The sequence below is a fragment of the Callorhinus ursinus genome, unplaced genomic scaffold (assembly GCF_003265705.2).
Source record: "Callorhinus ursinus isolate GAN/ISIS: 27379988/994484 unplaced genomic scaffold, GSC_fseal_2.0 scaffold1, whole genome shotgun sequence".
Taxonomy (NCBI): Eukaryota; Metazoa; Chordata; class Mammalia; order Carnivora; family Otariidae; genus Callorhinus; species Callorhinus ursinus.
The window spans coordinates 28017350-28089438 of NW_027397063.1; the positions used below are offsets into that span (position 1 = coordinate 28017350).

General features: G+C 34.1%; 1 long non-coding RNA gene and 2 pseudogenes across 1 annotated transcript; 1 reads left to right on the top strand and 2 right to left on the bottom strand.

Annotated features, from left to right (window-relative positions):
- Positions 1 to 15880: 15880 nt before the first annotated feature.
- On the top strand, positions 15881 to 46701 carry LOC141373752 (uncharacterized). Its single transcript, XR_012380071.1, has 3 exons — positions 15881 to 15979; positions 24390 to 24447; positions 46479 to 46701. It is a non-coding gene; the product is annotated as an uncharacterized lncRNA (long non-coding RNA).
- Positions 25203 to 25281, bottom strand: LOC141374501 (U4 spliceosomal RNA; annotated as a pseudogene).
- An 18121-nt stretch (positions 46702 to 64822) lies between the features above and the next one.
- Positions 64823 to 66148, bottom strand: LOC112834122 (mothers against decapentaplegic homolog 2 pseudogene; annotated as a pseudogene).
- Between the last annotated feature and the right edge of the window lie 5941 nt (positions 66149 to 72089).

The following is a 72089-nucleotide window of genomic DNA, read 5'->3' on the forward strand; positions in this document are numbered from 1 at the left end:
GTACATTTCTTTATTATCTGTAAAACTATAGATCTAGCCAGTAATAAAAGTTCTTGTTTTTTCAAAAAAGAATCTTCAATAACTTAATAGGTTAGTGATAAATTTTAATGCTGTTTGGTACTTTGCCTTTAATTTTATTCTTTCCATTTCACTTCATATCTCTGGGATCTCTTCCTACACTCAGAATCATGTCAATTAACTTTTCTATTTCTACTCTGTTTAGGTGTATTATTGAGTTTTTTATGTTCCCTTTTAATCATAGCATAATTAGGACAGATTTCACATTTTACACAATCTCTAAATTGTAGCTGTAATTAAGATAAAAATACTCTTTTTAAGGAGTATTGGGGTAATATATTGAAGGGTGCAGGATAACAGGTTTTGTGGCAAAATAGTAGAAAATAGGTGTTCCCGAGCTTAGGAAAATGTAATGATTCAGTTAACTGGGTTTATCTTTCATTGTCCTAATGCCCCTATGTTAAATGGAAATCTGTTATAGTAAATACTGTTGTGTGTGTGTGTGTGTGTGTGTGTGTGTGTGTTTGTGTATGTGTATAAGTGTGCTGATGAGTCTCTATCAAACAGAAGAACTATAAATACTGACTTGATTTGTTTTCCAATCTCAATCTAAGCTTCCCACATGATTAAGCATATGTACTTCAAGATTATATTTTTTGAATGGCTTTCTTCTCCTTTTTCCCAAGGTAACCTTCTTTTACAATTATGATAAAATTTTACATGCATTTTATTACTGCTCTATTTTTTTAAAGTAAAACGTATTTCCCAGCATTTGTTACAACTATATATTTCATTAACATCCTATTTAATTTTTAATCATATCATTAGTAAAGTGCTAATCCATTATTGCCTATAAATTATCTGAACCTACTGTTTAGAGATATACCTATTATTAACTCATATGAATATGCCAAATCAATTTTTAGAATAATGCATGTTATAATTCAAATAATTTTTCACAAATGAATTTTAAGATGTTATTAAGTCAATAACAATATGTGTCCATGACTAATTCTCTCTAATCAATTTGCAGAATCTTTAAAATACTGATCTCTCAGTTGTAATTTAACTATATTTATAACAGCTTCCTTTACTAAAATTTTAGTGTTTTATTGATTTGGAGTCAGTTTTTAAATTTTCTTCTAGAAATTTATGTAATTACTACTAAGTAAGTCCCCCCCAATATTTTTGGTTCTTAACATTATACCTTTACATATCTTAACATTATATTTTTTATAATTATATTATTCTATTTCACCAAAATACAAAAGGAGAGTTTTTATTGAATTATAATTGACATACAATATTGTATTAGTTTCAGGTTTACAAACATAGTGATTAGATTTTTCATACATTATGAAATTATCACCAAAATAGGTCTAGTTACTATCTGTCACTATGCAAAGTTGTTACAATATTGCTGACTATATTCCCTACGCTGAACATGACCTCCCCTCAACTTATTTTTTATAACTGGAAGTTTTGTACCTCTAATCCTCATCACCGATTTCACCTGCCACCACCGCCCCCCACCCCCAGCCTCTGGCAACCACCAGTTTGTTCTCTGTATCTATGAGCCTATTTCTGCTTTGTTTTGTTCCTTATCTGACCTCCACTTAAATGTTTTGCTAATGTATTAGCAGATGATTAATTTCCCTCTTTAAACTCCTACCTGAAGTACAAAGCTACACACTGGTGAGTGTTAGACTGCTCTCTAAAACAATCCACACTTCTACTTACACACCTTAGTTGTTATGTACCAATAGTCAGTTGTGTCTATTCCCAGGAAATGATTTTATCAGGCATAATGTTCTGAAATTACTTAGTTCAAGTACATATTATGCAAATTCATTAAATATGAGTGTGAAAAAGAAGAGAATGTTGACTTTATGTAGACTTAGTTGAGTTCTTAGAAAGGACCTATGAAGTTGAAAGATTATATAATTTTTTGACATACTCAGTGTGGGTGAAGAGACTGAGAGTTTGGGAAGGTTAGTATTACAATTCAGATTTATTTTTCACTAGATTTGTTTTGTAAGTGTCAAGAATCATGATGGCCCATCTCCACATTAAATAAACCTAAACTGGAAAACAAGAGATAATGTATTTTAGGCTGTGGTTTATGCTAGAGATACAATTCCTCTCAGAGAGACAGTATTTGGAGAAATGGCCTGGGCTGAGTCACTCATGTTTTTGACCACTTCATAGGTTGGCACTCTTTGTACTGATCAGTACTCAGATCTCTAAGGTAGATTTTCCTTTGACAAGTGAGGTGTTTGGAGGCAGAGACAAATATTTTGGATAAAATCTTAATGTTTTAAGTTTTGGCTGATGCCAATACTCAGAGGGAAATCCTTTTGATCTAAAGCTATTCTTCACAATATGAGACAATTCCGGATTTGGAAGTAATCTTAATTTATTCCAACTATCTTCTCTATGCATGTATCTAATTTAAGAATATCTTGAGAAGTGTTACTTGAATGTTTAATGCTTCATTTTGTCTGTGAATATCTCAGAAGATTTTGTGCATGAATTAACTATTGCTGACATACAGATTACTTCCAAACCTGATAGCTGAAAGCAACAACAATGTAATATTTCTCAACATTCTGTGGGGTGGCTGGATAGAGTCCCTACTGAATGTGCTGAGACTTACTCATGTGGATGTAGTCTGTAGAAAGAACAGCTGGTCTAGAAGATCCAAGGTGACCCCACTAACATCATGTCCCGGGAAGGTAGTTGTCAGCTGTGGGATGCTGGTCCTAATCACTAGTGACCTCTTAACCTGCAGTAAGTAAGACTAACTCCCTTATACATCAGTCTCAGGACATATCTCATGAAAGTCAAGTGTGAAAGCTACAAGGTCTCTTTAGACTTAAGCTCTGGAACTTGCACAACATAAATTTTACCATGTCCTAGGGTTAATGCAAATCACAAAGCCAGCATAGTTTCAAAACGTGGGAAAATAGACACCTATACTTAAGACGGAGCTTCAAAATATTGTAGCCTTGTTTTTGATTCTATCAAATTTGAAAGTTTTTTTTTTATTAGACAACTGATTTTCTTTTAAGTCTTTACCAATTACCTTGTTATAAACTTTTAGTCCTATACAGACCTAATCCAATGTTCAACATGATAGTTCTTTGGGTATATAGACACAGATGTGTGGCCACCAGCTGTGATCCACCCTCAGATACTTCACTTCTGATAACAGGGCAGTGATTCCCCTCAACATTTTAACCGTTGTCTTCTAAATATATTTATCCATTCTCATTTTAGATTTTCTGAAGTTTTTAAAAATTGGCATCAAACTATTAAACACCATGATATTTCACTCAAGAATTAATCATTTCAATGACATATTTCTAAAATTCTCAACCACTAGATGGATTGGCATTCTCTTACATAAATCCCCTCCCTCTTCCTACAAAAACTGTGTTCAAACACAGTAACTGACATAAAGTAGATATGTATTAGAACAAATGTAACTCTTTTAATCTTTTTAGGCCTTATTTACAAGTCATTTATAAAGCAATACTTGTTGCATGAGGTTTACAACTTATGTACCATGTCAGCTCTTTATAGTTATACATGAAAATCATATGTATAATACATAGTGAAAATACTCCAAAAGCCTGAATAGAAGATAATCTCCCATTTTCCTAAGATTAATATCTACCAAAAGACATACTTAGCTAACTTGATTATTTAAACATTCAGAGATGTCAATAGAATAATCAAATATGTACTTATAATATTTTATTACTTTAGTAGCAAATACTTATTAAATCACATATGTAAAAACATGTCCACTCAGATATAATAATATTTTACTTTTTCAAATGTTTATTTGTATATTTGAATCACTAGTTTCATGAAAATGTCTCATAAGTCACTGTAAAGTATCATTTTATAATATATTAAAAAATAAAAATATGAAATTGAAATAAAACTATATAAAATAAGGGCATGGGTGATTTTTATGATAAAAAATGAGTTGTGGATAACTTCAAGCACCATGACAAAGATAAAGATTAGAGAATACAAATACAGTGTCAAGATCTTCCAAGTAGCTGAGGAAAAGAATGGTTGCCTAAAATCAACTGTACTCATAAAAGCTCTAAAAACAAAACAAAAAAAAATGGAATACAAGTGGAAGAACAGTATGCAAATATTGTATATTCTGACAAAGAAAAATATAATTAGTATGAGAACAGAAGGGAGAGAGAAAGGGGAAAATAGAAGTAGTTCATTGATTGTTGAATAGGTAAAATATGGGTGAAATGATATCATAGAAAGCTAATGAAACAGATACTAAAAGGCTAAATAAGAAAACAGGGAAATAAGTGCACTAAAAAAAATGAGTACATGGAAAATATATCATCGTAGGGGCCGAGGGCAGGTTGCTCCAAAATGTGCTACTTTGGCATATTGATTATTTTAAATAAAAGTTACTTAAGAGAAAAGCTGTGCAGAAGGGACACTCAGATCCTCCTCTGTCCCCTTAAAAGCAAGAAATATATATCCCATATGAAAGGTACCTTCCCTTTATCATGAGGTAGAAAGACATTCTTATCACTAGAGACAGGGAATTTTATGCCAAGAAGGCTATATACACAAACCTTGTTACTTTGTACTAATTTAATACTGCAGTCCCAAATTCTGTTTAGAATTCCTTACTAACTGAAGCTCCCAAAGTTAAGTTTTCTTTGTCCTGTCAATTTCTCACAACTTATTGTCCCTTTGTCTAAAAAATATGAATTGTGTTCCTTGGTCTTTTCTTTGGGTCTCAATTTCATGATTGGTCTCCATGCATACATAATAAAACTCTGCTACTTTTCTCCTGTTAATCTGTCTCATGTCAATTTAATTCTTAGTCCAGCTGGAAGATGTTGGAGGGTAGAGGATAATTTTTCCTCCTTTTCACTATCTGTGATTAAAAACATATGACAAAATTGAGACTAAACATAGCAGACATATCAATAAATGTGCAACGTATTGTAAAAAATATTTCCAAATTGATTCATATACAAAAAAGATTCAACTATTTGCTTAATATAAGAGATAAAGTAATAAGAAAAGTCTAAATAAGAGATTGCCAAAGATCTACCAGGGGAATTGAAACAATAAAGATGCGAGGTTTGTTACCTTGTTAGTGAGTCTCCTTGCTCAACTATAGACCCCAACAGTTAAAACCAGAAAGAGACAAGACTGATTAACTCATGTTCTAACTAAAACTCATTATTTCTTATTGCATTTTCTTGAACCATTAATGAAAGTGTTTTACAATGACTAGAACATCCCAACCACCAGACCAGAAAAGGGATAGCAAAGGGATGCCTAGAAGACCACATCCTATACATCTCTTACTGGCTAAATACATATCAACTCCCACCCATGATCACATGTACCTATCTACTCTCTTGCACACCACCAACCCCCCCCCACCCTCTCATTATAAAACTCTAGATGTCCATCTCGCCTGTAGAGAGGCCATTTAAGCCTTGAGCCTGCTACCTTCCCTGGCTGTAGGCACCTGAAATAAATTTCTCCTTTTCTCCTTTCCAAACCATCATCTCCTGAGTTATTGGCTTCACTTGTGATGAGTTTATCCAAGTTCATTCAGAAACAGTGTTGGCAAACCCAGCCAGGAGCTATGCTTTTGATTTGTCCAGCCCCCTCGGGATTCCCGAGATAGAGCAGTTGGCTGCTGCAGTGTGCTACGGCTTTCCCATTGCTTTCCTGGGTTAGCTGCTCTGATAGATTGTTTGGTAACAATCTTATACCAAAGTGTAATTCAAACAGAATAGCTTTATTCATGCAGACAATGCTTCTTTTAAGGCTAAAAGTGACAATTCACATTTTAGATGAGTATCTTTGTACCAGATAACATAGCATGCACTTCTACTGGGCTAAAGGAAATTCAAAGACTCTTCACTACAAGACTGTCTAAGTAGACAAAATATAAATGAGATACAGAACACATAAACAACATGAATGATAAGTCATATCTTAAGAATACATATCAAATATTAGAGAATATATCTTAAACATGGAATTTCTAATCACTGTGGGAAAGATGAACTTTTAAATAATGGTGCTGGGGAGCCTGGATGATGAAGTTAGTTAAGTATCCAACTCTTGGTTTCAGGTCAGGTCATGATCTCAGGGTCGTGAGATGGAGCCCTACGTTCAGCTCCATGCTCGGCGTGGAGTCTGCTTGAGATTCTCTCTCCCTCTCCCTCTGCCACTCCTATTTGTGCACTCTCTCTCTCTAAAATAAATAAATAAATCATTAAATAATAGTGCTGAGATAACTAGACAGTGTTTTTGGACAAACAGAATATAATTGTTAAAATCACATATCTCACCACAATTGTTTTTAGATTTATTTATTTGAGAGAGAGAGAGAGCACGAGCAGGGGGAGTGAGAGAGGGAGAAGCAGGCTCCCCGCTAAGCGGGGAGCCTGATGCAGCACTCGATCCCAGGACCCTGGGCCGAAGGCAGATGCTTAACCGACTGAGCCACTCAAGTGCCCCACATATCTTACCATAAATAAGAATATATGCTATATGTATCAAGTGCCTAAATATAAAAACTGAAATACTAACTGTCATAAACAGAAAATTCAATGAGTTCTTCTATAGTCTTAATATACGACTCAAAATATTTAAAACTCACTGAATAAAATAAGAATCCATGCAATCATACCATCATGAATAAAAATTAGAAGATAAATAAATAGATAGGTAGATGGTTAGATAGATAGACCAACAGAAGAAAGCTCTAACTTGTGGCTAATTTCCAGGTAATAAATGTATAATAAATAACGAAATTACTACATCACCATTGACAACTATCATAATAATATTTTTCCAGCAAGATGAAATGAATAGCAATAATTGTTTCAGGTGTAGGGGCCAAGGGCAGACCACCCCAAGATGGGCCACTTTGGAATGAATACTGAATATTTTTTTGACCTAAAAGCAGACAAAACCCACCAGATTCAGGAAAAGTTCTTTACCTCCCCCTCTGTGGCCTACATTTACATTGAAAAGGAGAGACTGTACCAAAAAGAGCTATCAACAAATTCCTCATTACCTAAGAAACTTAGGTGCACAATAGGGCACTCTTCTCACCTTTCTGCTTATGGTCTTCTTCCTGTTTGCATCCCCAGACCCTATCTCTCTCCTCAGCTCAGGATGTCATATTAGCCATGTTGCCTGTCTTTGGAATGTCTGTGTGGATTGCCCATATGTACAAAACTACATTGATTTTTTTTTAAAGATTTTATTTATTTATTTGAGAGAGAGAGAGAGAGAGCGCACAGGAGAGGGGGGAGGGTCAGAGGGAGAAGCAGACTCCCCATGGAGCAGGGAGTCAGATGCTGAACTCAATCCCAGGACTCCAGGATTATGACCTGATCTGAAAGCAGTCGCTTAACCAACTGAGCCACCCAGGTGCCCATACATTGATTTTTTTTTAAAGATTTTATTTATTTATTTGACAGAGAGAGACACAGCGAGAGAGGGAATACAAGCAGGGGGAGTGGAAGAGGGAGAAGCAGGCTTCCCACTGAGGAGGGAGTCCGATGCGGGGCTTGTCACAGGACCTGGAACCATGACCTGAGCCGAAGGCAGACGCCCAACGACTGAGCCATCCTGTTAATCCATCTCATGTCAATTTGATTCTTAGTCCAGCTAAAAGACCTTGAAGGACAGAGGAAATTATTCCTCCCCAACACAGGTATTAATCATCCATGTATTATGAGCAAAATTATGATAAACATGAAAATATACTGTCACAAAGCATCTCCCCACAAGATATTTACAGGGAAAAATAGGTGATGGGCCAGTTTTCTTCATTGTGAACTTACTAATGGAGCTAATCTTCAACATATGTTTCTTGTTATGAATCATTGAAAACTGAAGTTATGGAATTCTTTTTTTTAATTTTATTTATTTATTTGTTTATTTTAAAGATTTTATTTATTTATTTGAGAGAGCGAGAATGAGAGAGAGAGAGAGCACATGAGGGGAGTTCAGAGGGAGAAGCAGACTCCCCGCTGAGCAGGGAGCCCGATGCAGAACTCGATCCCGGGACTCCAGGATCATGACCTGAGCCAAAGGCAGTCGCTTAACCAACTGAGCCACCCAGGCACCCAGGTATGGAATTCTTATCAGAAAAACATGAGCTGAATGCATAACCAGTGTAAATTACAAGATAAATATACACAGTATGGAATGTTCTACATAACAACTGTCCTTTCCTCTACGAAATGCAAAGGTTCTGAAAGAAAGAAAAATGAAGAAAAATTTCCAAATCAGGAAGCCTAAAGAGACATGATAACTGATACATCATGTAATCCATGATCAAATTCTAGTAAATTAGTTTGCTTGTGAGGTAACATGAAATTAGAATATCTTTGGACTATATAAATAATATTAATATTCTTATTTTGATAATTACAGTCTGACTGAATAAGGCATGTGTAACTTACTCATTCCTGAGCATATATGGAGAGAGAGTCAGAGAGCGAGAGAGGGAATGGCAAAGCAAATGTAATAAAATGTAACATTTATAAAATGTAGGTAAAGGGAATAAGGGAAGTTTTTATATTCTTTTTGCAGTCTTTTGAAAATAAAGCACTTCAATGGGGCACCTGGGTGGCTCAGTCATTAAGCATCTGCCTTCGGCTCAGGTCATGATCCCAGGGTCCTGGGATGGAGCCCCGCATCGGGCTCCCTGCTGGAGTGGGAAGCCTGCTTCTCCCTCTCCCACTCTCCCTGCTTGTGTTCCTTCTCTCGCTGTCTCTCTGTCAGATAAATAAATAAAATCTTAGAAAAAAAGCACTTCAAAATAAAAATTTTTAAGTGAATTGCAGTATTTTTTTTCACTCACATTTTGTTGCTTCCATTCATTTTGTAAAAGAGATAAAGCAAAGTGTCACAGAGATAAGAGATGAAAGTTTGAGAACAAAGTCATTGAAAATTAGTTCAGGACATGCAGGTCAAAATGGGTTTTAAAAAGTAAAACATTAAGAAAAATGGGGAAAGAATTAGAGGAAAGGAATGTGTAAATAAAAATTGAAAGATAAAGGTCATAGAGGTTTTGGAGAATACGAAGGCAAGATTTTCATTCACATTATTTTCAAAATTATAAAGTAAGTTGTAACTTAAGTGTAGGCAAAATCTAGCTCCACATTTTCTGTTTTCCCTATATGATTATGCAATGAAAGATAGCAAAGTAATTCACATATTCATGCAAGAAACACTTAAACTAGAATAGATGTCCATATTGCCGCAGAAAGTGCACAAATTTGGGAGCCAGACAGATCTGCATTTGAATCCTACCCTTCCAATTTCCAGCTTTTTAACAAATGTTAGTTCCTTTTTTACAGAAAAGAAAACTGGCTAATTTTGTTGCACTCCGTGAATTTTAAGATGAGTTTCAAAAAACACAGAAGGATTGGAAATCTGTAGCTTTTAAGAGGCTAGCTAGTTTCATTCAGTTAGCTAAGTCTTTGGCAGACATGATCCATATTTATCTGCATAAAAATTTCCCCCTAGAAATTCTGCTTCAGTGAATGTGGTGGAGAATCCAAGAATTTGCATTTAACAAGCACCCCCAGATGATTCAGATCTACATTATATTTTATGAATCACTGCTTTAAATGGAGAAGCCCCAAATTACTGCATTGGGCTAATCTTGCTCTGAAATATTAATGTTAAATGAATCCTTTCTCAAAAGTCAGTTTCTATATATTTGACTAAATGGAAAAATATAGGAAAAAAATTCTTAGATTATTTTTTTGTAATAGCATCATGTTTGAATTAGGAGAAAGCTAATTTTGCTGTTTTTATGTATCAATTACTGTAACAAAAATGTTTTCCACAGTGTGGCCACTTGTATTTGAAATCACAACAGTGAGACTGGAAATATTCACAGATTGATTTGTAAATGGAAAGTAAACTGAAGTGGCCAATAGTTGAAGGAAAAATAAATAATGCAATAGGGAAACTGAGTCACATTAAGGTACTTACAGATACTTAAATTACACAAGGGATTATTTTCAATAATAGCTGTAGTAAGGGAAGGAGAGAATTAAATTGTGTGGTATTGTAAAAGGAATGGATAGATAGACTCATCATTATATAATATATTTCTGGTGAGCACACAAAATAATATAATATCCTTATTTATAGGATTATTTCTAGATTTAACCACTGTCTTCATTCTGTTCTAATCAAGCATTATCAGAAAATTATGTTTAAAATTAAATTTAAATATCTGTGTCACCAGCTAGACTCCAAGACCTGAACTTTACTGCTCACCTGCTTGCACGCACCAACTTTTGTCCCACATTTTTCCTTCAGCTCTTCTTTTCAGCTTATCTCCTAACTCAGGCAAAAGACTCAATGGGCATAACGTCCTGTGATGGAAACCGAAACTACCTCTCAAACAATAAGAACTGCCCAAATTAAGAGCTCTCATGGCCTAGACCACTCAAACCAGTTTGAGCTTAACCCGACTCACCCCTGCACAGATGGACTATGGAATTACTGACAGTTACCTTTACTTAATTTTAACACTAAAATCTCTGCCCAAGAAGGAGCACAAGCCTCATTTATTTAGCATACAGTGTATATATAGGCATGTTTCCTTAAGGCACATGTGCAACCTTATGCTCACCTCTATATATGATGAGAAGTCCCCCCTTCCTAAATATTCATTCTATAGCCCTAAGTAAAAGGTGCTCATTCACCCTTGCTCGGGGAGTCACAGCCTTGAAAAGTTATTCCCTGTGATCTCTTTATTTGCTGCAAATAAAGTTTCCTTTTGTGAAGACTCCATCTCGTGTAGTTTCTATCTGTAACTCACCAAGGAGTAAATTCACATTAGTTCAGTTACATCTGCACTTTTCCCTCCTTATGTTGGGAGCATCTACCCTTGGTGAAAGAATATTGCTTTAGAAAATTTTTTAAATAGATAAAAATTCTACAAGTTGACATGCAAATGGCAAAATACTGTATTAACAATACCTTATCATCATTACATTTAATATGATCAGAGAAAATGCCATACATCATCAGTCCAGTTTTCTAATGTAATCTCTCTTTGACAATGGTCAAAGTGACATTTTGTGGAAAAGCATGGTAGTCATCTTCCATGACCATACCTTTGAAAATAATAGCAGATTTTAGATGTGACACTTGTAGTAAACTCCCACTCCATAAATTCCAATCTTCTTTTCTTTCATAATCTATTTTGTGCAGAGACATTAATGATACACATTTTCTCAGTATAGTTAGTGTATCTTATGGATCTACTTCAGCTTTGCATGAAAAATGTCCTAAAATATGAGGGAAATCATTGACCATCAAAGAAAAATTAAAATCTGTTTATTTTTAGTTAAAACGTCACCAATTTTATTTTTGTGGTATTAGGGAGGAAGAAATTTTCTTCTATCGAAGGTTCTTCTAGCTGGACTAAGAATCAAATTGACATGAGATAGGAGAAAACCAAATTTAGTTTCCCATTGTAGGTAGGCGCCAAGGGCAGGCCATCTCAAGATGGGCCACTTTAGCATGAACATTATTTTGAATTAAACACAATCCAAACCAGAAAATCAGAACAAGTGCCTCAATTGTCTGCTTGTACAGGAAGAGAGCTATTAACAGAGATTCCTCTTTATAGAAGGAACTTATCTGCATAATAGGGAACCTTTGTTTTCCAAACATCTCCTTTCACCTTCCTGCTAATGGTTTTTCTCCCTTTTGTATCCTCAGGCTGCTACCCCTCTCCTTAGCTCATGTAAGCATCATGCTGCTCCACTGTCTGTGGAATTTCCATGTTTGTGTGGATTCCCCACATGTACACTATTAAATCTGATTTTCTTCTGTTAATCTGTCTCATGTCAATTTGTTTCTTAGTCCGGCTAGAAGGATCTTGAAGGGTAGAAGAAATTCTTCCTCCCCAATATGACATATGAAGAATCCACACAGACATGAAATTCCAAAGACAATCAGGCAATAATAGGCTTATGTGACATCCTGAGTTAAGGAGAGAGGTAGAGTCTGGGAATACAAACAGGAGAAAGACGTTATCAGGAAGGTAAGAGATGCTTGGAAAGCAAAGTTTGCCCTGTTATGCAGTTAAGTTTCCTAGGTAAAAAAGAATCTCTTATTAATAACTCTCTTTTATGTATAGATTCCAATGTAAATTTAGGGCATTAAGGGGGAAGTAAAGAGTTTTTCCTGAATTTGCTGGGTTTTGATTGTTTTTAACTCAAGAAAATATTCCTGCCAAGTGGCCCATGTTGAGGTGTCTGCCTTGGCCCCTATAATGGGTTGGGTAGGGTGAGGAAAAACCTTTTTAAACAGACAATACCGAGGGTTGCCTGGGTGGCTCAGTTGGTTGAGGGTCTGACTTGATTTCAGTTCAGGTCATGATCTCAGGGTTGTGGGATTGAGCCCCAAGTTGGGCTTCATGTGCAGCGGGGAGTCTGCTCCAGATTCTTTCTCTCCCTCTCCCTCTGTTCCCCCTCCACTCTCTCTCTCTCTCTCTAAAATAAATAAATAAATTTTTAAACAGAAAATATCGATTTTCATAAAAAAATAAAATGTTTCATCTATGACTATTGATTATTTGTAATTTTTTGAGAAATCACATTTGTCTGCTAAAATTATTGCATTGGCATTAACAGCTATTTCTTAGGATACAATTTTATTTTTGCCCTTAAATTACAGTGAGGGTGATCAAGAAATGCTCTCTACTGTAGTTAATAATAAAAAGATCTGGATATAAAATAAGTAGTAGTAGAGAGTTAAACAAATTTAAAGCTTAAAAATCTGAAGCAGAAATAAATTAAGCATTTTTAGCAGGAATCTGGAAGAAGAATTAATACAATAGTAACATAGCTTGCTATCTTAGGTTTAAGGCATTATCACTATTTTTCAATTAAAAACTAAAATAAAATGGACTCCTCATGATATAGCTATTCAAATATTAACATATAACTACATGTGTAAAATGTAGCTATGAAAAACTATCATTTTAGGGACAGTAAAACCTGCTTTCACAGTTTCTGCATTGGTAAATAAATTGCCCTATTTCTCATTTTCTCCGACTTTGACTTTGTAGTCATGCCCTCATTACCATATTCAATTAATTAGTGCACAAAGGTAATATTCTAGTGCTCACAACTCATGGAGTTGCATTATTGACTCCAAACAAATAGGGCAGATTCTTAATGCAAGGTGAGTATTCAGAGATCAGAAGAAATAAAGCAAAGAACTTCATACCTTTGTGAAAATACTAATACTAAAAATTCATTACTTGACCAAGAAGACCTCCTACAAGGACAAAGAAACAGAGAAAAGAAAAAATAAATAAAAGAAAGAAATAAAAGAAAGAGTACATTGAAATTGAATGTAAAAATGAGGGTTGCATTCACTTTTATCTCACCTTGACCTGACGTGACCGAGTGGAATTAAAACAAAAATATTTCTTTAGAAACTTGCCATCTCACACATCCTGAAAGAAATCACAGCATTGTTTCACTTTGGTAATTTTTTTGTATTTATTATGTATTTTTACACCAGTGGCAAAAGCATTTCAATCTGTGATATTTTCTGTATGTTCAAAATTTTCTTAATTCCTTGTTGAATTAATGTAGGAGGGTTTCACAGAGTGTTTTACATAGCTTTGTTGGGGAAAAAAATGCAAATACCAATGTGATGTAAGATTTTTTAATCTTATATTCTGTTTTGCCTTGCCAATAGAGTCACGTTAGCCTGCAACGAAATAAAGTCCTTTCTGAAGACAAGTCTTAAAGCAATGCCCTATGTTTGGTCTTTAAATATAGCCAAATGCCACTGCCTATAACAGTACCCATAATCCCTATAACACAGACAGCAGAATGTGATCAGTCACAGACTTAGTTTCAGTCATGTCCATTTCCCCCTTTTCCTCCAATGACGAACTCTTCAACATCTTTCCCACACTGCTACTAACTTAAGTGAACCTCTTAATCTTGAGTAAAATAACAGCAATATAATAATACTATAATATAGATACTTCAAAATGTCCCTTCACTGTATCCAAACACAAAATTTCTGGTTCACTCCTGATATTTTCACTCTAAAATGGAAAGCAAACTGGGAAGATTATGCAAATACCTTTCCTCTTTGTGTCTGCTGAGTTTTGTACTCTCCGTCTCAGTCCTCCTAGCCCCTCCTTTTGACTCCAGGGATTTTTACCAAAAGAGCTTTTCTGCTTCCAAGTCTCTTACTTTCCCACAGGAATGCCTCCCGCCCCCTTTCTTTTGGTCTTTGGAAACTTATTGGTAAAATGGCCCAGAAGGGAGCATTTAAACTTGAGAGATTAATTATCAGGGAGAAAATTGTGGAGATTATATGCTGGTTTTAGAGGGCATCAGTACCTGTCTTTTTTCCTTAAAAATTTGACTTTTTTTGCTATCTTATTCTCCCAAGCTTCAATCTTCAATCTCTGAGAATTTTGCCTAAAGCTTACTGTTAATACTTAAAAACAAAACAAAATAAAGCAAAAAGTCAAAACAGGAAAGTCTTTAAAATCAGCATGATTAAGATGCAGATTTAGATGACTCATTATTCAATTACTGTAAAAGTGTGGTACTATTCCAATATGTTCTAAATATATAACTTTACATGAAAACAGTTTATGGAATAAAAATAAATTTTAATATATCCAAATTAGAATAAAAAAAGCAGATTGGGGGTAGAATAATTCTTTAATCAGAGATGATTTTTGTCTAGACAATTTAAAACTGGTAAAGCTATGAGTTTTAAATAGAAATTTAAATGTCAAACAATGAGCAATTCATATTTTAATTATTTAGTACTTAAAAGCTCAAAGGCATATAAGAAATCCCAGCACGTAAGCATAGGAAGGCCACCTTGTGTAGCAGCAATACTGATATTTCCAAGTACTTATTCTTATGGGCATGAGAAGAAATACAGTGGATAGGTGGAATCTTCCACTCACTGCTGCTCCTTAATTTAAATATCTGGAGAAAAGCTTAAAAAGATTAATTACAATTTTCCTTTTTTTTTCCCCTTGACTATAAACTTGTGAAAGTGACATTGTGTTGTACTCAAGAAAAGATCTTGTTTAAGAAATGTTTCACTGTTCTGTTCCCTCAGGCTGAGCAATCTCTTTCTCTCTTTGAATGGCTTGCATAAACAGAGCTTTCTGGCATATGCATCCAACTGAAACAAATTAATAACTGCCCTCAATTGTACAGTAACATTGTTTTTGCACCATTCATTACTACATTAGTCCTTCAGTCATTTAGGATGTCCCTCAGATGTAAGGATTTGAAAAAGTGGCCAAATGCTTCTGCCAGAGCTTCATTCTGTTGACAAAGGTAGTAGCTTTTATATTAGCAATTTGTCAACTGTTGCAAAAACTTCAATAGTATGATTTTGGCTAGAAAACAGATATACATACATAGCATTCAGGCAAGCTTATTCTTTAATGATAGGATTATCTGGTTGAAAGTCCTAATAGGCCATTTCTTTATGACATACTTTACTTTCTTTCTACACTCATTTCACTCACAGATACAATCTTTCAGTTCAGTTCAATACCATTTTGGCTTTCCTTTCATGAAAGAGAGAAAGAAGAAAGAAAAAGAAAGAAGAAAGAAGAAAGAAAGAAAGAAAGAAAGAAAGAAAGAAAGAAAGAAAGAAAGGAAGAAAGAAAGAAAGGAAGGAAGGAAGAAAGAAAGAAAGAAAGGAAGAAAGAAAGAAAGAAAGAAAAGAAAGAAAGAAAAAGAAAGGAAGAAAGAAAAGAAAGAAAGAAAGAGGGAAGGAAGGAAGTTATTTTTCTTTCTGGCAAAGAAAATTTTGTGTTCCTTCACCTCATCTACAAGTCTAATATGAGATGTTTGAGCAAATTTGTTAGTGAAATTGCCGGGTAAGAAAAAAATTATCTTAAAATCAACATATCACTTATAGTAGTATACAGAATCATGTGTCTCTCTTCCAGATAGCTTAAACAAAAATCTCTGAAAAATTCATCATTTTCTTACGTTGAGCAAAGTCATAAGTCATATGGTTTTATAACCAGGGCCAGCCTTAGAAAAGAACTTAAAAAGAAGTTTGGGTCTCCATGAGAGTTTCATAAATTTCAGTGCCATCTTCTTTCTGATTCTTGTTTCCATGCCACTTTTTCCCTGTTTCTCTTCCTTGTTCTCTGCTTTCAATGAAAACATGTCCCTCAACTTGACTGAAACACTGGTTCTGCTTGGCAGGTATCTTGATTCCTATCCTTTGGTTTTCTTTAATATGATCATGATTGAAAGGGCTTTGATTTTAGTTAAATTGAATCAAGATTTTTCTAGAAGGCAACTAAGTTATGTACCCAAACTGACTTAAATTTTCTAAATTTCAAAACAGAAAAAATAAAGACATATTCTATATCAACCTATGCCTATCATCTCCTGCTTCTGCTTTTACTAACTGCTCACAGCTAGATCCAAAAGGACATGGGAACCCTCTGATTTTATCTCCCAGTCAATGTGGATTTCACACTGGATTTCCCTCAACTGAGGCAGGAAAAACTGAAGTATTCTTGCCCTCCCCACCCCACTCATTTAATGGGTTTCAAATATATGTCCATATCTCAAAACAAATTTCATATCTGAAAGGTCCTGTTTGACCAGGCAAAACTTTTGACAAAGAGAACTAGTAAATGAATAAAATAATATAACATGATGAGGACAGTGTGATGCAAAGGGGTCTTTCAGGAGACTGTAGTAATGATCACAGCCCTATCCCAGTTCAGCATTCCCAACCATCTGTGCATCTGTGTCCCAACTTCCTGCTTCCTTTTCTCTGTTTCTCTTATACAAGAGAATATACAATAGGATATACAAGATCAGTCATGATTGTATTGTTTCATCTTCTCCCTCTCTTCCCTTCGTTCTTTAAGCTCTAGCAACATTCAATTAACTCCTTAAATGATGCTATGAATTTTATGCCTTGCGTGTGCTTAACTAAATAACAGATCTTCAGAATAGGGTACCATTCCTGGAACATGAAGCAGGGAGGGTGGGCTAAAATATAGATGTTAATTTGTGTGTGCTGCGGCAGGGGGTGGAGTGGGGAGAGGGAGGGAGGAGGTTTGGGGATCAGGGAGAGAAGACAGGAAGTAAAAGAAGATTGAAAAGTTGTTATATACATGAAAACATTCTTGGAAATCACAGTCAGGCTTATGATCCTGGGCCTGATCAGAATTAAGAAAGACTAGAAATAATTCCTTGACCATTTATTCTGCTATTAATTCAATAAATATTTAGTGAGTGTATATTAAGTAGGGGTATATCAAGAAACAAAACAGCCAAAAAAAAAAAAAAAACCTTCCCCTTTTAGGGTTTATATTCTAGGTGGCAGGAGACAGACAATCAACAAGAACAATTAAAATAGTAATAACATCTTTAGCAATGAATGTTCTGAGGAATCTTGAAGTGACGATATGTTTTGAATACAAGACCATTTTAGAACCGAAGAGCAGGTAAAAAATCATGAGACTAAATCAGAGACCATATGAAAATGAACTGCAGTTAACTAAATGAGAGCCCATAATAAACTACATTAATGGACAGAGAGACAGCTAAGAGAGAATGAATATGGCAACAATCTGAAAGATATAATCAGTAGAAAGTATTGATTGATTCATTGGGTAACAAAACGGTAAATCAAGTGCCATCTCCTTTTAGAATCCCACCATCTATCAGAAGCACAGCTCTGCATCTAGGCCACTTCCCCAGCATTTGTCTTGTTCCAAGGGTGTAGAATAATGCCAAATCCTGAATCTCCCTCTCCCTGACTTGTTTTGTGTCTTTTATGTGCTGAACTCTATGCCTCACTGCCAAGTGCAGATTGTGAACAAAGTGTACTTTCAGTGTTCCGAACATAAACTTCTATCAGAAGGAAATCCTTAGAACACTATGAAGGTGAAAATTAATTATAAATTTTGTCACTATATTGTAACTATAACGATGATTTTTGTATTTTGTCAAATGCTTACTTCTATACAAATAATTTTTAATATGAATATTAATTTATTTGTTATTTAGATGTGTTTTGGGTTATGTTTTCAATTTCCTGTGTTTTGTTATTCAATAGTCCACGAATATTGTTGAGTGTATAATTGTGAGAGAAAAGTTAACAAAAACAACGTCTCTGACTTCAAAGACTTATATTCTGGTGAGAGAAATTGATAATAAGCAAACATACACCATCATCATCAACAACAACAAAGTACATATTATGTCAGTTGGTGAAAGAATTACAATAACAAATAAAGCAGGATTGGGGAGAGAAAATGAAGAGGGAATAATCTAAACAGAGTCTTCACAAAAAGCTTATCTGATAATGTTCCACCTAAGGACAGACTTGAATGAAGTGAGCCATACAGGTATATGGGAGGAGTGCATTTCAGGACAAAAATTTGGTCTGTAATCCCTAGCAGCAAACTCCTCGTTCAATACATCATTAATGCCTCTAGAATGGGTGCATACTGGCCAAAATACATGACTCACTACATTCCGAATACTCTTATTTTCTTTCTCCTTTAGTTTGTACTAAATCTAGTACACCATATAAATTATTTTTCTTTAAAGTAAAATCCAGAAATTTTCATTTACAATGTGAATTCATCAAAGACAAATATATTTTTACTGTTTCATAACTTTTAACTTTATACAACTCCTGCAAAATATATCCCCATTTCTAAATACTTTGTATGGAGTGCAGACACCCTATAAAGAAAATGAATAAAAAGTAGCATTAATAAAGACAATAATTGGGATACTCTTACTTATCTTATAACTGTACCCCCCTCACACACACAAGCTAAAAGATGAAAATGTGCTTTAAGATACAAGATGAGTGTAAAATACTGAACAAATACATATAATCTAAAAGCCTTTATTTTATTCTATGACTCTGGGTCAATGATTTCTTTGCTCAGCATGTAGTTCTTCATTACCTAGCTTAATTAACTGATGACTCCAAAAGTTAATTAACTTAATTTTTATCTTATCAAATCTAACTGTGGAGAAGTATTTATAAAGGTATGGATATAGCAGAGCATGAAATTTATCATAGCACAGTTTTTATTGTTAATTCTCATTAATGGATATAAAATAGGAAACCAGCGTGACTTGTTTTATAATAACTAGTGCCATGTTATTATACATAAGCATCAGTTTTTATTAAGTATCAGATTTAGAAATTCAACTATTTCACACAAATGACTTTAAATGACTAGTGTCAACTCTCTATTATCTTAGTAATTGTATTATTAGTTGTATTTTCAGTAATTTATGTGCCTTGGGCATTATTCAGATTGCCATTTGTCATAAAAGCAGTTTTAAATGTGATTTGTGTATATTTCTGGCACAAATTTGGTAAAGCGATTAACAGCATGTGAAAAAAAAGTCTCAAAGTTATATAGATTGTTTTACTAGTAAACAATTACAGCACCAAATTAATTAATGCTAATATAATTAATCCCTCCTGTAATAATTATATTAGAACAAAAATGCCAACTCTTGACTTACTTTCAAGAAGTTAATGTGACTACGAATTAATCATATCATATCTGATAAGATCTTAGAGGGAGGAAAATTTCCCACAATACAGAAGTCTTAACATAATTCTGAATCCAAACACAATGTGACATCAGAGGCAGCCTTTACAATAACACACCCAAGAGTTCTGGACACAGAGAGGTCTAGGTTTAAATGTTGGGTCAACTATTTTCTCTGAGCATAAAAATTGAGCAAGACATCTAATCTTGGAGTTTATGGTTCCCATCTCTAAAATGGTCACCATTTTGATGACCTAATACATACACAATGTGTAACACTGGATATGTGTGTAGCAGATAATTCATTAGTATCAGTTTCATTTCACAGTAATTTTTTTCATTATAACACCCAGGTCATTATTAGTTCACTATGCACCAAATATAATAAGCAGGATGCTCACTGAAGATTTCAGCCTACCCATAACGATAATAACAGAAACAACAACTTGAGCAAACAGACCCAATTTGTTAAGCACTCTGGTAAATACTTCTAGTTATGTTCAGAAATATCAACAAAAATCTCATTATATTTTGGGCTTTAACTGAAGACTTTTTTCAAAGAACATACAGTCATGCATGTGTGAAGTGGAAGAAGCAGAATTCAAATCTACTTTTCTCTGATATCAAACCTGTATCTGATGAAATACTAAATTTAGGCATGTTGTTTTTACTATTATGTGTATGATACAATTTTTTACCAATTACAAAAATGCACAGTTTTAAATAAAACAATGAAAATAATTAGACATTCTTTCGAATAAAAAAGGAAGTATAAATTATGTAGTGAGAAATAACTCTTGTTCCTTGAGAACTGGTGATAGAAGTTGTTTCCGATAAGCATCATCTTGCTATCTTTAATTCAGGAAAGAATTCTGTCAAAACCGGCCAAGCTGTTCTAACAGACTTGATACCATTTTGACAAACAAAACACAGCACACCCAGAGGCATTAGGGAGCAAGACTTCCCAAAGATCATGTGTACTTTGGCCATCTGTGTATTTTAAATTTTGAGAACAATAAATCTCACAGAATTGGATATTTTGCACAGACTTTTGCGTGTTTGCACATTTTTGATAGAGCTGAACATTATTTTATGAAACTGATATATCTCTAAAATATTTCTGTAAAATCAATTTCAAAATATAGAATCTTATTTTTCCACCAGTTTTACTGTATCACTTGATATGTTTCACTTGATATACATCTAAAATATTTTTGCAAAACCAATTTCTGAATACAGGATCTTATATCCCACTATGTTTTTCTGTCACTTGATCTGCATTTCTCCGAAAAACTAGTTAGAAATTTAAAAAAATATAAAACTCACATTTAAGAAATCTAAGTTTTGAATATATGTTGGATGTCAAAACAACAGTAGTGCTCAAAAGAATTCACAAATAGAAATGTAAATGATGGGGAAGTGTTTTGACTTTTCTATCAACTGTAATTTAACATTCTAATGGAATAGCAACAATTATGAGAGAATTAAAAATAATGCAATGGCCTTAAATTTGCATATATGAAAATCTTTTCTTCCACATGATGTTGTAGCAAATAATATACTAAATCTAATATTAGTAAACATTAATTAGTTTCTAGCCACTGCTTTAAATTAATTATATCTTTTAATCTCCATAATAGTATTTTAGGTTCTTTACTCATTTTTTTAACCAAAAAGCATTTTTGAAGAATTGTACTTAAATTGATTAGTCAGGTTAACTAACTTATCCATGGTTATATTGTTGATGCACAGCAAAAATGACATCATACCTAATCTACTTGAATTTAAAACTCATGGGGTGCCCAGGTGGCACAGTCCTTTGAGCGACAGGCTCTTGGTTTCCGCTCAGGTCGTGTGTGATCTCAGGGTCTTAGTATAGAGCCCCCTGTGGGTTTCCCCTCTGAGCTTGGGATTCTCTCTCCCTCTCTCTCTGCCCCTCCTGCTCTCTCTCAAATAAATAAATAAATCTTTAAAAACAATTAAACTCATGATATTCATCACTTTGCACTAATAACTCAACATAATTCTTTGAGTTTGCTACATTGTGATTCCTGAAAAATTGGAGAGGTTCCTGGTTTTGAGAAATGAAATTTCAGAGTTCAGTAAGAAAAATTAAACTTTTAAGAAAATTTGAAAGGATAGGAAACAGAAATAACTTTATAATTCAGCTAGAAAATAAGTCTTATTTGAACGCAATTTTGTCAGGGGAATGATATGAGAATTTAAAAAATATTATTTATGAAGGTTCAACCTCTTCAGATATCCATTTAAAATACTGTCTTCCAAGGATTCGTTAACCCTGATTCTTAAGAACTTACATAAACAATTTGTAAAGAATAATTAAATTTTACATGTTCATTAACCTAAATATATCTATCTCAGAGACACTTTTTCATTGTACGATAGATTCTGGTATAAAATTTCAGTTCTCACCAGTAAGGGAATAGGACAACTTATTCCAAAATAGATAAAGGAATGGACTCTTCCTGTCTTAAATAGTCTCTTTTCCAAGTTCTGATCCAGAGGATATAGTTTATTTCAAAACGAAAACAAGGGACCCCTGAGTGGCTCAATCAGGAAGCATCAAACTCTTGATTTCAGCTCAGGTCATGCTCTCGGGGTAGCGAGATCTAGCCCTTTGTCAGGCTCCAAGCTGGGCACGCAGCCTGCTCACGATTCTCTCTCTACCTCTCCCTCGGCCCTCCCCACCCCACACTGTTATTCTCTCTCTTAAAATATATAGATTAGATAGATAGATATAATATAAAAAAAAACCAGAAACAGAAACAAAATGTTTAAAAAATGAAACTTGTCTATGTGTTTCCTAGGATTTGATGAAGATGAATTTCTAAGTGAAAGAAAGGTTAATTTACCACATATACCATGTGCTGTTTGTTCATAATCCATCAGCATTTGGGCTGCCTCCTCAATCAGGTTTATTTTATGATCTTTAGAAACCTGACACTAAAAATATAGTACAGGTTTTGCAAAAGTTATTAACATTTATAAGAATACTGGGATGATATAAACATAATAACACTTTCATAACACATGTGTATGACCCATTCTTCCCATACCAGATATGTATCAGGTTTGAGGAATTCAATAAAGAACAAAACAATCTCCATGCCCTTACCTTACTTATGTTTTATAAAAATTTAATTTTAAGGACAATACAATTTCAGATAATAAATTCACTGTTGTTTTTTTTTTAGTTATTAATATCTTGTGGAGCAAATAGGACATAGCTAAACTTTGAAGCAGGGTCATGATTTGACTATTTGTAGGGATCATAAACATCCTGGCCACAAGCAAAGTTGGGGAAAGAGGAACAAGGCCATGGTATTATTGAGAGTGAGGAACTGGGTAACAAAAGAAGCCTCAATTTATTTTCTATATTTAAAGCATGGTTACCTCACTTGTAGCACTGAGAATATTAAATTATTTTAAACACATAAATATTCCTAAGATACTACTTTGAAATTGGAGTTATTTAACAGAAGCTGGTCTTCTTTCTTTCATAGGATGACATATTGTGGAGAATGGTTTAATAACAGGCTCAGACTGCTAAGGGCATTTGGAAAACTGGCCAAGAACTTCCTCTAAAAACAATACTGAAAAATAAAAAAATAAAATAAAATAAAATAAAAAAATAAAAACAATATTGAAGCTGTGTAGGTTCTTGACATGTGATAATTAAGATAGTCTGAGAGATGCCAAATGGGCTGAAGCAGAAAGTCTGGTTTTATGAACTTAGATCCTGGAATGATGGTAAAATATAAAGGGAGAGATCTCTAGTAGAACTTGTAAAAAGATAATTATAAACAATCAGACAGCAAGAGTTAACAATGCAAACATATTTGAATTATATATTGAAATTAATCTGCAGGTATGATTTATATTTATTGTAATATATGATCCGTTTTAAAGATATTGCAAAAACTTTAATATTTGAATATTTATCTTTGACTAATGTCAGGTGAGAGTGGATACAATACAATACATGCATGGTAAACTACATCCAGGCAGTTTTCTTAACCATCAAGCTCAAGGCAACTTCTTCCAGGTTGGCTTTCCAACTTCAAAATGTAAATGAAAGCTGGAGAAGAAAATTTATTAAGAAATAGAATCTAAAAGGCCAAAAATTATTTGAAGAAATTAGCAGTGACACTTGTAATTAGACATCACTACTGGCTTTTACAATTGGTGGCGACTCACAGTTATCCACAAACATTCATTTGCCTGGTTCCCTTTATGTGCCTTTGCAAGACTGTGTGCAGGTATTATGACTGCAATCAGTGCTGCTATAGAAAAGAAGAAACCATAGAGATTTAGATTTGAATGTGGAACACAGTATTTAGCATAAAAAATACTAAGTAGTGTATTTATTACCTGTGTGAATTTTGGCAAACCACTTAAATTCTTTTAAGATGATTTAAAATGATCACCGGACACCTGTCAGAATGGCTAGAATCAAAATGGCAAGAAATAACAAGTGTTGGAAAGAATGTGGAGAAAAAGGAACGCTCATGCACTGTTGGTGGGAATGCAAACTGGTGCTGCCACTGTGGAAAACAGTATGGAGACTCCTCAAATAATTTAAAATAGAAATACCATATGATCTAGTAATTCTGCTATGGAGTCTCTACCCAAAGAAAACAAAAACACTAATTAGAAAAGATATATGCACCCCTGTGTTAATCGTAGCATTTTTTTTCTTTTAAAATAGCCAAGATACTGAAGCAACCCAAGTGTCCTTCCACAGATAAATGGATAAAGAAGAAGTGGTATGTATATGCAATGGAATATTACTCAGCCGTAAAAAAGAATGAGATCTTGCTATTTGTGACAACATGGATTGACCTAGAGGGTATTGATGCTAAGTGAAATAAGTCAGTCAGAAAGACAAATATCATATAATTTCACTTACATATGGAATCTAAGAAACAAAACAAATGAGCAAAAAGAGAAACAGACAAACCAAAAAACAGACTTTCAAATATAGAGAACAAACTGGTGGCTGCCAGAGTGGAAGTGGGTGGGGGGATGGGTGAAATAGATAAAAAAGATCAAGAGGTACAAACTTTCGATTATAGGTAAGTCACAGAGATGAAAATACAGCATAGGGAACATAGTCAATAATAATGTAATATCATTGTACCATGACAGATGGTGACCGCACTTATCATGGTGAACACTGTGTAATGCATAGAATTGTTGAATCAATATGTTGTACACTTGAAACTAATATAATATCATATATTAATTATTCTTTAATAAAAAGATAAATAGAATGATTTTCTAATTTTAAAATTAGAATGAGATACCTCAGTATTATTCATTAATGTCAAATGAAACAATGGAATAATTTAAAACTTACTATTTGATAAAAATATTATTCTACTATCATTTCTATTTTAAGTAAGGTTACTTAACAAAGAAAGTTGATATCCTTATAAATCCAATTACTGCTTAATGCATGCTCTTTAACCTGAACACCTAACTACATACAGGTGAGGCACTGTGAACATAATCATTTCCCTGATTTTAAATATTTCAATTAGCAATAATCGCGCCTCGGATAAACCTCATTGGCTACGATACTGCCACTGCGCAAAGCTGATTTTAAATATTTCAGAGTTCAAATTTATCTTTCAATAAATATTAAGCACCTCGAGAGTAAATGCCACATTTTTATGCTGATCTCAAAATTCTAGAAATGCTATACACATTGTTTATGCTAAAGAATAGAGAAAAATAAATGCATGGATGAAAAGTTGTCTTCAAAAGACAACTGCAAATATCTAATAGCAAATTTATATTAATTTTACATTAGAGCTTATAGACGCCTAAAATATGTTTGCCAATATACATAATATAAACATAAAGCTAAAAATAATCATTCAAAAGTTTAAATTATTTATATCTTATTTTTCCAATTGTAGCACATATTATTCAAGTCTAGCTTATTACATGGATGTTGACTGACTGAACTTGGCTTCATAGGCTTACAGGAAGAACTATTTTATTTTTACTTACATTTTACATTTATATTTTTCCTAAAAAAATCCTTGGATCTGTTTGTGAGATTATTTCTAACAAGAGCAACTCTCAACAAACAGTAAACCTAATCAGAAAAGAAACTCTTGCTATAGTTCCATAAGCTATACTGAAACATTCTGGATTACTGCCTGCTATATAATCCTCTTTCACCTGCATATCAAGGATATATTCCTCACAGAAGTATATGGATTAATAAAAAAGTCATTAATAGTATCTTCTGTATGCTTCCTTGTTCCAAAAGACTTCAGTAAGAGATATTTTTTGTTATTACTTAGAACATTTCCAAAAGGCATACAGGTAACAGCAATCTCAGAGATAAGAAAACTAATTCAAAAGGATTAAACTTTACCAATATGATGTCAAATATTTGCTTGAAAAGTGAAAAGTCAAAATGTTCAATTGGTTGTCTTGTTGGGTCAGCAGTAAAGGTAGTGAACAAGCAATAAACTGTTACTGAGAAAAGCTTTTCTTGATGAACACTATTTTAAGTCATGACATCGAAGAAGGACAACAGATCACGAAGACATAAAAGAGTGAAATGGTGGGTCCTCCAAGGAGATCATCAGCTCCTCAGAATAATTAAAAAGGCAACCATGGACTTGCAGTGTCTACTTTGGATATATTGTGATTTCAATAACTCCACACCTAAAGAATTTTTTTAGCATTCATATATTCAAATGAATGTTTCACTCAGCAATGTGTTCTTTCACACCTGTTCAAAGTTTTGAATCAGCATGACAAATTTTTCTTAAAAGAAATTTTATTAAGCCATTTTTTATTATGTTAATCATCATACATTGCATCATTAGTTTTTGATGTAGTGTTCCATGATTCATTGTTTGCGTGTAACACCCAGTGCTCCATTCAGGACGTGCCCTCTTTAATACCCATCACCAGGCTAACCCGTCCTCCCACCCCCTCCCCTCTGAAACCCTCAGTTTGTTTTTCAGAGTCCATAGTCTCTCAAGGTTCATCTCCCCCTCCGATTTCCCCCCTTCATTCTTCCCCTCCTGCTATCTTCTTCTTCTTCTTCTTCTTCTTCTTCTTCTTCTTCTTCTTCTTCTTCTTTTTTTAAACAGATAATGTATTATTTGTTTCAGAGGTACAGGTCTGTGATTCATCAGTCTTACATAATTCACATTCAGTGAAGCCATTTTATGTCATCTTTCCCCAGAGTTTAACTCCCTAGTTTATGATCCTGAGCTGAATCACTCAGCATCTTCTGGTCTTACTTCATTAGGTTAGAACAGAGTCATAGACTCTTTTTTTTTTTTAAGATTTATTATTTTATTATTTGAGAGAGAGAGAGAGAGAACAAGCAGGAAGGTCAGAGGGAGAGGGAGAGAGAATCTCAAGCAGACTCCATGCTGAGCTCGGAGTCCTATGCAGGGGTAACCTGAGCTGAAACTAAGAGTCAGACGGTTAACTGACTGCGCCACCCAGGTGCCCCAGAGTCATAGACTCTTAAAAAAACTAGAAAGGAAAATGCAGATTATTTTCTCCCACAACCCTTCTATCCTCTCTATAGTTAATAGCAAAATGGTTTTCCAAACTACTCTTGAATAACTTCCAAGTAGAAAATTCTGCATTTACACAACTGTATTAGAGAAATATTTTTGATGCTGAGTTGAGATTTATTTTTGTATCTTCTTTTTATTGTTTCTATTTCTTATCCTTGGTAAAAAGGAGAAGTATAACAATTTTGCTTGACATGACTCAATATATGAATATTGTTCTCATGGCTTTCCTTTCCAAAATCTTATCTTTAATCTATCTGTATTAATAAGGCATACTTTTGAGTTCCATCGCCACTCTTGTTATTTGGTAAATAAGTTTGAATTTCCTACATTGTATTTAGAAGTGCCCTGCCAGATACTTAACATAATGATTCAGATAAGGTTTGATGGCATTCTAAGAATGCAGACATACCAGCTTCTTACTCAGGATAGAACTGTCAGTGTCGACAAAAGCAGTTTATTTAATGATTATATTTCACATCTAGATCAAATAACATTTATGATTAATTAAAAGTTTAATAAACACTTTCCAGATAGCTGCTAGAGATGAACAATAGGATTTGCCCATTCATGAGGACTGAAAATGTAATTTCTCTTTGTGAAGTTTAATCTTGTTATATTTTGAACTTTGTTTCTAAAAAGTGATGAACATTTTGGCTAAGGTACTGATAATCATGTATTTCCTCCATTTTTTATTAATATAGTTAAAAAATGTATGAGTGTGCTTGGTACCTTTAATGTGTGTTACTGGTAGAAATAGAATATGGTAGGATTAAAGCACAGATGTGAACGAAGTTATTAAAAATTTCCCTCCCAGTGTGAAGAGTTAAAACTATATAACACTGTGTCTGTCCCACAAAGAAGGATAGTGGTTAGAATAACTTTTTGTTTTCTTCCTAAAGTCAGTTCTATGATTCTTTACTCCACCAGAATTTGGATTCTACTTCATGTTCAATGTTTTGTCCCAAGAAAGGCCTATCCTTTATTATGAAACACTGGAGCATCTGTGTGTCTTCAGTGGCCCATGGTCATTTTTTATTTGTTCTTTTCTCTGTCACAAACCTCAATTATCAGTTTGGAGTTTTGATTCCCTTTGGCTATATCAGCACTGCTTTACAGGACTTGAAATATTACTGCATGCTTATAATTATATAAAGCTTCAATATTTCATATTCCTTTTCCCTTTCTGATCTATAATGTATTCATAATTTCTCTAAAGATTTTATTTATTTACTTAAGAGAGATTGAGAGAGAGAGAGAGAGACAGCATGAGCAGGGGGAAGGGGCAGAGGGAGAGGGAGAAGCAGACTCCCTGCCAAAGAGGGAGCTTAACGTGGGGCTCGATCTTAGGACCCTGAGATCATGACCAGAGCCAAAGGCAGACGCTTAACCGACTGAGCCACCCAGGTGCCCCTATAGTCATAATTTTTATAATTGTATACTCTATTTATATATTACTCTTTGTAGTTAGGTATCTTATTTCTTTCATTTTATTTTGCAATATTTTAACTCTGGTAAAAGAATGATGGGTCTCAAGCTTCCACACATTCTGTGTGAACACAAAGAACACTTTAGTTATAGGCATCCATAATTTCTTATTTCTGTTTGGGGGACATGAATTCCAAACACTATTTAGTCCCAAAGTGACCCCCATAGCTCCTAGGTAGAGTACAGAAATGAAATCAACAGCTGATTTTGTACTTCCCTTGATAACCACCTCTGTTTAATAAATACCTCAGAAACCACCCTAGATTTAGGTTACTTTGATTCTAGAGAGATGCTGTTGGTGTACCTTCTTCCCATTCCTAAGAATCATTATTTCCTGTAGGTTGTGGCAAATTATATTACTTCTTATAAAATTTAGGGGCACCTGGATGGTTCAGTCATTAAGCGTCTGCCTTCGGTTCAGGTCATGATCCCAGGGTCCTGGGATGGAGCCCCGCATCAGGCTCCCTACTCAGCAGGAAGCCTACTTCTCCCTCTCCACCTGCTTGTGTTCCCTCTCTCGCTGTGTGTCTCTCTGTCAAATAAATAAATAAAATCTTTAAAAAAAAATTTTTACCCAAGCCTCCAATTGCAATTTTTTTTTTGCTTTCTGGCCAAAGAGAATCTTGAACACCTCTGCCTTCCTGTGAGCACAGAAAATTTTATATTGTTGACATATTGCCACAACAGATTTTCATTATGATAACTAATAAAATGTGTGCTTATCACGTGCCAGGCACTGTGCTAGGATTTTACCTCAAAAATCTCATCTAAAATTCAAGTTAACAAATGATTTTATTTCAATTTGTATTCCAATTTTACTGTTGAAACTTAGAGGTGTCAGGTAGCTAGCCAATGGATACACAACCATCAAGTTGCAGAGTTGGATTCTGGAGTCAGCCTTTCTCCTTCCAGTTCTCTAGCTTTTATTAACTTATTTCTGAGTGAAGTAACTTTTTTTAAGATTTATTCATTTATTTGAGAGAGAGAGAGTGGGAGAGGGGCAGTGGGAGATGGAGAGACAGACAGACTCTCAAGCAGACTCCCCACTGAGTGCAAAGACTGACAAAGGACTCTATCTCATGACTCTGAGATCAATGACCTGAACCAAAATCAAAAGTCCAATGCTCAGCTAACTGAGCCACCCAGGCACCCCTGAATGAAGTACTATTAAGAAGTTCACACATTTCCTGGGAATTAGGCATATTCATCTTTCTTACCTTTTAGTATAAGTGTTTGTGTCAATATTTGCAAATAAATAACTTTGCTCTTTTTAGTATGTTTTGTTTTGTATTGTTTCATTTTCAATATCAAGCACTTTAGGAAAAGTGCTTTCATCCTTTTAAAAGCAACATATAAGTATTCATGTAAATTTCAGAGTAGGTGGGGAGTGGTTGTCTCAAAGACCTTGTTGGACTTATTCCCTGGTGTTTATTCAGTATTTTTAAAAATTAATTACCTATAAAGTCTGTAGACATACTTTGGTTTTGTGGGACATTCTAAGATGGATAAAACAGTGTTTCACATGAGCTTAGTAGTTTAAAGATTTAAGAACATCATCATCTGTTTAAAAAGCAAAGTCCTGGGTCCTTTCTACCCAACTCTGGCAATATTTAAAGCAGCATGTTCCAATGGATGCTGCGTAATTTTAACAGGTCTCTTTAAAAAGATAGGAGGGAGGAATGTTCAAAAACAAATATGTGTAGTCAATTATGTACTACTCATGATTCATTTTTTGCATTTTTATCAGAACATTTAACTGTGTTAACAGTGAACAAGGAAAAGAGTAAAAACACATGCAGTGTTTCCATAATATATTTGACCATGGGGCTACTGTTCTATTGAATACATTTGGGACATGCAGTTTTAAAGAAAAAGATAATCTAATTTCTTCTTTTTTAAAAACGAATTTGGAATGAGTCACCTTCAAAAGAAAACAGAAACAAATTAGAATTTAAAATGAAAAAAATCAGTCCTAGATTTACAAAAAAATTTTAAAATTGAGAGTAAAAGTTGAAGACAGTATTGCCATAAAAGTCCATTTCTAGATTAAACTATGACACTTAATGGTTAGAAGTATACAATTTCTGTGCTTCAAGAAAGAAGACAGCTGACTTAACCATATCAACCAAAATGATAGGTTTTTTGAAAAAAAATGCCTGTGTATATTAAGCATTTTACATTGATAAATTAGACAGAAGAAATGAGAACACTGGTGATAAGCAAAGAGATATTCAACATAAAGACAAATCTAAAATCTAAATGAAAGATCCCATACAATTGGCATAGACAAACTTTTGCCTGTCAATTTTGTCAAAGTGTATCCTGATTTTACAAGTAAAATTAATATTGCACTAACTGCATACTGGTAAGTAAAAACTAATGTGATTTAAGAGAGTGTCACATAAAAAAATATTAATATCAAAACCGTCCTTTCATTGTTAACATCCTTAACTCTCAAATTTCACAATGGACTTACATAAAAGTAACCCTAAAGATTTTTTATGGTGTTCAATTTTGCAATATTTAATATTCTATTCTTACACACTTCTTCCTTGTTGAATGCCCATGGATTGTTTACTGAATATCATTTTGTAACTTAACTAGAATGCTCTTTACATTCAAATCACAGGTCAAGGGCGCCTGGGTGGCTCAGTTGGTTAAGCGACTGCCTTCAGCTCAGGTCATGATCCTGGAGTCCCAGGATCAAATCCCACATGGGTCTTCCGGCTCAGCAGGGAGTTTGCTTCTCCCTCTGACCCTCCTCCCTCTCGTGCTTTCTATCTCTCAAATAAATAAATAAAATCTTTAAAAAAAAAAAGAGTCTCTAAAAGAAATATCACAGGTCAAAGTTTTCTAGGAAAATATATGTAAGATTTCAGTGTTTGAAAAGTAATGAGTGTCTCATGCCCTTAGTTCATTTTCACTTGATAATGTTTTTTTGTTAAACAAAAGAAATGACAATTTTCCTGTTAGAATTTAAATAACCCTGAAGGGGGAAATACAGTGACCCAAATAGGTATAGTTTTCCAGCCAGTTGAACTAAAAAGGTACAGTAATGAAAAAGAAGTTTTATAACTAAAATTTCCTATTATCTATAAAGGTATGCAGATTGAGCATAATTAACCATGAAGCTAAAATATTGGGGACTGGCAAGAAAAAATGCATATCCATCAGTTTTCTTGTATCTACTCTGATCCAGACAGAGCCTGCATGCAAGACAAAAATAGAAATTCTATTCCAAATTGCCAGAGTAACTGTTTGCCTAACAGTTTCGATTAGTGTAAAATGATCCAATTAATGTACTCCACAAAGGACTAAGAACAAATACCAATATCAAACACAGCTACAGAAACAAATCTTTGAAGTGGCTGTTTTGAACAGACCTATTAACAACATGAAATTTAGCTGAAATGTAACCAACCAGATGCTAGTGCTTGAATACAGCAAATAAAAAAGATTGCTTTGCTATTAGAAAGGTAGCATAAATATTCCCTCTATGTCACTTAGTGCTGCCTAAAGACTCAAGGAAGAAGATTTTCTTTGGGTCTTTTAAAATTATTCTTATTTTCTGTAAATTAATTGGTTAATTAGTTAATCCTCATTTAATTTTAGTTGGTGGTACTGAGTGAATATTGGGACATGAATAAAGTCCATATAACCTAGGCCTTTTAACTTTCAGAAAACAGAAGGAGGAAAAAGAATGCAAACACAAATATACAACCATAGAAACTGCTTCTGTGGGAATAAGAATGAAAGACGTTTCTCTTCCTTTGTTCAAATAATTCCTTTTACATATCTGCAGGAGAGATTTCACTTTGCAATCAATGAAAACATCTGGTTTAGAAATGAATCCTTGTGGGACACCTGGGTGGCTCAGTCGGTTAAGCTGCTGCCTTGGGCTGGGGTCATGATCCCAGGGTCCTGGGATCGAGCCCCGCCTCGGGCTCCCTGCTTAGCGCGGAGTCTGCTTCTCCCCTGCCTGCCATTCCCCCTGCTTGTGCTTGCCCCATCCCTCTCTCTGTGTGTGTGTCAAATAAATAAATAAAAATCTTAAAAAAAAAATGAAATGAATCCTTGAGCACAGGGGCGTTTAGAGCAATGAACTTACTATGTGTGATACTGTAATAAATATGTAGCATTATACATTTGCCAAAACCCATAGGATGTGAAACACAGAGAGTTTTATGTAAAGAGTCAATGTAAACAAGGGACTTTAGTTAATAATAATAATGTATCAATATTGGCTCACTGATTGCAGCAAACATGCAGATAAATAAAAGATGTTAATAATAAAAGAAATGCAGGATGAGTGAGGAGGTATATTGGAATTCTGTGTTTTCTGCAAACCTAAAACTACTCAAAAGAATAGTCTATTACTTAAATAAAAATTGAATCCTTGCTAGTTAATATGCACTCTGGCGCATATTATACAATATGGGCTGACTCAATATACACTCAGATTATGTGGCTTCATTGACCGTTGCACTGCTTAGAACTTCACGAATGTGCGTTAATTCAGATCAAAAACACTCCAGAACTTTTCTCAGAAATACTAGACTTTATTAGGTATTTCAGCATCCATTTTCTTCGTGTTAAATTTCAAAATATGTTTTTCAAGGCATTTTTTAAACATTTAAAAGACATATAACCCTTGCTATGAACTGAATTGTTCTCCCCCCATTCATATGTTGAAGCCCTAACCCCAATAAGATGGTATTTGAAGATGGGGCTTTTGGGTAGGTAATCAGGTATAGATGAGGTCATGAGGGACCCTCATGATGGGATTAGCGCCCCTATAAGAAGAGACCCTAGAGAGTTGCTCTCTCTGCCATATGAGAACACAGGAAGAAGGAGGCTTTCTGCAAGCCAGGAAGAAATCTGTCCCCAGAACAGCACAGGTGACACCCTGATCTCAGCTTTTCGGTCTCCAGAAGTGAGAAAATAAATTTCTATTCTTTAAGCCACCTTGCCTCACATATTTGGTAACGGCAGCACTAGCAGACTAAGACAATGTTCCACTGAGTTTAGGGTATGTCAGGAGGAAGTAGTGGAAAGAGCATGGGGCCAGAATTCAACATATTGGCACACAGACTATTTTTTGAAATAAATCAACTCTGAAACACGACAATGTATTCTACCTTCTTAAACCTGAGTATTTCCATGTTTAGAATAAAAGGGTTACATAGACCAATCTAGAATTGCTAGATAAAAGAAACAAATTTGAATTTCAGATAAACAACTAACAAACAAATAATGCACTATGTAGGACATGATTATACTAAAAATTTGTTATTGTTCTGAAACTCTAAGTGGTGACCTGTTTTTCGTTGTTGTTGCTGTTGGTTTTGCTTATTTGGTTTCTTTCTGGCAATCCTAATTCAAGTATAATAGTAGTAGATTAGTGGTTCTGCAAATTTAGCATGTGTAAGAAGGACTTGGAGGGTTTGATAAAACACAGTGCTGAGACCCACCCCCAGAGTATCTGATTCACTATATCTAAGGAGAGGCCCAAGAATTTGCATTTCTATTAAGTTTCCAAGTGATGCTGATGCTGAGAAAACTTTGGATTAAGATCAGGCTCATGAGCCTTAACATCCCTTTAAACTTTTATTCTCCATTAATCCATATTTTTCCACCTGTGAATAATAGTTTATTAAAATAATTAAATCACCATTTAAGATAGTTTCAATTCTTTATCTGTAAACTTTTTTCTCAAAATATTTCATAATGAAATATATTTTAGAATATTTTAAAGTAATTATAATGACCCTTGCTTAAAAAGAGTACAATTAATATTCTATACACATTTTTGCCAATATTTTCTCCAAGTTAGGCCCAGTATAATATTAAATATGCTTTATAAATAAATGTTGTGTTATTTGTAACCTTGACACAATCTTACTTTTTCTCCTTTCCTTTGAGAACAAACTCTCTAATGAACTTTGGAGTTATATACCTTCTGCAGTTCAAATAACTCCTGAAGAAACAAATAGCTTTGGTGATAAAAATAGCCTTAAGCTATTTTGCCTTTTCAGTAGATTTGTATGTGGGAAATACTGTATCTCTATTGAAAGGTTTCTGTATTCCTTCCTGTTTCTCATGAAGCATATGATTTGGTTTTATCCTAACACCCCTTACTTCACAGCCTTGTCTGGGATCTCCTACATGTCTTTGACATGCCCGTGAGAAATACATCTTGTGCACTGTGGCTCACTGTCAACTTCTAACCCATGATCTAAATATGTGAGTCACAGAAAGAAGCTCCAAGTTTATCCAGAAGGCGAACACACTCATATGCTTATTTCTTTTCAGCTACAATTAGTATCTTTTTATCTGGAACTTCCCACCTCCAGTGGCCATCACAGATACAGGTTATAGGCAAATACTTCAGTATTAGGACCTACTTCTCAAACTTATGCAAAAACTATGTTTATGAACTTACTTTGTTTCTCTATTCAATATTTATATATGATTGATATTTAAAATTCCCTCTATGAATCCTGAGGTTTTGCTTGTTAATGTTTACCTTTTTGATTTTCAGTTCTCCTGACCCCATCTTCCTGCAGTTTTCAAATACATGTTTGTGCTTTTCCATGTTAATTTCCTCTCTAGTCAGTTTTGAGCAGTAGCATCTGAACAGACTTCCCAGCCATATCTAGTCAGACTACCTTGCAAGTTTTGTCTGGTTCCATACTTTTCCAAATTCCTTGGCAATAAAGTAGAGATCAATGATACCACTTATCATTGTCCTGGGATTCATAATGAGAAGTACTAACTTCCATTAAAAAAATACACAGTTCTTTTCAAAAATTTACTTTTACCAATTCCTAAATATAGCCATGGGTGTCCAATATGGGCTACTCATAGTTGACTGAATTCTGAGTCTTGCAAGAACATTCATTCAAAACATTATTGTAGCATATAAATATATACATATATGTGCATACATATATATATACACACATGCATACTATGCAAATACATGTATATGTATTTATATATAGCTTTATGTAGTAGTCTTTATAAGATATATGATTAAAATACATAATAGCTGATAATCCCATGTAAATCTTATGATGGTGGAAAATAATATTTGACCAATGAGAGGTAAAAATACTTAAATATCATTTCTCTGAAATTTCAGAGATTCATGTTACACTATGTAGGAACTACACTTCAAGAGCATAAGTTTCACTATGTAGAAGCTACATTTCAAGAGCAAATAAAATAAACTACATAATGTGATGATATACCTTATATAATGTTTCTTCTAAAATGTTTCTATTTCTGAGGTTAAGTACAGAGTAAGGAGTCACAATAGTACAACCATCCCAGGATGTCAGTAAAAAAGAAAAAAAAATAGTAAAAATACTTCTTTGGGGCTAAAGTGAGCTTCTAGAAAAAAGGGAGAAATGGCAGGAAAGATAGAAGTTTCTGAGAAGTTGCCTGCCCTATGAACTGGAAAGCAGAGATTAAGAGCTCAGCCTTGTCTTATGAATAATCATGCTATGGGGGAAAAAAAAGAAATCTATCAATAGGAGCACTGGGAAATCCATGTTGTTTGTAGCCATTAACTGAATTGTTTCATGGCAATGATTTTCAATATTATCAAAGTTATAACAGTTGGCAACAGCTGAGCATGAACCAGGCACCAAAATAATCGGTTTACAAACTCCGTATTATTTTTATCCTCAACAAAACCCTCTAAGGAATGTGCAGTCTTGGCCTCATTTTCTAGATTAAAAAAGGAAGACACTCAGAGAGGCTAATTAAAATTTCCAAGGCTACATGTTGGGAAAGAAGCACACAGAGTCTCAGAATTTAGAACTTGCCACCTTAACTTCTATGCTGTCGCTAAATGGGATGAGTTGAATCACTGCTTGTACAACATAAATTTGTTTTTGTGTCACCGGAAAATTCTTTCAATTTTCTGCTTAAATTAAGATGTGCATAGACAGAAAATTTTCTTCTGACCAGGTTGTCTTTTCTTTTTATACTAACTATCACCATTTATTGGAACACAGAAGCATTTCTAAGGATATGTCAAGAAAAAAAAAATCCAACACCCAGCACCAGGATCAAACTACAATGAATCTAACAACAGACTTTACCACTTAGTTTTAAAGGTCATTTGTGTGCTCGCAAAATACAAGTTTAAAAGGTTAGATTCCATGAAGCTTTAAATAGCGAATCAAAGTTTTGTTTGCATTAGCTTTATTCAGTGTGACTTCTATTCTTCCATTTCACTATAAGCCTCTTCAGGAAATTTCTGCTTGGTTTTCTTTCAGAAGAAAGCCCAAAGCAAAGTACCAGAGAAATATTTAAAAATTCATTCGTTCTCAAAAAAATAAAAAAAAATTATTTGTGTATAGCCTAACTTAATCCTTTGAAGGAAGTTTCTTATAATTGATATTGCTTTAAAAATATGTTTGCTATCTAGAATAAATATTAACTCATGTTATTATTGTTTTTAGTCTAATGTTCCATGAAACCCAAGACATTTGCTAATTTAATTTTTTTTCTGATTGATAGCACTGATTTTCCTCTTTTCTTATAAAGTATTATTTGTTGAACTTATCAACACACAAGCCTACTGACATCAAAGTGATTTTCCATTTGTTTGATTTGAAAATTATCCTATAATTAAGGCAAATTCTTCTTTAATTTCTGTGATAGATCTGTGTGGTTTCAGAAAGCCAAAAGTACGTGAGTTGTGATGTTGACAAGACCAATTTTATCTCAGTTGTCAAAATGTTGTCTATATTCATGGATTCATCGCAATTAAGAAGGGGGTTAGATCATCTAAAGAAAAAAAAAAACTTGAAATATTGGTGGAAACCAGACTATTTGCAGTTCAAGAGACACAGAAGACTAGGAAAAAAAAAATTAATAATTGCATGGAATGTCTCTTTTTCCATTTTACCTGTTTGCAAAAAATGTGATGTAAAATGGTCTGAAAGATCAAAGTAAGATTATAAGTCTTCAGCAAAGCAGAAACAACAGAATATAATACGATATGAACCCAAGTGAATAAGATCAGAGGGAATGGTTAGTCTCTTGTCATCTGCTGCACACTGGGAAAAATTAAAACTTTGCTATTTTTGATAAAGATCAGCATGAATAGCTCTACAAAATATATGTGTAAACATCTCAGGGCTAAATAACAGAAAACAGTCCAGGACATTTTCTTCAGTGAGTACATTTGAGAGTAAATGCCTTCCTTTCACCCTTCTGGATGTCAGATAGATGGTAATTTTAGTTTCTTTGTATCTTCAGGTCTTAGAGCCATTAAACAAGATTAACCCATAGGTACCCTTTTCTAAAATGTTTCATAAACGAGGATTCAGTATGATGCAGTTTCACAGAATAAGGTAAATAAATTTAGTTTAACAAGTACCTCAATCTCTTAAAACACCATGTAAAACTGGGTGGCACATTTAAGGAATGAAATTTCACAGTCCTTTCAGATTCAAAATTCTGAGTTGATGGTGACATGGATAAAACTCCTATTGTTTTATTTTATTATCTGTATAACATTCTTTGGTAAAAGTGATTTGAAAAGCAAACTCAAGGACAGTATCAGAGAACACAGTTAAATCAAAATGCATTTTATTCACTAATCTGCCCTTGAGTTATGCCTCATTTATAAGACAATATAATAAAAAATTACTACAAAGTAAATTACTAAATGAAAGTAAAATTAACTTGACCACATCTGTATAGTTTTTTTCCAATAGATCCTTCGGAGAACAGGAAGTTGTAAACTAGGATTCAGAGAACACACGGAAAGCTGTTTCTCTTGCAGACTTCTCTTTCAGAATGACAATAGTGCATTCTCTGCTTCCCTAAATCCTAAATCTAGCACACTCTTTTTGGTCCTGAGAAAAGCATTTATAGTTTTTTTAACCAGACGGATTTACCTTACTCCTGAGACAGGCTAGATCTGTCAGCTATTCTTTTTTTTGTTTTGTTTTTTTAACTGTGAAAAGTAGTTTGAATTTTAAAAAGTAACCATGCAAACTCATTTGAAATGTGATCATTTATATCAAAGGTCTACAATGTCTGGCACAGGTCACTTACACAATCATACACAGACAAGGAGAGGAGTGGCTGCTGCTAAGTCAGAGTCAAAGCAAAACTGAAGTAGACATTTCTATTACAGTTTTCCACTTCATAAAACCTACACATTATATATTTTCTCCTCCTTTCATATGTCACTCAACTATGCATTAAATTTCAAAGGCAATCCACATCCCTGAAATTATCAATGTCATTGTTTCATGTTTCTCCAAGATCAGTTAAAGAAGAATCTAGTGAACACTCTGGTTTAGATGACAACAATTTAAATTTGTAACATAATAAATATGTTAAAGGAACCAAAGAAAATGAAGACAATCTCAAAATATGTAAAATGGCAAATATGCAGCAAACATAGGAAACGTGTAACAACCTAGTGACAGAATTGGGTCAGAATTCAGAGTGCGTTAAAATAAAAGCTATCAAAGTCCACTGATGTTTTAAATAGCACCAGATATTCAGAATTGAAATAGATTTGCTTTCTTTGGGATTTCATTGCTCACAAGGCAAAAGAGATAGCTGAACTCTGCTATTCAATGCCATCAGATTCACTACAGGACAGAAAACATGCACAAAACCATAGGATTCATACTCACACATATAAAGAAGATATTAGCCCTTTCTCAACCCTCCTTTTTGCCTATTGCTCTTTACAATAAAGGGGCGCGACGATTTCTTATCTCTAGTCTTTGCTCCCTAACCCATCTTTGTGGGACAGAAATTTCTTGCTCTATAACCGGGCAGTCCCCAGGTTTTATATTTCTCCTTTGGGATATAACAGATCACAGTGGTAGCTCTTAAGCGTACAGAGTGAGCAGCAGATGTCTGGATGACTGGAAGACGTAGAAGCAGAACTGTGGGTGATGTGATGTCGAAAGGCTGTGCTGATAGTAACAAAAATTAGTCAGGAAAGGTGGTAGGCTAGAGTAAATGTAAATACTGAAGGAGTTTTCGGAGTTATGATATGGGGTAGAGGGAATGAATTAGTCTGCTAGCCACAGACTGGGTGGCGTTTTTAAACATAAGAAATTTATTTTCTTAACATTCTGGTGGCTGGAAAGTGAAAGTTCTAGGTCCCAGCAGGGTTTGGCTTCTGGGAAAGACTCTTTTTCTGGTTTGCAGATGGCTGATTTGTCCTCATATTGTCTTTCCTAGGTGTGTAGGGACAGAGAGAGAGCGAGCGAGGGGGCTGTCTGGTGTCTCTCCATAGGGACATTAATCCTATGAGATAGGTTCCCCCCATTATGATCTTATTTAACCTAATTCCTTCCTTAGAGATCCCATCTCCCAATACAGCCACAGTGAGGGTTAGGGCTTCAACAGATGAATTTTGTGAAGACACAAACCTTTAGTACGTAACAGGGAGTGAAACTTTAAGTGGCATCGGCACACGTTAGTGTAGGAAACACTTTGCCTACAAATACCCGGCAGCACGGCAAATATGGACCTTTAAACTCATTATTATTTCCTGGAGACGGAGACTAAGGTAACAGTGTGATTCTGAGTTTCAGAATGAGCCTTAGAATAATCCCTGAGAGGATGGATGTTCCTTGCTTCTTGCTTATTTAATTGTTTAAAAAATTCTTTGGTTCTCTACACTGGTTAGTCACTTCCGTTGCTGATTTTATAAGAAAAACTGAGTTAGAGATTTCAGAGGAGAGAAGAACAGGAATGAAAGCTGTCTGTTGAATTTATAATCACTTTATGGGGAAATCAGGAAAATAACTATTAGGAAATATAAAAACAAAACATACTTCATAACAAGGCACACTAGTAGTAATAAGAACTTGAGGCAGAAAACACATCCCTCACCATTTTATATAAAGTTTTATTAACATTTTTATCTCCAGTCTTACATTTACTGACGTTGCTAAAAGCCTTAATATATTTTGTGCCTCTTCTCTCACATGGTCAAAATGCAATGAGTTGGCAAGTATGCCATTCCTCTTGTACTCCCATCATGGACTGTGGTTCTAATTAACTAAGTTTTGGTTCTTGAATTGTTTGTGGGTAGTCTCTGAAAGTACTTGGTCCTAGATTAAGGGAGAGTCAAGCCGTAATTGAACAATACAGATCATTTTATTTTTTTATTCTTTTTTTATTTTTTTTTTTACTTATTTATTTGAGAGAATGAGAGAGAGAGAGAGAGAGTTGGGTCAGAGGGAGAAGCAGACTCCCTGCCGAGCAGGGAGCCCGATGTGGGACTCGATCCCGGGACTCCAGGATCATGACCTGAGCCGAAGGCAGTCACTTAACCAACTGAGCCACCCAGGTGCCCAATACAGATCATTTTAGAACGACATGTGTTCCTTGATTGTTTGGATCTCTATTTTATTAGATTATACATTTTTCATGTTGCATATTCCTTGTATTCAATGTCTTCTGAAGATGTCTGGGCAAAGTTGTCTGGCAAGATTTAGTATTTCCCACTAAAAAAATTAGAATGTCAGTCTACAATATTAAATTCTTAGCATGATGTATTCCTATAATGCCTTGTGTTCTTGGGGGTCTTAACAATTAATGATATTGGATGTAGTTCATCTTGCCCTATAGTTGTGACATATTTTATTCAGTTTGTCATACCTACATTTTTGTCTCATCAAATAATGGAATATGGTGACCACCTTTGTATGTTTATTAAAAGTTCCAAATTGGTCTACTTTAATTTTGCATGAAAAAAAAAAGAAGAGAAAAAAATAGGAAGGAAGAAAAGGAGGGAGTGAGGGAGGAAATAGCACTGTTTACTATTGAAGAGATTTGGTTTTATTCACATCCTAGACTTCAGGAATTGGACTACAGGAGGTGCCATTGTCCTGTGCTGAAAAGTTATATTAACCACTTGGAATGATTAAAATTACTACTGAGCCGTCCATATTTTTGTAGAAATTATGTAATTGTCAGCAATTTGCTATCTCAAAAACAAAACAAAACAAAACAAACAAACAAAAAGCATTCTCCAGAAAATCGCAGATGAATCAGTGATAACTTTCTGAGGGGAACTCGACCTCTCCTTAAGAATAGAGTTAGAACTATGGACACTGGGGAAATGTCAGGGTGAATTTGAAGTATGTAAAAATTTTCACCAAATCAGAAAGAATACTCAACTTGGCTAGATACCAAACTAAGGTGCTTTGTCTGAACATCAGTTCTTTCTTAAGCCCTGGGAAAAAAGCTAAAATATGCATCAAGACAAAACAAAACTTTCTACATAACTTTAGGGAATTCAAATATTCTTGATGTTTATGTATGGGCCTCAACATGAAGTATTCTAAGTTTATCTAGAAATAGAAACTTTAGGAGAATAAAAAATGTATATCTCTCTTCACTATTTTTAAGTTAAGATTTTTGTATTACCACAAAGAAGTTTCTGCTGTTTCTGTTATTGTTATACACTCAAACACTAACATACACACATGCAAGTATGCCCACACATTTGCACATACACATACACACACACACACAGTCGATCTAAAGTATGAAACTATCAGAAAACATCTGCATACAATGGACCCGCTATATATATTCATAGCACCAATACAAAAAAAATAGTAAAAGCTTTTTTAATAAGTCATTTTAATAAGCTCTCATGCCCTTCTCATTTTGTTTTTGTATGTGTGTATGTGTTTTGGATAACAACAATTTTTGCAGATTTAAAAAAAAACTCTTGCTTCCAACTATCCACTCCCCATCTAAGATGCTGAAATGTAGAATAATATGTGTAGAGTTTAAAAAAAAAAAGAAAAAAGAAATGTCTTAGAGATTTATTAGCCAAAATTTCTGCTCTTTGTTACATGTATGCACACTTCCCATTGAATATAATGAGTTATGAAAATGCGTTGAAGCTTCCGTTGTGCTATTTTCTGTGTTTGGCTTACTAACATCGGCAATAACAGGGTAGATGCTGCCTCAGTAAGGGCTAACAATCGGAACTTCCATTATATGTATCTGTGCTACGAATAATATGTGTCATAGCAATTAGAGCTATTTTCTAACTAGTAAACACTGAATCCCAAGTCACGAACATTTAAACAATCGTTTTCATTTTTTAGATCATAAATATTTGGGATAAAATAAAATGTACTGCATATAAACTATACCATACTTTTGAAACAATTAAAAGTGTTTAAATATTTCACTCAGCTCTGGATCTAATAAAACCTTGTTAAAAGTAGGTACTAGATACTCTGCCCACATGTGCATAGGCATAATGAAGAAAAAAGATCCTCATTTAAAGTTTTGAACATCCTTTTTTAAGTTGCATTTCTGTATCTCTTTAAAATGAAAATGAATGCACCATGCTTGCAAAAGAAAAAGGAGACAGGAAGGAAGGAAGGAGGAAGGAAGGAAGGAAGGAAGGAAAGAAGGAAGGAACGGAGGGAGAGAGGAAGGAGGAAGGAAGGAAGGGAATAAGAGAGGGAGGAAATAAGGGAGGGAGGGAGGCAAAAGAAAGAAGAAAATAGGGTATAAAAGAGAACAGGCCTTAATTCTACCAGTTAGTTGATGTCTTATGAAAGAACAGTACACTTAAAGATTCAGGATGTTTGGACTTTTCCTTAAAATTAGTGGTTTATAGAAAAAACCTCATGCAATAAGCTGAAAAGACTGAGGTCCCTTGAGAAAGAGGGAATTCTGCCACCAGATTGCCTTTAGACTCAAGCTGCAAAATCAACTCTCTCCCAGGTCTCCAGTCTGTCAAATTACCCTGCAGATTTTGGGTTTGCCAGTTTCCATAATCACATCAGTCAGTTCCTTAAAATAAATCTTTTTATGTACATACATTCTATTGATTCCTTTTCTCTAAAGCTCTTGACTAATATACAAATACTTTTTCATGTTATGCCCAATAAAATCATCTGGTAAATTCATAACACAGCCAGCTCAAAAATTCAAAAAATTAGCAAAGTAATAATCAGATGACTAAATAAGCATTTCAAATGATACATTCAAAATTTTTCCTATGATTACTCTTCATATCATTTCTTTTTAAAATATTTTTATGGTATATTTTATTTTTTCCCATTCATACCTTTATATTTCTTAAATATTTTGAAACATTTTTCTATATCAAATTGTTGTATATTACTTACTTTGTTTTATGTGACAGAATACCCATATACTTCACTACATAAAATACACATAAAGGGGCGCCTGGATGGCTCAGTCGTTAAGCGTCTGCCTCCGGCTCAGGTCATGATCCCAGGGTCCTGCGATCGAGCCCCGCATCGGGCTCCCTGCTCCGCGGGAAGCCTGCTTCTCCCTCTCCCACTCACCCTGCTTGTGTTCCCTCTCTTGCTGTGTCTCTCTCTGTCAAATAAATAAATAAAATGTTTAAAAAAATAAAAAATAAAAAGATAAAATACACATAAAACGATGAATATTCAGCCATAGGAATTCAGCAAAATAAATAACAAAGCTATTTCATTCCAGTTTTTTTCTTTTGAAGCAGAAAAATCTTAACAGATACATTCACAAATTCAGAACTAATTAAAAACTATATAAAGTTTTCCATCCTTATATTTCAAACAATATGAAATCATGATTATTTATCTGTGGTAAACTGTAAAAACTTAAGACAGTATTAACTATCAATGAATGGAATTACATTTATATTTAATAAATATGAAAACTTTAAAAATCATATTTCACCTAGTCTCAATCACAATTTGATAGAGCGATGCATCTCTTTACTATTTAAGATGTTAAGAAATATTGGTATTAAAGAATAAACAACTTTTTTTTAAAGATTTTATTTATTTATTTGACAGAGAGAGAGAGAGCGAGAGCAGGAACACAAGCTGGGGGAGCGGAAGAGGGAGAAGCAGGCTTCCCACTGAGCAGGGAGCCTGATGTGGGGCTCAATCCCAGGACCCTGGAACCATGACCTGAGCCCAAGGCATATGCTTAACGACTGAGCCACCCAGGCACGCCTAAACAACATTTTTAAAAATGTATTTCTTAGCACTACTATGGAAATGTAACAGGAGTCAAAATTTACATAACCAAATGCTTAAACAGAAAAATTTATTCCTTCAGAAGACATTCTTCAGAGCCTGATGAATATACTTATAAACTTAGAGTGCTATAGCATTAAGGGTGATTAATATAATAAAAATAATATTGTTTGAACAATATATCTGCTATTTTTGAGATGCAATCATTTATAAAAGAAATTTGAAGATGTATTCTAGGACCAGTAGAGAGAGAGAGACCAATAACTTATGTAAGGAATTTCTTCTCTAATTTCCATATAACTTACAAATTTTCCCTTTTGCTCTAAGAAAGTTCAATTAAGATATTTAGTCATGTATTAAACCTTAAATTTAGAAACTAAATATTTTCAAATATTTGAATATTTTCAAAGCTACATTATCTCACTAACATCAATGGTCCCTAGCTAAAGACCACAAGGAATGCACCTGCAGTTGCAATAATGAACTACCCACACACTAGAACCAACTGTTCAGCATCCCAATTAGAGTGTATTCAAATAAACTGACTATAAGTTTTGAACTTATGTTCTGTCATTTTTGGGAGAGTTTAGGAAGTGGGTCTTTGCTCTTTGATTGGATTGGTTTTACTGTCAGGAAGTGGGGGTAATTCTGTGATTGTGACCAAATCACAGAATTGTATGACTCTAGGGAGGATAAAACTGTAATCAGTAGAGGCAGGAGTCACTCATTTTAGTCAGGATAGGGAGAAGTTTGGTTATTTTCACAGCGTGGACAATGTCCAATGTCTGTGTTCAGACAGGAGTACAGACTGGTCTTGTTTTTATCTCGAACCATTATGTTCAGAGTAACTTTACCAATGTTGATATTCTGTGAAATTGTTTATGCACCACAGAAGAACACCAAGACCTAGCTGTCATATCTCAGATACCAAGGGCTCCTTTTCTATTCTCACTAATCTGTGTAAGATTTCTCTTCATTTATATATCTCTATCCATTGTCAGTCTCTTGTTTTTTGCTTTTAATCCTACTCTTTTCTCATTCAACCTTTACAGTGATTTTAAAAACACATTCTGATCATTACCATTTCTCTTTTAGCCCGTCAATGGCATCTCTCTGCCTTCAGAATGTGGTCCAACCTCTTTACAAGGGTTAGAAGGGTCCTCAGCACCTTGCCCAGCCAATTTATCCGCACGGATTTGAGAAAACACAAGTTTGAGAGGTTTTACTGTATCAGCCTGACGTAGTCAACACTCTGATATAGAAAACTGGCACTTACTCATTTTAGGAAAAGGGTGAAGCAAATATATATATATAGCTTTTTTTTGTTGTTTTGTTTTATTTTCCTTCTCCTAAGGTGACACTCTTAGTTTTGCCTCAGAGAATCAGCTCACAGTCTACAAAGGATTAGAACACTTCACTGCTGCTGTTCTTGTCCCACCCCTCCTCCAAACTCGGGGTGTTCTGACTCATCTTTCAGAGCTTAGTTTAGAAGTCACTCCCCTCTATTTGGGGAACGAACTACCATAACAGGTCTCTTTTCCTCTATTAATTGGGAAGCTCACTGAGAGTTCATGATGTTTATGCCTTGGTATTTTCAGTATCCAGAACTTCATTTGACCTGTAGGAGGTGTGGTTAATAAAGTTAGCTTAATATTAGTAAGAATTTAGAATCTCTTATTTTTTTTAATTTTTTAAAAGATTTTATTTTTATTTGTTTGCCAGAGAGAGCGAGAGCACAAGCAGGGAGAGCGGCAGGCCGAGGGAGAAGCAGGCTCTGCGCTGAGGGAGGAGCCCGATGCGGGACTCAATCCCAGGACCCTGGATCATGACGGGAGCCAAAGGCAGACACTTCACCGACTGGGCCACCCAGGCGCCCCTAGAGTCTTGTAAAGTGAAATTATTTTCACCTCTTTTCCAACCTATGGTTATTAATATATTTCATGGAGGGATGTACAATAGTTATATTTTTAATTTCTTGATTTAACCTACCTGTTTAATGCAATATTGAAATAGAAGATAATTAATGTATCCAAGTATTGTTCTGCCCTTGCACTCATCAATCATCATTAATCTTAGATATTTTGTGAGTTAATGATAATCAGGGATCATGGCTAACATGATTTATTTTGGTTAACATTAGTTTCCTTTCTTTTTGAAACATACATAAACCTATATCATAAAAAAATTAGGAAATTTGAAATAAAAATATCAGAAAATTTCCCTACAATGGTGTTGTCACTGGGGAGGGGGCAAAAAAAAAAAAAAGTGTTGTCATGAAAATATAGGAGAGATTTTTTAGGTCACTGCAAAAATTATCCAAAATCTGAAACATAAAAAAAGATTTATTTTACAATCTTACTGTATCTTTTTTAAATTATTTTTTGCTAGTAAAATTAGTCTGTATTCCACAAAAATAATCAATTGACAACAGAGGTTATCTTCCTGACAAAAGCAGAGAACAATAGTATAATATTTAAGCCTCTGCTTTAGATTCCAGAAAAATTTGTTAAGATTATAATTATTGGAAGTGTGAGAGTAAATTTCAAAAACAATCTAAGCTGTTAAAAAGATTATAGGAACCCCTCCCCTAAGAAACAGCCAGGTTTTGCTCCGAACAATAAAAACATATTCTTTGCTATTTTAAGTAAGTAAATAAACTTAAGTAGAAATGAAGATTAATATAGTCCTTGGTTACAAGTAAATTTAATATATTTTATATGTGGAACAAAAGTCTTCAAGCAAAATCATCGTATGTACATACTTAAACATTTCTTTCACTTTATATTTATGTGTGTGTATGTGTGTAATATTGAAATGTATATAATGATTTATACATATACATATGTGTGTGTATGTGTGTGTATTCAAAAAGGCCCTTTTTAAGTCAAGTTCTACACTGCCTGGTTTTCAAATATCTCATCCTAATGTTATCATGCACATAGTTTTGTCTGGGTATCTTGGAAGTGACAAACGAGTTTTAAAAATTCTCTAAGAGTTTAAATGTAGTATCCTTTTGGTCTGTATTATAATTTTCTTAATATTTCATGGTTAAAGTGTTTACACCCACAACTTTTGTTAGTGACTCCCTTGGAGTCTCACATTATATTTGTAATAATATGGATCAGCCATTTAACTTAATGCATACCACAGACTCTAGCAATTCCTTCTGAAGTTTGAAAACTTGTGCAAGTTTGGAAAGGAGAGATCAAGATCTATTTCCTTTGATAATGTTACCATGATTATCTTCCTATTTCAGATCAGACTTAGCAAACTGCTTGGCCTTCTCATTCAGTTTCTTTTGTAAAATGATGTGTTGGACTAGATGATATTTACAAACATTTGTGTCTCCAACATTCTATAATACAACATTTACAACATCTTTCCCTCAACATTCCCTACTTGGATTTAAATAATTTATGGAGGTTCATTTATTTATTGATTTGTACTGTAGTTTTGGTTTCCTCTTGTGACAAGTATCTTCAGACATGGAATCCTCTCTGCTCTACTGGGTTTTCCCAGTCCTGCTGTTGAATGAGCAATTCAGTAATAACCTCCTTAAAAGCTAAAGGAATTGGATGTGCAATGTGGAATCTCAATATACTAGGGAAAAAAAGAGAAGTTCTTAGCAGGAGGATCAATAAGGAACAAAGAAGTGTAAAAAATTGTGAATACAGTCCCAGGGAGAGGAATCAAAGTGGCTCACACAAAGACACAGCGCTGACCACATTAATCAACTGGAAAGGGTTCAGAGAAAAGACCACAATTCTCATAATAAAGGTAGAAGTTCAGAAAAGGCTTTAAGAAAATACTCTGAGGTTGGTTGATCTCCCAGAGGGCATAAGACAGCTAAGTGTGGAAGTGTTCATAAAACAAAGAGATAAAAGAAAACAGTCTGAAAGATCTCTCTACCGCACACTGACCCAACTTACCACCTCAGAAGTTTTGTTAGACCACTGATTTTAAATAGCTAAGTAGAAGAAAAGGGACATTATATTAAGCTTAGTCTCCTAGAGAAAACAAGACTACTGAGGCTGAGGAAAGCTCTTACAGCTATACCAAGATTTATTTTATACTTAAAGCCATATGGTAATACTTTATAGAATTTTAAAATGTATAAGACACCCTCAAAATTCCAAAATACTAAGAAGCTCTTGTAAGCTGCTCTTTCCTCAAGCCTAACAATGCTTTGAAATTCATGGAATCTAAAAAAATGGAAAACAAAAACAAAATACCTGATTTAGCAATGCCAAAGGAACAAAAGATAAAACATGATTGAAATATCTAAATTGAATGATCCATTTATTTTAAAAATCCAGACTGGGAACCACCAGGGAATGTATAAACACAGACCTATTTTAATGTAGATGGTAAAGACAGACATGCAGAGATAAGAACAGATTTGGTAAAACTCAAGGGAATGTTATTTCTGTCTCACTTTAAAAAATACACAAAATGTCCCTTTTCTAAATTTACAGAGTTTCCATTGTTTAAAGAGTTGAAAAAGATTTACACTTGGCATGAAAACTGAATGTGCTATAATCTCATGGAATGGGGAGAGGAAGAAGGGGAGAGAGAGAGAGAGAGAGAGAGAAATAGGAATTATCTGAGATGAATATAGATATCTTTTGATGGGCAGAAAATAATGTGGCAGATCCCTGATAAATGAAAATCTGTACTTCGGAAGGGATATTTATCATTTAAAATTTAAAAGTGTTCTTATATTTTCCCAAAGTCATCCTACAGGCATATTTTAATGTTTCAAGAGGGGCCAATTTAAGTCTCCAATTTATCCACTTCTTAAATAACATTCATGCATATTCATTAAAATTTAAGGTACTATGTTTTTCAGTTAGAGTTAATATTTATTTTGCAATGAAACCTTCAGTTTAGAGTGCTAACTTCTATAAACCTTAAGAAAGCACTTCAATTTTCCATAATAAAATAAATAATACAAAGATACATGTTAAATAGCATTGAGTTCACCTTTTATATGGGGTATGTTAGACAAAGTAAAATGGACTCAATCTTGATACATGACCCTAATTATAAACAGTTTGAACACTCTTTAGATTTGAAAAAGGTTACAATTATAGACATTTATTTACATTGTATAATGGATGAATAGCAGAATTAACTCACTGAGCTACAATTAAGTTGTCTTCAGAGAAAATGGCAGTAAGAATTATAAAAGGAATAATAAATTGGCCTATGGCTTTCCCTCCACATGAATAGTTACCTATGAGGTGTCATGAAGATGCCAAGAAATTCTCAAAATCCAATTCATTTTAATTGAAATAAATAATACATTATTAGGCACTTTTTAGAAGGTCCTAAAAGGACAGTTACCTAAACAAAAAAAGGTTCTTACAGTGTCTAACACTGAAAAAAATCAGCAAACAATGTTTTAATTGAACTTGTACTTATTGTTTTAATTTGTTAAATAGGATCATATGAGCCTACAGTCATATACTTCATGGATATGTTTGTTTTTTTTTTTTTTAACTGAAGCACATGCTAAGTAGCTTAAGAATAAAAATAGGAATAAAAAAAGGATTTATTCTTGAACCTTGTATCTTTTCTTGAATCACAGCACAATTCCTAAAATAAGAGTAAATTTTAATAAAGCAAAGTAAGGCACATTCCTTTTGCTGTTGTTCATTAAATAATTTTCAGGTTTCATTTATTAAGTACCAATTCCTTTTGCATAATCCCTTTGCCAATAATTATATGATAACCAAGTTTAAATTTCCTGCCAGACTTAATATTTAGCTGTACAAAATAACCAAATACTGTCTTGCTTAAATCATTTGAATTAAGGAACTACTGTTTGAATTATGACGTTCCAAGGTAATGTAATATATATAATAAACCAAATACAGAATTAAATAATGATAATTCAGATATCTTTTTACACAGCAATGGAGTTAGATTACCTCATTTAAAGATTCCAGAGAATCCCCTCAGGGTACACAACAGCTATGTTCTTTATAAATTAATTGCCTAGTCCTTACTGGTTTTGAATATATTTTATATAGGTAATATTATGCAACCATTCTTCATTATTTAATTATCAATATTCCATATAGAACAGTTTTTTTAAATTTCTCTGTTAGGGCGCCTGAGTGGCTCAGTTGGTTAAGCGACTGCCTTCGGCTCAGGTCATGATCCTGGAGTCCCGGGATCGAGTCCCGCATCGGGCTCCCTGCTCACCAGGGAGTCTGCTTCTCCCTCTGACCCTCCCCCCGTCTCATGTGCTTTCTCTCTCATTCTCTCTGGCTCTCAAATAAATAAATAAAATCTTAAAAAAAATAAAAAATAAAAAATAAAAAATAAATAAATTTCTCTGTTAACTTGCATGTAATTCATCTGTGCATGTTTTCTAAGTTCAATAAAGATCATTCTCTTTGTCTATCAAATACTTCAGTTAACCTTACACATAGTTACTTCATTATTTATAAGGCAACTGTGATCATTTAACCCAGATAATAATGCAAAACCAATTTTACTAAGAGATCGAAGTTTTTGCAATTTCCGCTTGAGATTATATTCACAGAAATACTGGAAATAAAGGGGCAGAGGGGAATTAAATCACTTAGTAAAATAGGAAAATACCGTGTGATGACTAATAAGTTCATGGAACGGTGTTCGTACCTTTGCACGCACACACACACAAGCTCTCTCCTTTCCCCACATCCCCTCCTCTCCTCTTTCCTCCTTTACTTTTTTCTGCCCTAATCTCCTCCACCTCGTCACTCTCTCTTTCCTAATCCAACCATCCCTCACCACATTTATGAATGTATGTATGTATCCATCCATCCATCCTTCATCTAACTATCCATCTAATCCATATATATGTTTGAAAATCATTATTACAGTAAAACACAATCCAAAATTTTGGTTAACAAACAAGTTGGAAATCTGCTTAAATATAAGACTTGACTCTGGAAGCCATCAATATTATGCATCAATTAGTGTTTATCTATACAGATCATTGCATTTTTAAGACAGAAACTTTTGGGCGCCTGGGTGGCTCAGTTGATTAAGCGACTGCCTTCAGCTCAGGTCATGATCCTGGGGTCCCGTGATCGAGTCCCGCATTGGGCTCCCTGCTCAGCAGAGAGTCTGCTTCTCCCTCTGACCCTCCCCCCCACCATGTGCTTTCTCTCTCTCATTCTCTCTCTCTCAAATAAATAAATAAAATCTATAAAAAATTTTTTTTTAAAGACAGAAACTCTTTAATTAAAATATACACATGCCCAAAACCATTGTTACACCTAAATAAATTAACAATTATTCTAATAACAAATATCCTGTCAGTGTTTTCAATGCTCTTATATCTTATAATCATTTCTACAATATGTTTTTATCAGGAACAATCACAACAAAAAAGTCAATAAACTGCCATCTACATTTCTCTTGAATTTCTTTTAATTCATAATTGTCTCTATCTCTATATTGATTACTTCAAAAGTTTTTTGTTTCTTTTAAAGAAACTAGGCCATTTATCCTGTTGAGTTGTGATTTTGCTAACTTTCTCCATGCAGTGTCATTCAACATATTGCTATGTATCCTGTATTTTCTTTAAACTGGATGTTAATTCTAGAGTCTTGATCTGATCGTGATTTTTTGATCTCTTTTGTTTTTCCAAGATTACTTCATAGGTGATGTCTTCTTCCATTAGGAAGCACATACATGGCAATCATTATTTTTCTTATTGCATCACAAAATAATGAATTTAGTTACCTACATCCATTATTTCATTATGGATGGCAAAATGTTGAAATTCTAATTCTATCATCCCATCTTCATGTTTAGCTGGATACTACAAAGAGCAATTTTCTCTTAAAAATTGTTTGCTTAACCTGAGGCAAAGCTTTTGTACCAGAAAGGCAGATTAAAAGCTTCTTTCACTTCATTTGCCAGAATTCAGAATATGGAGTCACTTTCTAGAATCATTCAAGACGACCTCTGTGTTATTACTATACATTTTTAAGTAACACAATATCTTGGATTCAGATATACTTAGTATATCTGAATGCCTTCTAATTATTATGTGTATTGATGCTCAAAATTGTCCCATCATTGGCCACCGGGAGAAAATGCATGATAACTTTTATGTCTTCTTGACATGACCTCTTCTCTTTGGCAGTTTCCTTCTTTTCTGGTATGACAAAACGTTTGTGTATTTCTTGTCACAGAAATGGAATCAGCTATTTCTACAGGGAATCCTCATTCGTATTAGTGGGAATGACATTAAGAGGCCAGAATCTGTGAATAGTGATATTCATTGCTACTAAGTTAGTCATTGTTTCCATTCCTTTTCAGGGAACAGAGCTAAAAAACACACATACATATGCACATGAATCATAACTTCATTCTGATATTCCTAGATCATATATATAATTTTGGATTTTTACTTTTTTGATTTTATACTTAAGTGTTTTTTATATTTAAAAACTTAGTTCATAATCACATTCTCATAATTAATAATTTGCTTTACATGCAATTTTTTGCATGTATGCCACTTTCAGAATAAAAACACCAATATGACTATCAATAATATGATCAGTGAGAACAGTTTGTTTATTTCAGTTTTTTTCTCTTTAAGACATGCCCCAATCAAATTACTATATTTTAAAATCACTTGATATATTTACTCTATATGAGCTATGCAACCAGCTTGATATAAACTCATTTGTTTTATTTTACTTTATTTATTAAAATTTTTTATTTAAATACAGTTTAATTAACATATACTATATCATTAGTTACAGAAGTATAATTTAGTGATTCATCAGTTGCATATAACACCCAGTGCTCACTACATCAAGTGCCTTCCTTAATGCCCACCACCCAGGTACCCCATCCCCCCTCCAGCAACCCTCAGTTTGTTCCCTACAATTGAGTCTCTTATGGTTTGTCCCCCTTTCTGATTTTGTCTTGTTTTATTTTTCCTTTCCTTCCTCTATGTTCATCTATCTTGTTTCTTAAATTCCACATATGAGTGAAGTCATATGATATATGTCTTTCTCCAACTGATTTTGTTAGCATAATAGCCTCTTGTTCCATCGACATTGTTGCAAACGGCAAGATTTCATTCTTTCTGATGGCTGAATAACAGTCCACTGTGTGTGTGTGTGTGTGTGTGTGTGTGTGTGTGTGTACCACAACTTCTTTATCCATTCATCTATTGATGGAAATCTGGGCTCTTTACACATTTTGGCTATTGTGGACATTGCTGCTGTAAACATTGGGATGCATGTGCCCCTTTGAATCACTATGTTTGTTTCCTTTGGATAAATACCTAGTAGTAAAATTGCTGGGTCACAGGGTAGTTCTATTTTTAATGTTTTGAGGAACCTCCATACTGTTTTCCAAAGTGGCTGCACCAGTTTGCATTCCCACCAACAGTGTAAGAGGGTTCGGTTCCCCTTTCTCCACAGCCTTGCCAACATCTGTTCTTTCCTGTGTTGTTCATTTTAGCCATTCTGACAGGTGTGAGGTGGTATCTCACTGTGGTTTTGATTTGGATTTCCTTGATGCTGTGTGATGTTGAGCACTTTTTCATATGTCTCTTGGGCATCTGCATATCTTCTTTGGAGAAATGTCTGTTCATGTCTTCTGCCTATTTCTTGGCTGGATTTTTGTTTTTTGTGTGTTGAGTTTGATAAGTTCTTTATAGATTTTGGATACTAGCCCTTTGTCTGAAGAGACATTTGCGGATACCTTCTCCAATTCTGTAGGTTGCCTTTTAGTTTTGTTAACTGTTTCCTTTGCTGTGTAAAAGTTTTTTTATCTTGATGAAGTCTCAATAGTTCATTTTTGCCTGTTTCTCTTGCTCTTAGAAATGTGTCTAACAAGAAGTTGCTGCAGCCAAGGTCAAAGAGGTTGCTGCCTGTGCTCTCCTCTAGGATTCCTGTCTCACATTTAGGTGTTTCATCCATTTTGAGTTTATTTTTGTGTATGGTGTAAGAAAGTAGTCCAGTTTCATTCCTCTGCATGTGGCTGTCCCAATTTTCCCAACACCATTTGTTGAAGAGACTGTCTTTTTCCCATTGTATATTATTTCCTGCTTTGCAGAAGATTAGTTGACAATAGCGTCGTGGGTCCATTTCTGGGTTCTCTATTCTGTTCCATTGATCTATGTATCTATTTTTGTGCCAAAACAAAACACTGTCTTGATGATTACATCTTTGTAATATAGCTTGATGCCTCTAGCTTTGGTTTTCTTTTTCAACATTCTTTTGTCTATTTGGGGTCTTTTCTGGGTCCATACAAATTTCAGGGTTGTTTGTTCCAGCTCTGTGAAAAATTTTGATGGTGTTTTGATAGGGATTGCATTGTATGTGTAGATTGCTTTGGTCAGCACAGACATTTTAACACTATTTTTTCTTCCAATCCATGAGCATGGAATGTTTTTCCATTTCTTGTGTCTTCCTCAATTTCTTTCATAAGTGCTATATAGCTTTCAGAGTACAGATCCTTTACCTCTTTGGTTAGGTTTATTCCTAGATATCTTATGGTTTTAGTGCAATTGTAAATGGGATCAATTCCTTTATTTCTTTCTTCTGCCTCATTGTTAGTGTATAGAAATGCAACTGACTTCTGTGCATTGATTTTGCATCCCGTGACTTTGCTGAATTCCTGCATCCATTCTAGTAAATTTTGAGTGGAGTCTTTTGGGTTTTCTATGTAGAGTATGATGTCGTCTGGGAAGAGTGAGAGTTTGACGTCTTCCTTGTCAATTTGGATGGCTTTTATTTCTTTCTGTTGTCACAGGCCAGGACTTCCAGTAATATGTTGAACAACAATGGTGAGAGTGGACATCACTGTCATGTTCCTGACCTATACTTTAACTCTTTAGGATTTGTTCTTTTAATATAACTTGGTTTTAAAATTATGGAAAATATCTATGTATCCAAAGCTAAATGTACAAAAACAGAGAAATGGGACTTTTCTTTATGTGCTCTTTACCCTGTCTATACATAACCATTCCATTTTAATTTTTTGGTTTATGTTTCTGTATTTGTTTTTAATATAAGGAATACACACACATGCATGTTTGTGTCACCCATCCTTTCTTAAAGTGGAAGCATAATTTCACAATATTTTTGTATTTAATAATACATCCCAGGAAGCTATTAATATAATTGCCTATAATAAACTCCATAGCATTACATTCGTGCATATATTATAATTTATTCAATTATTCCCTTATTGAAGGATATCTGAATTTGATGCATTCATTCACTATTGGCTTAAATTGTTTCTTTTTCTAGTTTTATTCATTATATGTTTAATTTCATTTTTTATCTCTTTGATATCAATCTGTTTACTGTAAATTTTCTCTTATAACTTTATTATCCTATAAATTCCAGTTGCTTTGTTTTTATTATTTCTGAAGTGTTCTGAAATTTTAGTCTGTATTTTCCCTAAGACCCAAAAGCTGATTAATAACATCTTTGAAATTTCAATTTGAATTTTGAAAATTCAAAATTTGAATTTTGTTATGGATTTCTAATTTTACTGTATTATGGTCAGAGAATGCTCTGTCTAGAATTGTTTTTTTAAAGATTTTATTTATTTATTTATTTGTGAGAAAGAACATGAGAGAGAGCATGAGTGGGGGAGGGTCAAAAGGAGAGGGAGAAGACGACTACCTGCTGACAGGGAGCCTGATGATGATGCGGGGCTCAATCCCAGGACACTGGGATCATGACCTGAGCTGAAGGCAGCCCCTTAACCAACTGAGCCACCTAGGCAACCCTGTTTTTTTACTTGTTAATATGAATCTTTTCTGGTGGTTTGAGGGACAGTCAATCTTCATAAATATACCATTTGCAATTGAGATCCTAAATGAGAGAGAACACCATCCACTGCTACAGAAATTTCCTTCATGCCCCTTCTCTTTCAATTCCTGTACCCATTTACCCAGAGAAAACAATAATTCTGATTATTTTCTGGCACATACTCACCTGGCTTCTTCTAGAAACTCAGCTAGTGGATCATACAATGAGTAGTCTAATGTGTAATGTTATAAATTTACTTCCAAATTTTTTCTAACATAAAATTTAAAACTATAAATTTAACCAATTATTTTTATATCTGCATCCTACTGATTTTGATATTTTATTTATTTATTTATTTGCGAGAAAGAACATGAGAGAGAGCATGAGCGGGGGAGCATGCCTCAAATTATGTTATGCTTTCTAGTTCAAAATATTTTCATTTTGTGTATTTGTTTGTTTATATGTGTGTGGGTGAGAGAGAGATCTGCTCTCTGAATGCTTTTTGTGTATAAACTTAAGAAAATTTTAGTTTTTAGAGATATGTTATTGATTAATTGCATTTTAGTCACAAAATTTTGTATAATATTTAACTTTTTAAATTATTTGACATTTGTTTTAAGTTTCATCAAGTGATGTATCTTGCTGAATGTACCATGTCCAACTGAAATGATTGCATATTGTGAAGTTGTTAGGTTCAACGTTCTATACATCACAATCAATACCAGGTGATTGACTAAGAGTGTTTTCATTTTTCTATGTTTTCCTTGCTTTTTTTTCTAGTTGTTTTTATCAATTTCTGAAGGACAAGTTTAATATCATATAATCTGCTTATGATATACTGTATTTCTCTGTATCTATTAATTCTTGTTTCATATACTTGTACTTAATTTCTATTATTTGAACATACATATTTTTAATTGTTTGAATTTTCTGAATAATACATCTTTCATCATTATGAAATATTGCCCTTTATCTTTTACAATTTACATTTGTGGTGAAATCTACTTTTCTCCCATATTATTCTAGCACACACAATCTACTTAAGCTTCTTATGCTTTGGGTTGGTATATATTTTTCTATCCAATCACTTTCAACATATCTATATGACTTTATTTAAATTGTATCATTTGTAGAATTATTCTTCTCCATTCTGTCATCATTACATTTAATTGGTATATTTTGTTCATTACTACTTAGTGCAATTATTGTTGAGGTTAGATTTAATTTTAGAATTTTATTTTAATTTATTGCTTATCATTCTCTTCTTTATTTCTGCCCCTCTTTTCTTGTCTTCTTTTGAACTACTGGAATACTTTTAGACTTTCATTTTAGTTTATCTAATGACATTTTAGATAAAAGTATTTGCACAAATTTTTGGTGCCTGCTCTATGGATTAAAATACCTCCACACATTTTCATAGTCCCCAAGAAATAACATATTTATACCTAACAGAAAATGTAGAAACCTTGTAACCATATATAACAATTTACCTACCATAAGTCCTTTATATTATTGTTATTATATATACATATATTATGACTACATATGTTTTAAATCCCACAAGACAATAATACAATTTTGCCTCAAAACAACTGTATATTGTTAAAAATATTAAGAGGAAAATATATCATTTTATCTATTATTATTTCTCCAGATTCAAGTTTCCACTGCATATCATTACCTTTCATTTTATTCTTATTTTTTTAATTTATTATTTTTTTATACTTCATTTTAAAAAACTTCTTTTAGCATTTCTTAAAGTACAGGTTTTCTGGCAAAGAAATTCTCTTTGTTTTGTCTACATGAAAACATCTTTATATCAATTTTATTTATTTATTTATTTATTTATTTATTTATTTTTAAGATTTTATTTATTTATTCATGAGAGACGGAGAGAGGGAGGGAGAGAGAGTGAGAGAGAGAGAGAAGCAGAGGGAGAAGCAGGCTCCCAAGGAGCAGGGAGCCCGATGCGGCACTCGATCCCAGGACCCTGGGATCACGACCTGAGCCGAAGGCAGAGGCTTAACCATCTGAGCCACCCACGTGCCACAATTTCATTTTTAAAAGACATTCTGAGTGGATACAGAAATCAATTTCAGTGGCACTTAAAAATACATTGTTCCATTGTCTTCAGGCCTCTGTTGTTTCTGATAAGAAGTCAATGATTGTTCAAATCATAACCCTTTGTGCAAAACATGCTGTTTTTTTCCTGGCTACTCTTAAGATTCACCTTGATTTTTCTCTTTATCTTTGATTTTAGTGGTTTGACAATATGCCTACGTCTTTTTCTTTGTTTTTTATTCTTCTTGTGTTTTGTTCAGCTTCTCAAATCTGTAAATTTGTATCTATCAATACTTTTGCAAAAATTTCAGCCATTATTTCTTCAAATATTACATCTCTCTCTCTGAGACACTGATTACAGATATATTAGAGTTTTTAATATTGTTCCACATGTCCCTAAAACACTGTTCACTTATTTTTCAATTTCTCCTCACTCCTGAATTTGCACAGAAAAAATCAAAACAAAGCAAAAACCAAAACACTTTATTAGTCTAGGTTTATATAACTGATATTAAAGAATCAAATGTTGTTTTTGATGGGATAACATTTGGCTTAAAAAATGGTGATGTTTATTATAATGTGTTCTCACATTCAGATAACTTCAATCTGTCTACTGCTCTGTACATGTATATATTATTAAGCTACAACAGAGGTTGGTAAACTATGGCCCATGGGCTTCCATCTGTTTTTTCTAAATAAAGTTTTTTAAGTTACAGCCACATCCTTTATTTTCATATTTCGTTTTTTTAAAGATTTTATTGATTTATTTGACAAGAGAGACAGAGAGAGAGGGAACACAAGCGGGGGAGTGGGAGAGGGAGAAGCTGGCTTCCCGTGGAGCAGGGAGCTCAATACGGGGCTCGATCCCAGGACCCTGGGACCATGACCTGAGTCAAAGGCAGATGCTTAGTGACTGAGCCACCCAAGAGCCCCTATTTTCATATTTTCCATAGCTGCTTTAGTACTACAATGTCAGAGTTAAGTAGTTGCAACAGAGACCATAAACACTAGATGCCTATGGGGTGCCTGGGTGGCTCAGTAGGTTAAGCATCCAACACTTCTTTTCAGCTCAGGTCATGATCTCAAGTCTTGGGATCGAGCCCCATGTAGGGCTCCAATGCTCAGTGAGGAGTCTGCTTGAGATTCTTTCTCTCTCTCCCTCTGCCTCTCCCCCTGCACACATGCTCTCTCTCTCTAATAAATAAGTAAATATTAAAAAAAAAAGAACCAGATGCCTAAAATATTATTATCTGGCTATCTTTAAAGGAAAAGTTTGACAACTCTTAATCCAGAATAAGATAATTGAAAAATACGCCAAAATCTTTATATAAATGAGCTTAAAAGAATCAGATTTATTGCTAGAAACAAACTATAGACAATTTTTTGAGAATTATTTGCAGAGAATTCATTAATAACACATCTAATGAATAAATACTATCCCCCAAGAAAACTTCATCCATTCTCTACTTTAGATTACAAAAGATATTAGAAACATTATTTTTTCAAATATGAAAAGAAAATGATCACCAGTATTAAATTAAATGGTAATAATTGATAATTAGTCTAGTGAAATCCATTATGGCCTAATTATTGTTTAGGGAAGAAAAAATACATTTTAAAATAACTTGGTAAGAAGTCAGGAAACTTACTAATACTTGTCACTTGTATAATATCTGGATTAATTCATTTTAAAAATTGAAAATTAAAATATGGTGATATGGTAAAATTATATTAAGATTTATAAAAGCAATAAAAATATGTTTTCTTAAAGAAAAAGCTATTGAGCATTATCATTAAAAGACAAACTTATGCAAAGAATTTTTAAAAAAATTCAAAATAAATCAAAGTAAACCATACATAAGATGTTCCTATAAATAAGAATTCAAGAGGGATCATTAGATTTCTAAGTATTGAATTTAATGACCATGTAAAGATTATCAAGCATTTTAAGGATATTAATAAATGGGAGAGAAGATCTAATGCACCAGTTACATACATAGATTACAGATTAAATCAATATATCATTTTATATGAATAAAAAATAAGTTTCTGAGAATGTTCAAAAGTTGGACAGAAAATAACTGTCCTAGTTGAAGGAACTAATGTTTGGTTCATTACCTCAGGAAAAGATCCAGAAAGATAGATTTACGCAGACCTGTGAGTGACAGGTTCTAGAATAGAAACCATCACGTCAACAGGAAGGAGATTCTAGAACAAACTACCTTGAACTGAAAATTCAATCCCTTCATTTAGAGTGAATGGAGGAGACTGATGTGTAGAGGCTCTAAGGCCAAAGTCAACCAAAAATCACTTAAGATCTTTTTTTTTTAAGATTTTATTTATTTGACAGAGAGAGACACAGCGAGAGAAGGAACACAAGCAGGGGGAGTGGGAGAGAGAGAGAAGCAGACTCCCTGTGGAGCAGGGAACCCAATGTGGGTCTCGATCCCAGGACCCTGGGATCATGACCTGAGCTGAAGGCAGATGCTTAATGACTGAGTTACACAAGTGCCCCCAAAATCACTTAAGATCTTAACAATAATTTTGACTGTGTATACATTTCTTTAACTAGTACCTGCTATATTAAAGTCATGCTTAAAAGATTTTATTTATGTCAAAGAATTAAGACAAGACCTAACATTTATGTAGTGCTTAATCTGCTTTAAGAACTGTTCTAAGTGCTTTAAAATACTAAATTATGTAATCTTCACAAGATTTTGTCAGCTTCCCTATAAGCCCAGACCCACATTGTCCTAGAAACCTGTTCCTAACTCCTACTCTACTCCAGAACCAAATTTTAAAGAGACAAATACTTAGTTCTGCAAAGTTTCAGAGTCTCCAAGCCATCTTCACTGCTCTCACATAAATTACAAGTCTGGAGGTCCCTGAAAACAACTTCCAGTTTGATAATTTACTCAGACTCACAGAACTCACTAAAAGCTGTTATATTCATAGTTACTATTTAATAGTGAAAAGACACAGATTATAATCAGCCCCAGGAAGAGGTTCATGAGATAGAGTTTATGAAATTTCCAAGTTTAAAACTTCTAGTAGTACTCTTCCAGTGGAGCTACGAACAAACACTAACAGCTCCCAGGACGGAGGTGTAACACACATGGAGTACACAACAAGGAAAGTCATCTGAGTCCTGGTATCCAGAGTTTAATTGGGTTTTGGTCATATAAACATGCCTGACTACCCATGTGACTGACCTAAGCTTTCAGCCCCTCCAGAGACCCAAAGCTCCCACAATAAAAGACTGTCAGCATACACTATCAGACGAGTCCCAAGGCCCCAGGCCAATAAAGACATTTTATCAGGCAGGATATCCCAAGCATTTAGAGATTACCTTCCAGAAAATGAGGGCAAAAGCCAACTTCTCTTTGGGTAAGCTTAATTTTTTAACACTAGTCCACAGTTACAGTTCATCTGAGCTGGGCTCCTCATGATCATAGACACATATAAGATACAGAAGGAAAATATGTTTTCAGATTTTAATTAAAGCAAATAGTAACAGGACTAAATGATAGACACACAAAAAATTATATCTAGTTGCACATTCCATCTTAACCAAATATGCTACTTCTTTAAGCCACAAAATTAAAATCCTTTTCAAATTATTGTTATATGATTTCGAAAAGTCTCCTGCATATTTTCCTGTGCATGAAAATGGAAATGATCTTTGGTAAGGAAATACATACTCAAAATGATTATTATAATTTGTTCCCCTCCTTTCATATATGCAAGGGTCTTCTAAAGAAAGATACAACCTAAAATGTAATAACAAGTAAGCATGCTGCAATTTCATGTCTTGGGAAACTATCATTTTCCTTAATTATGAATAACATTCTTATTAACAAAACATTCAGAGAAGTTGTAAAGGACAAGTATACACCCTTACTTTGTAGTCAACATAAGGTACAAGAATGACAAAGTAGAAAAAGCACAGTGCAGAGCAGCTAAATTATGAAGGCACAATTTGTAAAACCTTATACAAATATGTTCCCTGGCTTTATGAGTTGAAATTAAAAAGTGAACATACCTTTAAATAAGCTTACTATGTGAAACTAACCATGGTAAATGCTATGTGTCAGTGGAGAAATACGCCTATTGGATTATGTTATAAACGTGCATAAATCATATATTTTGCTTGTTTTGGATATTGTACAGAATTTGGTAATGTGGAATTTCCTTTCAATATTTGCAGTAAATCTATTAGGATATAGTAGTTGCTAGCATTCTGACATCTAGCCTTAATGACTATATGCACTGAAAATAAAATGCATCATTTTGGACATTCATTTTCAATTTCATCTGCCAAGTGGAATGGTATCATGTATAAGATCAATAGAGTGATCTGCCCAAACACACAAATCAGATTATACTCTTACCACCACTAAAGTTTTAAATCATCAACAGCACATAATATATCATTCAAAGGTTTTCAATTTTTTGCAACATTTTTCTACAGCACACAGGAAAATTTCTTTTAGCAAGGTAATGAAATCCAACTAATTGGATATTTTATTTAATACTAGCTTCATTAAGGTCATGTTTATAATGTCATTAATCAACTTCCTCATTTTTTATTAACAGATTCATGATAAATAACACATTTTATATTGTCTATTTTGTCAGTTGAACCTCTAGTAAAATACATTTATTTTTTAGAAATGTCTCATATAATGTCTCAGAGAGGCAATTATTACCTAGACTTCTTAATGTATCCCAATTCTTTGGCTAAACTCTAAAACTATAATTTCTGATTATTAAGCCAAAACCATATACTTTTAAAGATACTGTGTTGAAATTTATCTCTTAAACCACATAATGGTTTGGGGGCAGGAAGGAGAGAATCTGTTTTTCAAAGATATTTTCTGCTCCTGGTAAAAACTGGTCATACAAAAGGTGGTGAATGAATAGATTTTGAATAAAATTAATTTAGATATATGCTACAGGACTTCAATAAAAGATATCTATGATCTGCCTCAGGCTTGTGCAAAGTGTTAAACATTCCTCATGATAACTAATCTAATAACCACCCAATAACAGAATGAAAGATTTAATCACAATCTATAAGTTCCCCTACTTTCACAACATTCATTCTGTTCACAGTTATCAAAGGGCAACTATCAGATATGTATATCACTCAACACTTTTTTAAGATAACAGGAAATACAAACTACAGGCCAAAGTAAAATGTAGGCCATAGTTGATGCTTCTAAATGTTTTTCACTGTAAATATTGGAAAAGTGCATAATTCTAAAACCGTGAGATGAAATTTGATTTAAGTGGAAATAGCATGTTTGTCACCACAGAGATTTTTATTTTTTAGAAGGAAAGGTCACAAATATATTCATTTGTATAAACTCTCTACAGGCAAAGTCAGGCGGACTTCAATAGCAGGGAAAATTCTTATTAGCAGCAAGTAATCAGTAAGACAGACGAAATGCTTTATTTTCTAATTTTGAATTCTAATTTTTATTTATTTTCTACATATTAATTTATTTGAATTATTATTTTTTACAAATGTGACTACTTAATACAGTAACTAGATTAAAATATTTTTGTTTTTCTTAAAGACTGAAAGAATTATCTTTTGTTGCAAGGTGTTTTATATTATTTTATTTTACCTCCCCCCAAAAAAATTATTTTTGGTAAAAGGCAGAAAAATTAGTTTTCCTACAAGGAAAATCTGTTTCTAAATGATAATATGACAGACTTAACATATATTCTATATTTTGAAAAGACAAAAATAATGGGTAAGGGGGAATAACAGATTAGATAACTGTAACTTTATGAAGGCATGATTAAATCAAGAAGCTGCACACAAATACCTAAGTTATGCAAATTAAAAATGTATATAAGTAGCACAAATACTATGATACTGAATCATGATACATTACCTGTACACATAACTACTACTGTTTTTAATAAACCTTTGGGACACTCAGCTTTATGCCCAAGATGACATCAGCATGTCTTTAAAATCTCTTCCTCCTGTATGGGAGGGTATTATTGAAACTAATTTTCTCATTTAATATTCAAACACAGAAAACCTATTCTACAAGGCGCTGCCATTAATAAGACTTTAAGTGCTTTTTCTTTCATAAGTTTTTGGACATAACACACATAAACCCATGAAGCTATGACAAATACTATGACAAAAGAGTTATTACATTAAGCCTTTTGATGGGATTGACTGATAATGAAACTTTATGACATGCTTGAGCAACACACAGAAGGGATCACATGTGAGCTAATACTCTGTCCAACCACTGTAGACGTCCATTCAGATGAAGTTCAATCTAGCAAGTGCTCATTACCATCTGCGCTTCTGTATTCTGCTTCCTACCCTTTCACAAAACTCATTCTTATGGTGCACATCCTAGTTAGTTGATACACAACTTCAAAACTCTGATTAGCACACTGAGCAAGAAGAGCAGAAAATTCTGCTGTTGGTGAAGATCTTGAGATTGCAGTCTGGTGGAATCTTACACTCTGTTGCCAGGGGCCAGCTTGATCTCTGATTACACTTGGGGCTCTGCACAAAGACTACACTATCACTTAGGTACTCAGTAAAAAATTCCCCACTTATCTAACATAAGCACATTCCTCTTCCTATATGTCTTCTTGCCATTTCTACAGTAGCATTTTGGTTAACATTGGAGAATAATCCTGTGCAGGACCTTTCTGAGTTTGTTGGATCTGTGACACCATCTACAGGGAGTGAGAGCTGTGATGCATGGAAAGTCTCCGTCTGCCACTCTCTGGTTTAATTCATGATATGCTGCTGAACACCAAAGTACAAGGTCTGAGTAACTGGCTGCAAATTCAAACTATGATTAACAGAGAAAGAGTAATGGGAGATAGTTGTGTGGGAGGTCCTATAGCCATACATTAGTTCATCTGTTGATCACCTGTTTTTCCGTCTTCCCTGATATATCCAAAAAGGAGATGAAGTTTCTGAGATATAGTTACTCTGTGGCTTGGTTCGCACTGGGAAATTACTGTTTTCTGGGATGGAATAGGTACAATCATCTAGAGGTGGCAGTCTGGTTGGGATTTCAATACTGGAGGCAAAACTTGTGTCTCAAATCTCTGGTAGTAGTAAACATACTTCATCCTTTTAGAGATTAAAAGCACATTCACAGTTTACAATTGCTTTGAGTTTGTGATGACTGTGATGGTTAGGCCAGAACCATGATCAGCAACACATAAAATGTGGCAGTCCTTTTCAATGACAGGGCTGTCTTATCCCATTGATCTATCATATTTGGTGTACTCAGTCTCCAAATTTCAGTACAAGTACTTGGTGTGGTAACACCTTTAATATTACAATTTTGAGTGGTGATGGCTTTCTCAAGCTCATCTAATTGACCTGTTTTCTTTAGTTTCTTTTTCAAACTTTTAACTTCTTTTTCATACCATTTTTTTCTGCCTGTCCATTCTGTTCTCCTCTACCTGCTCCTCCAGGTCCACCAAATGATTTCTTCTACCCCAGCAGAAGTGGAGTGGTGGAGTGAATGGCAAGATGGACATGTTCTTACCAAAGGCAGCAATCCACACTAAGAAAATAGCCTCCTTTATTTAACCTGAAGCGCTGTTGACCACCTGTCCCTCAATGCCTCAGCCTGGGGCCCCTTCCTCCTATAGTCTCTTGTCTGCACCATAGGTTGAGGCCTGTTGAGGGTCACTGCCCTGGTCCACCTTCTGTAGTCAAGCCAGGAGTAAACACTTGCTCACACCATGGGGAGGCTTGGGGGCTGCCCCACGGAGTGATCTGAGGACCAGGCAAACTCTGAGCAAAAGAAGGTTTCACAGAGGCCCTGGTGCAAAGTTTATTTTTAAAAATGTCACATACTACACTACACATTCATTTATAAGATTATAAAAAGCAGACTTTCTTTGAAGTACACAATCAATAAACCACCATTTAGTCATATAAATCATAAGAACTTTTTTAAAATTAACTCTACAATACTTTGATTTGAATTCAGATTTTTTAAAAAATTCTAATTTAATTAAAAATCTAATTATAGTATATTATTAATAGCAGAATTCAACTTGTCCCCATGCCACCACATATACAAAATCTCCCACATTATAACTCAAATCAGTGTGTCTGTATCTGAAGTCATTTATCCTCCAATCCAAATTTGCTATTGCTGGTGCTTTTTACTTTTACTTTGTCTAAACTAATGGTTATCAACAGCAACTACCCTAATGCCTAGCCCAGAAGCCAATGTGTCATTATTCACTGGCCCATTTCCTACCTCATGCCAATATCTAACAAACCACATGTGAATTCTATTTTCTAAACGCTCCCTAAATTTTTTATTGCTACTTGCCACTAATTTCATCTTGCTATCATTAATTCTCCTCTGCATTTCTGTAAATTATCATTGCTGCTTTACAAGCCACTCTCCACATTTTATTCAAATTATAATTCCCCTTCCTTGAAAATATTCAGAAATCCCATTCTTACCAAATTACCATATGTCTCTTATTTGCTTCACTGACATCTCATGTAATTCACCACAAAACACCAAATAACATTGTGATTGCATATTTGTTGTTTCTGTGTTTTGGTATTTCAGAACATCATCCCTCAGGATAAACTGAGACCTTCTTAAGGTAGATGACTTCAAAAGTATCCTGAATATTTTCCTATGCCTAAAAATTGAAAAATATCTTTGGTAAAAATAAATAAATAATACTCTGTCTACATTTACTAATTGTGTATTCTTAGCCATGTTAAACACTGTACCTTAGTTTTCTTATTTATTAAACAGAGATAGTAATATGATTTCTTATATAAGATTGCTATGAAGATATAATATATTTATATGTTAAAGGACATAGAACAGTGCCAGGATCATGTTAAGCACTATATAAATATTAGCTCTAATTTCATAAATAGTGTATGAAAACAAGAAATTTTCTTACTCATCATTATCTAAGAAAGTAGTTCCTAAAGTTTATGCTAAATTACTATATGTTAACAGATATACACACAATAAGTGAATTCATAAATAAACTCAAAATGATTATTAAATGAATCAACAGGTGTTACTTTCTGCCCCCCCCCAAAAAAAACAAGCTGGAGGATATGGTGAAATGCTACATGCAGAATCATTATCCAAAAAAATTAAATACTTAATGCAGTGATATTTACATGCTATAAATATATTAAACTAAATAAGTTTTTATCTTTATCAATCCCATCATCTTGTTCAGAAAATAAACAGAAGCAGTTTTATTTCTACCATTTTTATAATTGGTTGTATTCTTATTCAAGATAACCAAACTATCATGCTATTCTATAACTAAAGGCATTAGGTTTCAAGACATAAAGATTTTTATCAATTACCATTAAAATAATAGTGTTGAATTCTTTCTCATTCTTTATTTTTCAAGGCATCATCTTATATTACTTTAGGATTAGAATGGCCCTTGTACATAACTAAGCTACATATATTAATGGTACAATTTTTCAGTGGTGCTCACGTAAGTCCTTTTACAAGTACAAACTCCACTGTGAAATTATCATTCAGATATAGACTAAAGTGTGTGAAATACAAGATTATACTATTAGCCTTCAAATATTTTTGTGAATTTCTTTTATCAGTCTCTTCTCAAAACATTATCCTAAAGCATCTTCTGTGGAAGAATGCCAGTTTTTATTATGGTAAGTTGGAGTAAATATTTTGGAATGTGAGGCACTCTGTAAAAGGCTGACCCAACAGTGTGGTTCCAGGCAGCCAGACAGCAGCAGGAGATGTCAATATATAATAACATTTAAGAATTCTCATTAGCCATCAGGGAAATTCAAATCAAAACCACACTGAGATACCACCTTACAGCAGTTAGAATGGTAAAATTGACAAGGCAAGAAACAACAAATGTTGGAGACGGTGAGGAGAAAGGGGAACCCTCTTACACTGTTGGTGGGAACGCAAGTTGGTACAGCCACTTTGGAAAACAGTGTGGAGGTGCCTCAAAAAATTAAAAATAGAGCTACCTTATGACCCAGCAATTACACTACTGGGTATTTACACCAAAGACACAGATGTAGTGAAAAGAAGGTCCATATGCACCCCAATGTTCATAGCAGCAATGTCTGCAATAGCCAAACTGTGGAAAGAGCTGAGATGCCCATCAACAGATGAATGAATAAAGAAGATGTGGTCCATATAGACAATGGAATATTACTCAGCCATCAGAAAGGATGAATACCCAACTTTTACATCAATGTGGATGGGACTGGAGGAGATTATGCTAAGTGAAATAAGTCAAGCAGAGAAAGTCAATTATCATATGGTTTCACTTATTTGTGGAACATAAGGAATAGCAGGAGGACATGAGGAAAAGGAAGGGAAAAGTGAAAGGGGGGAATCAGAGGGAGAGATGAACCATGAGAGACGATGGACTCTGAGAAACAAACTGAGGGTTCTAGAAGGGAGGGTGGTGGGGGTATGGGTTAGCCTGGTGATGGGTATTAAGGAGGGTACATACTGCATGGAGCACTGGGTGTTATGCACAAACAATGATTCATGGAACACTACATCAAAAACTAATGATGTAATATATGGTGACTAACATAACATAATAAAATTAAATTAAATTAAAAAAATTCTCATTTAGAGTTTTTTGTTGTTGTTGTTGATTTTATAAGTATAATTAATAAATAAGCTGTTTCAGCTTCCTGCAACCCAATACTCTGCTGTCCAATCTCTGTTCACCTAAAGATGTCACCTTGGGGAAGCTCATTCTGGAATCCTTTTCCTACTGCCAAAACAACCCAGGAGTTTCCATTTCCACTGTTTACTTGGTGAAAACAGACCTGCATTCTCTGGGACAATTCTGAATATACTTTCCATAGAAACTAGGTTATGAGTTGGGATTAGTAACAATACAAATGTTGCCATCAATAATATTCTTCTTTTTTTTTTAAAGATTTTATTTATTTATTTGAGAGAGAGGGAATGAGAGATAGAGAGCACGAGAGGGAAGAGGGTCAGAGGGAGAAGCAGACTGACTCCCTGCTGAGCAGGGAGCCCGATGTGGGGTTCGATCCTGGGACTCCAGGATCATGACCTGAGCCGAAGGCAGTCGCTTAACCAACTGAGCCACCCAGGTGCCCCAGTAATATTCTTCTATAACATCATAGTAAATAGGATTTGTGAACTTGCTTCAATAATTCATTCACCTTTTATGGTATTGTTTATGAGAAGAACTAAAAAATCTGCATTTCAAAGTGCTAAACTTCTCTGGAGGCAGCTTTTAGAACATAACAAAAATGTTAGTGGGGGAATATTCCTAAATTAATATCCAACAATGAGAACCTGCTACTATAATGTTGACCACAATGTAATAAACTATTTTTTAGTTTTAACTGCACTGAATTCAGCGACTGAGAAAATTATTGAGTCTGAGTGTTTAGAGCTGCTCTAATTTCTGATTAGTCCCTATTGTTCTAAAAACATAGGAACAGTGAAATATGTCAAATATACTTGGCTAAAATCTTAAAGGGGGAAATTTTGAAACATTGAAACAATTCAACGGAAAAAAATTTTAATTATGGATAAATTTAATTTACTGAAAATACCTCTACCAAATAACATAGATCATTAAAATTTAACTACTGGGTGGTAGTAGGGGGGGGGGAATGTGTCAATACTATTAAAGGATGAGGAAATTTGGCATTTTTCTTATCAGCAACATACATAAATTAAGAACTTTTTAAAAAAAATCTGGCAAGAAAACACATATTTTAAAGGATGTTCACTAAAGTTCTTCCCATCATCCAAGAACCATGCTACAATCACTTTACTACAACACCTCAGGTTTTGAAATTTTATTAACTGTGAAAGAAATATATTGGGATTATTGGCCAGAACTTGCTACAGTTATTTCTACATCATCAACTCCTCATCCATCAAGAAATTGTCTTTTTTTCCCCATGGAGTAAATTGAAGTTCAGACTGCCTAAATGTCAGTGTGGAAGAGACTTACTTTCTTTGAGATGGTGATCATGTATTTTCACTCTTGCTCATCATTTTCAGCTGTTTGACTAGATTTTGGCACTCTCTTTCTGGAAATGCATGCACAAATGAAGTAGCAATAGAGGACGAAAATGCCAGAGGCTTCTTTATATCACAGAGATATGAAATCCCCAATGTGCTGCAAGCAGTATCTTAAACAAAATAAACTCAAGCATTAATTCACTGAAATAATTTTTTTTTAAGATTTTATTTATTTATTCATGAGAGACAGAGAGAGAGAGGCAGAGGGAGAAGCAGGCTCCCCGCTAAGCAGGGAGCCCAATGCAGGACTTGATTCCAGGACCCTGGGATCATGACCTGAGCCGAAGGCAGACGCTTAAGCATCTGAGCCACCCAGGCGCCCTTCACTGAAATAATTTAAAGAATTTTCTTGGATTGTCCTGATACTTTCTGTGCAAATAATTCAACCTTTCAAGAACATTACTCAGCAACTCTATAGACAAAAGATGACTGCTTGTATTATACGTAGCATATTCCTTGCTTTACAAGTTTTTCTCAAATTATAAGCCTAAGAGTAGCCTTATCACTTAACTGATATGTATCTGACACTTTTGTCCTAATTCTAGAATCATAAAAAGTATTTTTATATTTTGTGATTATGTTTCCTTGGATTCACTGATTTTATTTTTTTTTAGTAAAGTGCTAGCATTTTTATATATTGTGTATGCTGCATCTATTCTTTGAAAATTCAAAGATCATTGACATTTTTATATCACAGGAAACTTTACAGTGTACAATAATTTTGAGGAAGATTTGACTAATTACTTAACTACTATAAAACCCACTATAAAATTTCATGCAAGCCTGTGAAATTCCACGCTGATCATTTTATTAAAAATATAAACCTATACATGAAAGTATAAGTATATGTATACATATACTTATATATACTTAAAATGTGGTATTTAATTTATTATATTGTTTAAGAAGGTAATCCATAATTTAATACATTTCTCTGCATATGGAAAGTAGGAGAAGGTGTTTTTTCATGATATTTAGTGCAAGAGCACAGTGTGTTGTGTTTGTTCAGCACCTGCTGTTCTGCCACATGCCAATCCATGCTCTCTTCACTTGTCACTTGTACAAACATCAAACAGAAGGGACAAAGAGTAGGATTATTTTATTTGAAATATATTTCCTTATTACTAAATACCACTGTAAGTCATTATGAAAATCTACTCATCTTCCAAGTTCTAGTTCATCTCCCACTTTCTTAATGGAGCATTCCCAGATACTAATAATCCTTACTGAGGCTTCCTTTCTCAGAAATGCAATGCTTTTAAGAATCAGTATGCCTTCAAATGTGTCAGTCCTTAAGTATCTTTTTTGGTTGTTTAATTCTAAAATGTTGACTGCATGGTGGTGCTGTATCCCCAACCTATTCTTTTTACCTGGGATTTTGAAGAACTTAATTG